This window comes from Sorghum bicolor, chromosome 2, assembly GCF_000003195.3.
Source record: "Sorghum bicolor cultivar BTx623 chromosome 2, Sorghum_bicolor_NCBIv3, whole genome shotgun sequence".
NCBI classification, from domain to species: domain Eukaryota; kingdom Viridiplantae; phylum Streptophyta; class Magnoliopsida; order Poales; family Poaceae; genus Sorghum; species Sorghum bicolor.
In genome coordinates, this window is record NC_012871.2 from 18,534,080 (window position 1) to 18,605,964 (window position 71,885).

The 71,885-nt window shown below is 43.5% G+C and overlaps 3 protein-coding genes across 5 annotated transcripts; 2 read left to right on the plus strand and 1 right to left on the minus strand.

Moving 5' to 3' along the window:
* Window positions 3,020-8,637, minus strand: LOC8061667 (potassium transporter 18). 2 transcript variants are annotated; one of them, XM_002461917.2, is made up of 10 exons: window positions 8,201-8,637; window positions 7,590-7,746; window positions 7,184-7,409; window positions 6,432-6,677; window positions 5,813-5,863; window positions 5,140-5,397; window positions 5,001-5,053; window positions 4,744-4,858; window positions 4,416-4,670; window positions 3,020-4,338 (listed from the first exon to the last, which is right to left on the minus strand). In XM_002461917.2, the coding sequence occupies exons 2-10, from the start codon at window positions 7,710-7,712 to the stop codon at window positions 3,302-3,304; spliced, it is 2,364 nt and encodes a 787-aa protein (XP_002461962.1). In that variant the 5' UTR covers window positions 7,713-7,746; window positions 8,201-8,637; the 3' UTR covers window positions 3,020-3,301. The 2 variants fall into 2 exon arrangements, with proteins under 2 accessions (XP_002461962.1, XP_021307799.1); XM_021452124.1 differs by lacking the exons at window positions 7,184-7,409; window positions 7,590-7,746; window positions 8,201-8,637 and having other exon boundaries at window positions 5,794-5,863; window positions 6,432-6,484.
* Window positions 34,937-40,014, plus strand: LOC8061668 (probable protein S-acyltransferase 19). The gene is made up of 9 exons (XM_021454099.1): window positions 34,937-35,158; window positions 36,261-36,374; window positions 36,469-36,870; window positions 36,952-37,020; window positions 37,101-37,172; window positions 37,292-37,417; window positions 37,953-38,033; window positions 38,123-38,311; window positions 38,471-40,014. The coding sequence occupies exons 1-9, from the start codon at window positions 35,114-35,116 to the stop codon at window positions 39,500-39,502; spliced, it is 2,130 nt and encodes a 709-aa protein (XP_021309774.1). The 5' UTR covers window positions 34,937-35,113; the 3' UTR covers window positions 39,503-40,014.
* On the plus strand, window positions 41,050-45,456 carry LOC8059775 (ruBisCO large subunit-binding protein subunit alpha). 2 transcript variants are annotated; one of them, XM_002459774.2, is made up of 8 exons: window positions 41,050-41,488; window positions 42,184-42,305; window positions 42,383-42,590; window positions 42,968-43,113; window positions 43,341-43,647; window positions 43,935-44,185; window positions 44,426-44,626; window positions 44,762-45,456. In XM_002459774.2, exons 1-8 carry the CDS (start codon window positions 41,281-41,283, stop codon window positions 45,074-45,076), a joined length of 1,758 nt encoding a protein of 585 aa, XP_002459819.1. In that variant the 5' UTR covers window positions 41,050-41,280; the 3' UTR covers window positions 45,077-45,456. The 2 variants fall into 2 exon arrangements, with proteins under 2 accessions (XP_002459819.1, XP_021307896.1); XM_021452221.1 differs by lacking the exon at window positions 41,050-41,488 and having other exon boundaries at window positions 42,379-42,590.

Here is a 71,885-nt window from a genome sequence, read left to right on the forward strand (position 1 = left end):
TTTTGTGCAAACCATCTCTTCTCGGCAGAATTGTAAAAACCCCACTAGAAAAACATACCTGAGAGAAAAAACTGAAATGATACACATCCATAATACATCTATAAGAAAACTATTCAAACCCCATCTATAACAAGCATACTAAGGCCTTGTTTAGTTCACTCCGAAATCCAAAAAATTTTCAAGATTCTCTGTCACATCGAATCTTGCGGCATATGTATGAAATATTAAATATAGACGAAAATAAAAACTAATCACACAGTTTGACTGTAAATTACGAGACGAATCTTTTGACCTTAATTAGTCTATGATTGGACAATATTTACCATAAACAAACGAAAGTGCTACAGTAGCGAAATCCAAAAATTTTTCACATCTAAACAAGGCCTAAAAGAACAAATTTTATGTGCACATGCACTACTAGAGAAGTTTGCCTTTGTAGTGTATATGCACATGAAACTTGTTCTTTTCGTATGAATCTTTATAAAATTATTGGAATCTTAATTGTTTTTATAATATATGCGTTTAAGATGCACATTTTTTTTAGACTTGTTATATATGCGATGGGTTCTTTATTTATTTTTCATATATCGTTTGATAGCTTTAGATCGCTAGTCTATTACAATATCATAGTATAGGATTAATGTGGTAGGTTTAGCCATTAAAAAGAAACGCTACTTACTTGTTAGATAAAGTTGTGGTCGATGAGAAAAATGACCATGTGTATTATTCTGATGAACAGTAATGTATATATACATCTGGCAGTTGCTTTCTAGCGAAAAGGTGCCTATCGGTGATGCCTACTGGTGAACCGTCATTAGCAGTTGCTAATGACAAGAATTACAATAATTGATCACTAATTAATTATCCTAATTAATCTCAACACTCCCCCTTGATCAATTGATCTTGTGTAGGCATCCTTGTTTGTTCATCAATCAATGTCTTGTAGCTTTGGAAAACCCTAAGGGAAAAAACCGAAGTATATCGATATACCAGGCAAAACTCCTTAAAATCGAGTGGAAAAAATAAGAAGAAACACCATGATATATATTACTCCCAATTTTATAGACCCTCTGGGTATTCCCAAAGACATAGTCTAAAAAAACTTTGATCAAAGATCAATATGTCATATATTACCCTCGAAAAACCTCTGTGAGGAAAAATAGATAATATGGCATTTACTATGTGTAACTATTACCTCATTTAAAACTTTATATGAGAAAACTCTAGAAGAGTAAAACTCATATAAAGGAAAGAGTATAATGTATAGTGAAAATAGGTTCTACTTATAGAGATTATCCCCCTGATTCTCGTAAATCTTTAAGCCTTCTCATACCAATGCCCTCAACACATTTACGAAATGCGGAGTATGGTAGGGATTTTGTGCATAAATCTGCTAGATTATTACATGACTTAGTTTGCAAGATTTCAATTTCTCTATCATTACATGGCTTAGTTACCAATGCCCTCAACACATAATTTCTCTTTTCTTTTACATGCCCTCAACCCCCTTCTTTTGTGAAACATTTTTTTATTTTTCTTGTTGGGACATATAGATATCCAAGCAATAGAAACATTCCTCAAATAAAAATAAAATGGTTTATTAGCTAATATAAAGAAAAGAACTTTGGAGTGGAGTGCGACGTGACAACTTGTTTGTTCTTTCATTCTTTTTGGAGCTATTTACCTTTATGGCCCCCCAAAAAAAAATACATCTTCTTTATATGGTCTTTTTTATTTTGAACTTACCTGTATGGCCTCAATAAAATTTTCTTCCTTATATAGTCTTCTGTCTGTTTTCTACACCTAACAGTGTTAAGTCAAGGATAAAATGACCAATTTGCCCCTGGCAAAAAAAAGTGGAGTTTTATTTGTCTATTATACATTTGGAGTAATATTACGCAAATAAATTTTAAAATGTACATGTAAGTTTAGAATATTACGCAGATATATTTTAAAATGTACAGGTAAGTTTGTAGTAGTATTACACAAATAGATTTTAAAATGTACAACAGACAAACAAAACTTTGTATTTTTTTCACTAGGGGTAAAATAGTCATTTTACTATTGACTTAACACCGTCAAGTGCCAAAAAAGAACGGAAGGCCATAGAAGGAAGAAAATTTCTTTTTAGGATCATACAAGTAAGTTCAAAATAAAAAGAGTCATGTAAAAGCAAGATGTATTTTTTCTATGGCCATACAGTTAAATATCTCCTTTTTGTGAGCGGTGTTTTCCCACGTGCCATCAGCCTGGGTAAATCACCAACCAACGTTGCTTCGACAAGTTACAGCCCATAGGCCTGCAGACTGACGGCCCATCATCGTCCATCGCTGGGGATTCGTTTGGAAATCCGCTTGTGGGCTGTGGCAAGCCAATCAGGAAAACGACACCTGGGCCGCAGTGTGTGGACAAGAATTGAGACACCACATAATCTGTTTTGCTGCTACTGTGAAGACTTTACCCCTGCTTAATGACGAGATTAAGCTGATTGGTTTGATTTGGTTTCTGAATGGAAATGTCTGAACTGAAGACGTCAATGACGTTCAGATTTGAAGAGACATTAATGGAGTCTCCAACAATATTAAGCTAGTACTAGCTCTAAGCTAGCAAACGTGGAAGAGAACCAATAGCATTTATATCATATTGTGAGAGAGGGAGGGCTAACGTGAAACGTGCGAGTCTATCTCTTGTCTTTTGCACTATCCAGCGAATAAAACATTGATTCAAATAGCCCTATGCTAGACCATTGGGGACGCTCTAAGGCTGATGGGAACTGCTTGCTGCAGCAGCACCAGCTGCAGCCACTCCTAGAAAGGGCAGCCGAGTAGGGCTAACACAGCACATTCTAGACGCAAACTGCTAACTGAAACCGAAATATGGTGATAAAATCTTTTTCCAAAAGTCTTTTGAGAGTAAGGTGACATTGAAATCTGGGCACAAACCCTTGGTCTAAACAAACACTCGGCAAACAAATCTCAACTTCTTGCACCATGGAATAGACAAATAAAACTTATTTGCGTAATCTCAACTCAGCATACTGCAATTACTAATGAAGCGCCAAAATTACTCTGGATTTAACCACCAGCTATTACAGATGTGCATACAGTACAAGTTCTACATGATGAACATGACCACTGTCCACTATTGATCAGGCTCGAAATGGTCATGATGCTGTTTTCTGTACAATTCTTTCAACTATTGTACTCCTATATGACCTACGAACAAAAGTACAAAACACAGCTAGATTATCTCGAGTGGTTCTGAAGCTGAACTCTCATCTACATGTATTTGGTTTCAGTGCTTACACATAGAACACCTGCCCAACATTCAGAAGGCTCTCATGGGGAACATTGAAGATGGCACTGTTCTCCCTGCAGATCTTCCTAAGGAAAGCATACATGTAGTTGATAGCAAACTTCTTGATGAACCCTGAATCCCTACGGGCCCTGACAATCGTGTTCCCTAGGATGTGCACCACACCAGCGTCCCTGCACGCGTTCAGAAACGCAATCTCGTCGCCCACAGTCTGGTACATCTGACCTGATGACACAACCTGGCTGTTCCCTATATGATTTGGGGACTGCACCTGTATAATGGAGTCATGGGATGTATAGCTGAGATCCATGTTTGAACTGGTGCTGATGCCATTGATTCTTTGGTTGGCGTTGCCTGCCTGGTTCAGCTCACGGGTGCTGTAGTCATCAGAATCCGTGTACTCTTCCATCATACTCTCCAGCCTGATATAGAGCATCAGGCTGTTAAAGAGCATCTGCTCGAAGTCGTCATCCTTCTTGTGGATGTCCTTGTAGCCATACCGCGCCACACATCTAAACATGTGGAAGTTCTTGGGACCAATTCGCTTCACAAGGAACCTTTCATCTAGTGGCACAGTGTAAACAGGAAGGTATTTCACACAGACGAAGACCAGAGTGGAGTGGATGGCAGGGAGATTGGTGATGAAGTGTGAGAAGATGTGAGGGACACCACTCGCCAGCTCGGTGTAAACCAGGCCTACACCAGGCACCCTGACCAGACCAAGGCTTGGGCCAAGGCCTAGGATCCACGCCATGGATACCTTGCTGTGCATCTCGAATTCATACCGCTTGAGTGTACCATAGTGCCATACATACATGATGATGAGGAAGGCAACAGCAAACACAAGTGGAACCCAACCACCCTGATCGATCTTCCGCACCACAGCAGTGAAGTATGGAATTTCAATAACCAATGACAGCGTGGTGAAAAGAATGACCAAGGTCCAGTGGCTGCGCCACACCAGCAGCATTATGGGGATCATGAGAAATGTTGTCACAAGCATAACCATTATCACAGCAGTACCTGTTTACACAACATTAGTCCATGTTAGCAACTGAGCTGGAACATCAAATGCAGAGACAGATATGGGAAGATTTTACCATATGCATTTGCTATCTGACTTTGGTTTTTAAATCCAGCAGTGACAGCGATGCAGAATATCAAAAGGATCCAATTAATATCAGGACTGTATATTTGGCCTAGATATTTCTTGGAAGTATGGATAATTCTCACTCTGGGGAAGCACCCTAGAGCAAGTGCTTGCTTGATAATTGAATAGGTCATCGATATAGTTGCCTGACTAGCAACTACTGCAGCAGCTGTTGCAACAATGAATGATGGCCAAAGTACAGAATCTGTACCAAATAATGGTGTCAATGTGCATTCATGTATACATGGTAAACGAAGACTCCCTCTATCTGACATTACCTGGAAGGGAAAAATAGAAGGCATGGGAGACATGGTCTTTGTTCTGAGCTATATAGGCAGCTTGGCCCGTATACTGCAAAAGAAGGCATGGAAACACAACCACCGTGAAAGCAATCTGCACACAAAAATGTGATGTCATCAGCAGGCAAGCAAAAGGATTTACTTCTGTACTCATGTGAGAAGAGTAGGTAAAAAAGTACATTTGCTTCTAAAAGGTTCCTTGGTTATCATAAGAACATTTTCAGTCAATAAACTACCTGAATAGCTTGTACAGGGAAATATGAAAGATCAGCAAACAATGCTTCTGTCCCTGAAACATGGCCCAATATTTCAGTCCTGGTAATTGCCATTAAACAAAGGACAAGATTATTATAAAATTAGGAAAGATGTTCAAACCTGTAATGCTAAGCATAATTCCTCCTAAAGAAGCCCAGCTAGTCTTCCCTCGCTTAAAGTACCGATATACATAAATAGGATTAAAAGCCTTGAGAACAGATTGATCGTATTTGGAAATGTTTACGGCGCCCAGGACTCCAATGAGTATGAACCAAACAAATACTATTGGAGCAAAAAGCCAACTGACTTTATCAGTACCAAAGTGCTGCATGCTGAATAATCCAATCAATATAACCACAGAGACGATGACAACCACATCTGATATGGGAAAAAATGAAAGAATTCAGTCATCCACATACTGATCTCAGTATAATGATCAATGGTCAATGTCTTTTAAAACAGTGACACTAAACAAAACTATTCAGTGTACTACATTACCACTATAAAGATTACAAATGTGAAGGGAAAATTCTCAAATCACAGTCAACATGTTATGTTAACATTATTCTTTGAATAGACTCTGAAGAAGGTTATCATTTTACTAGATAAAACAGCATGGAAAGTTATGTTGCTTTGTTATTCATATCGCACCTCCACATTTCTAGTTGAACTACTGATGGTGAAGAAATTAACATCATCCGCTGAGTGTAATAGCAGTTAAAGATATGAAAGACCAAGGTATAAGCTAATGAATGCAGGAAAAACAATACTAACTTCCAGATTTCACAAGTACCATTTCTCATTCTGGGCTGCTCCACTTGTATTCCTCCAGTTGCAGAAAGAACTGCAAGTTGTGATGCAAACCTAAGATCAATTCACTTGGGCAGAAATAAAATAGCAAACATCATGAAAAAGATATATGTAACACAATTAAAGGGGTGGAAGGGCATTATAATACTGAATATTTTCCTGGTCAAATATTGTTAACTGAACATTGAGCCAATAGAAATAGAAGGTAAAACAGAACATCACTATGCCGTAAGTTTTTTTTCATTTTAAAGCATGAAAACAGTTATAATTTGATAAATCATGTGGTTGTGGGACATTATCTAATTGCCGAAAACGTTACTGTATTTCCTGGAGGAACTGTTAAGGTTAACATTATATTTCAAAGGAACTGCCAGGATGCCTTGGAGAATTTTTTTTTCAGTGACCAAATGACTTCATTAATATTGATGTTCAGTATGCCAATGATAGAATTTGTTGAGAAAATATGCTGTTTTGCAGTTCACATCAAACTAAAAGCTATAATCTAAGTTCTCATCAAAATATCAATTTCAGTAAATATGGTAATAAATGAATAGTAAAAAACATAGAGATTTTTCATAAAAAAATAACATAAAGATACTCACCTGATATTGCAGGAGTGAGGATTCCATCTCCAACTGCCATACAAGTACCAAAAAGAACAAGAATAAGAATGGCATTCTTCCTGATTTGGTGCCCCTCTAACCATCTTTTAATCTTTGCAGCAAGAGATTTCTCATCATATGTGTGGCGGCTGTATGTTGTTAGGTCTTCATCTGTTCTATGCTGATTCGGAATAATGTTTATCTTTGCATGCCGGCAAAGCAGTGAGTAAAGAGCAAATGTTCCACCTGGCATTACAGTAAAACTCTATTATGTTGATATTCGTGATCACAGAATTTGTAAGCCAAACTGATTGAAAATTTACTAATATGCGAAGATCAAGTACTGAAGATGATAACATGCTCAAGTGCGCAAATCTTTGCAACCACAACCAAATGGCTCAAAACAAACATTGGACAATATGAGGCTTTCCTATCACACTTTTCATCATAATATTTAGTTCAGTTTGCTTCTGGAAGTTCAGAATGATCATGCTAATCTGTTAGAGGTATGATGCATTCTGACTTTGAGCTAAACCAATAAAAGGCTTAAATGATTGTAGTGTTGCATGACATGAATCAAAACAAAATGCAGAAAGCATGTGAATGAGAAATTTAGCAAATAAGCACCCTAGGAGAGCTGTAAAACAATATGTTTACTTTTACTGTATCCTCTGAACAAACTAGAATGATCAGATTCTTTCATAACTGAAGCAGAAATTTCAAGGAAGCAAGAGTGTAAGACATACTCGTACCTTGGCCATTATCGTTTGCCCTCAAGACAATGAAGACGTATTTAACAAGTGGAATCAGGGTAAGGGAGTAAATAATAAGCGAGAGTGCTCCAATAACTTGTTCCGTGTCTTCTATTTCACGAGGGAAAATGTTATAGAATACATATAAAGGCGATGTGCCTAAATCCCCAAACACCACACCGAGGCTTTGGAAAGCTAGTTGTAACAGCACAATTGTAGGGTAGGTCTGCATATGCAAAAGGGGAAACAAGAAGAGGGCAAAATTACTAACCACTCATTAGCAGATCAGTTAGGCAGACACTACTAATAATCATAAAATGAACCAGTTGACACCATCTAAGGTAGCATTTCAGAGTAAAAGTTGTGAAATGAAAAATCCCTTTGCAAGCAGTTACGTGATAATCACCTTTTCCCTGTACATATTCCTCAATCTCCCGGCCTCTGCATCCATGGGCTGATCGAGATTCCTTTCCAGCTCCCACATTGCCCCCCTACCAGGCTGCTCATTTGTTGTGCTAGTAGTCTCCATGGGTTCAAACTAATCAGCAGCACGGCCTTGCAGCCTGCAGGCACCAAGAACACATCAGTCTGTTTCCGAAGCCATCACAAAGAACAAAAGCTCCGAACTTGAGCAGCAATCGAAGGGATAAGATGGCCAGTTTTAAACTGTCTAGAGATCGAACTTCCACGAACTTGTTACTTGTGAGTTAACAACCAGAATTCAGGATAACTGAAATTAACACATAGATGTTCTTACGCCAAACATCCACAGCTGGTGAACATAAAGTCATGCATCCAAAGGACAAAGTTAATTTTCACTATTTCCGAATGATATGGGACAGTGCGGCGGGAGGAAAAGGTGATCAAATAAACATGCATGCTGAATCACCGGCAGATTCGACACATAAGCTCTGTTTTCATGACAAACAAAATAGCAAAGAAAACAGCGAAATGGTCAAATTCTGGTGCCATTTCCGCAGTATCTACCAACAATGGGAGAGAGAATCTATTGCTGACCTTGTAAACTCAAGAACAAAGCCCCCAATGAATGGCGGGATTCCAGACTCAAGAGCACGCTAAGATCAAAACTTGAGCGGAAATTCGCACGCTCCCAGCATCAGTCCAGGCAGCCGGCGACGAGCCCCCAGTCTCCGAAAGCATTCCAAGCTGGATTTGTGTTTTTCTTTTTCCTATGGCGTCCTCGACTTCCTCCTCCTATCCACCGCGGCGCAGAGATTCGCGGGCGGGACCGGCAAGAAGAGACGCCGCTGCCGGCTGCCGCGCATGCGCTGCACGGAGGGGAGGAGGACCGGACACCCGACCCCTCGCACACGGACCACACGCGGAGAGGCGCTGCCTGCCAACCCCGCGGCGGAGAGAGGATGGGGACGGATGCGATCGGTTTTTCTAGTAGGAGAATAACAATGGGCAAATCTCTTGTCGGATTGCAGAGCTGATGGAGTGGACAGGATTTGGTTGCAGCTCGTTGCGATCGCGATGCGATGCGTTTGCGGCTCAATAATAGAGGAGCAGCAGCAATAATCAAATGCTAATGGCAGGTGCGCTCAAAAGTCAAATCAACTAATCAAGTACTATCTTAATCACTGATGTGATGCCCATATATCGATCGATCGATCTATCGTAATATAATAATAATCTAATATTATTTGCATAATCTGGTGGCGTGGCGTCAGGCTAAACATGGCAGACGCAGCTTCTGTCATGTGAAAAAACTCCAGATGCATCTGCTATGATTAGTAGTAATAGAATTAGCAGGAGCAAGTAGTAAACGTGCGTAAGATAACAATTAGCTGGAGTGACTGTAATTAGGTGTGCGCTGCAGCTATTGCCTAGTATATTTCGAGCTAAGCTCGGCGGAAAAGTCAGCTACTTCATATCCAATAGCATAGCAGCATACATTACATGCTTGGTTAAACCCCTTCGTTGTATCCTACAAACTCAAAATCACATAAGTATAGGTCTTAGGGCAACCTAAGATATTGTGTCAAACAAGTTAAATACATACTTCATATGTTCCACTTTAACTGACATTTTAGCTTTCAGTCTGGTGCAGCAAAGATTATTTGAATGTAGATATTGCGTATGTCTAAGTACACTAAAGAAACTGTGATGTGAATATCAAAATAACAGTTAAAATGGTATGGAGGGAGTAGGTCAGACTCTTCTAGAATAGAGATGCACCGAATTTGTCTGAATATGCCATATATGTCCATAAACTTTGAATTGTATTTATCAGCCCTTAAACTTGATTATCCGTTCACTGTAGGTTATCCTACCTTGTCGGCATCATTTTGCCGACGTGGCATGACTCTTCCATTAGTTTCTAAGACATGACGGTGTTAAAGTCATGTGTGAAATGATGATTTTGTCTTAAGTGAAAAATAAATCGGTGTAGAGTTCAATTCTTCTGTGTTGAATTTTGACGAATATTTTACATAGTTTAATGTCGTCACAATTACATAAAATAAGGAATATATTATTTTTATGTAATTGTGAAAACCCTAGACCATTTAAAATATTTATTCCTCAAAATTAAACATAGACAAATTGAACTCTATGTTGAGTCATTTTTCGCTCAAGGGTAAAATCATCATTGCACGTTTGGCTTATCGTTAAATCCTATAACTAACTGAAACGCCATATAATATAAGGAACTGAAGATAGCTTTAGGGCCAAATTGATAAGTTCAAAAATAAAAAGGTAAAGAAAGCAAGCCAGACTTTTTCAAGAGCTATATAAACAATTCTCTCTAAAAAATAAATCATTAAGTCGTTTATAAGCACTTTATTTTTTTTTAGTTACACACTACAACGCAGATGTTTTGCTATTGATGGAAATATTGTGTACTACTAAAAACACAAAATCATTAAACCCTAAAATATTCGCTCCAATGAGAGTCAAATCGAGGGCCTCATGTGTTATTGAGCCCTTGTGACCACCAGCCTTTTCGCAAGTACTCCGTATTATAGGGCCTCATGTGCTATCGAGCTCTTGTGATCACTAACCTTCTTCACAAATTCTTCATATTATTATAATAATTTTGTACAATAAATTACTGTCATCGACCACAAAAGCAATACAAATAAATGTTTGTGTCTCTCCAAATCCTAAGATCTACTCTGGCTTGTTTGAAAATTTTGAGGTTTACACTACCCCTAGGCTCTAGCTACATACAGGAACATCCAAACAGGCGTGTATACTTGAGAACCACGTGCTTTGATGCACATTACGGAGTACTCTCGTGACAATCACCGGCTACCTAAATGTAGGATGCTACCTGCCAACTCTTTTTTCTTGGCTGCAAGCCTGCAACAATATTGGCAAACCTGAGATACAAGCTTCCCCATGGAGATGACAGCCTGACCGCAAAATCTCCTGCGAAGGGGACGAGAAGAGCAGAGGAGAGTAGAAAGCTGATCGGAATTGGGTTGAGCCACGTCACGACAGATAGGGACAGAGACCTAAGTTTAGTGCCCAACTCCACTCTCGCAATAATGCATCACTACATCATGCATATCCTGGAATTCGTTCAATTTCTTTTTTTTTAGGAGAGGAGAGGATGGAATTTGTTCACTTTGAATTTGAAAGAGACGTGTGATTTGACAGTTCGCACGTATAAAGCGCTGCAGCCAAGGCCTTGTTTAGGGGTTGTTTAGTTCTAAAAGATTTTTACAAAGTTTTAAGATTTTTCGTCGCATCAAATCTTGCGACATATATATAGAGTATTGAATATAGATAAAAGAATAACTAATTGTATATATTCGTCTATAATTTACGAGATGAATCTTTTAAGCCTAGTTAGTCTATGAATAGACATTAATTATCAAATACAAACAAAAGTTAGCCAAAACAAAAAAAATCACCAACTAAACAGCTCCTTAGTTCTCAAAAATTTTCAAGATTTTCCGTCACATCAAATCTTGTGGCACATATATATAACATTAAATATAAAATTAAAAAATAACTAATTACACAGTTTGTCTATAATTTATATGATAAATCTTTTAAGTCTAATTAATCTATAATTAAACAATAATTATAAAATATAAACGAAAGTGAAACAATAATCGAATCTAAAAATTTTGGTGAGTTAAATAAGACCCAAATATGTGCGATTCCACCTAACAGAATTAAGGCCCACCGCCCACGCAACATACGAAACTGGGCTTGTATCGTACTATATATCCGAAGCCCAGATTACCTGATATCCTATGCAGGCCGCAGCGGTGTCGTCACGTAGCATGCGGCCCAGCAAAACTAGAAACTAGTGTGCAGCACCGCTCATAGGATAATAAATAATTGTATTGTCTAGTTTTACTTTGTACATGGTTTTATTATCTAGAAAATATTAATAAGTGTATATAAAAATAATCTTATTATGTTCTCTCTCTTAATATAAATAAAAATATAAACTTATACTTCTACAAATTTTGTTGTGATATGTTGGGGGCCCACGGCCCCGGAGCATATTATATACCTAGCTTTTTTTGTTTCTCGCTTTCATTTCACCAACATGTTCAAAAAATCCATCACCTGAAAATCCAATAATTTTTTTCTCATTCCTATTTATTGCTTTTGCTTCGCAGACAACTTAAGGGTTATAAATTCATAAACATGGGATTAAAAGAAATTGCCTGGGCTAGGTCCTTAAGCATTTACCGCTTCCATTTCACCAACATGTTAAAAAAATCTATGACCTTGAAAATCCAAAGAATTTCTCTCATTTCTATTTGCTGCTCAACTCAAGGATTATAAATTCATAAACATGGGATTAAAAAATCACCTAGCTAGGTCCTTAAGTAAATAGAAGGCACTGATTTCCCTATTTGTTTCGGCGACCAGAATTCCAATTCCATTGTTTCTTTCGTGAAGGATCTGAAATAACAGTCATATACTGAAATAACAGTCATATTATATTACAGAAAATTATATCAATAACTTATTTGAAAAGGGCATCTTGATTGTGTCTTCATCTATACAATCATCCCCTATGTATATGAAAGCCCTAGTTTGGTTTTGGATAATTGATGAAACTCTAGTACTAACCTTTATGCTAAGTGTGTAGACTTAATGAGGTTGGTACATGCCAAGTGTTGGAGCAAGAGATGATCATGGTGATGACCAAAAGGTGATCAAGTGCTCAACTTGGAAAAGAAGAAAGAGAAAAACAAAACCCTATGGAGATCAAGACAAAGGTATTGCTTAGGGTTTTGGTTTTTGTGATCAAGACACCATAGAGGGTGTGATCACATTTAGGATAGATAGCCGTACTATAAAGAGGGGAATTCTTTGGCTAAGTGGTTATCAAGTGCCACTAGGTGTCATTGTTCATGTGCATGCATTTAGAACCTAGTGAGCTAACTTAACTCCTTCAAAGAAAATGGTTGTGAAAATGCTAACACACGTGCACTTGTTGGTACACACGTTGTGGTGTTGGCACACTTTGAGAAGGAGGTGGAGTTTGAAGGGTAGAGAGAGGATGGGTTCCTCTCTCCCTCCCGCCGAGCTTGCGAGGCGGGATTCGGCGCTTTTCGAGAAAATGAAGTGCATATTTTCTACTGCGCCGGTGGGAATATTTGGAGAAGTCGCGGGAGTGTTTCTCGCCGAGAAACACTCACCGGACGCTGTGTCTGAGCGTCCGGTGTGCAGGCTGCCTGGCTCAGCTAGGGTTAGGCACCGGACGCCAGGCATCGGACGCAAGCTGGAGCGTCCGGTGATCTGAGTCCGGTGTCCGCACGTTTTGCAAACCTCTCTGGGTGTGAGTCCGGTGAGCACCGGACGCTCAGGGTGCGTCCGGAGACCCTGCGAGTTTGCGGAGCTCTCTGCGCATGAGTCCGGTGTGCACCGGACGCGTCCGGTGCCAACCTGCTCAGCGTCCGGTGCTCTGCAGGTTACCGTTAGACTCTGACACGCGGCTGACGTTGGAGCACCGGACGCTGGTGTTGAGCGTCTGGTGCCCCTTTAAGAGCGTCCGGTGACCCCGTATTTCGCCCAGTGAAAGAGCCAACGGCTGTATTTGTTTGAAGGGCTATAAATACGTGTTTGGCCGGCTTAGGGCTCACCCTCTTGGCATTCTAACATACTTGACATCCTTGTGAGCCTAAGAAAACACCTCCCACTCATCTCCTTCATAGATTATACATCTTTGTGAGATTGGGAGTGATTCCAAGTGCATTTGCTTGAGTCATTGCATCTAGTGGCACTTGGGGATCGTTCTAGCTGCGCTTTTCTTGTTACTCTTGGTGGTTGCCGCCACCTAGACGGCTTGGAGCAGCGGAGGAGGATTGGCACAAGTTGGTGATTGTTCGTGGCCATCTCCCGGTGATTGTGAGGGGTGTTGTACCTTCCCCGGCGGAGAGCCAAAAGGTAACTCTAGTGGATTGCTCGTGTCATTGAGTTACCTCACTTGTGGGTAGGTTCTTGTGGTGTCCTAGTGAGGACGAGGTTCGTGCTACACCTCTTAACCACCGAACCACCAAGTGTTGGTCGACACAACGGGGACGTAGCGTGCCGGTAAGCACGTGAACCTCGGGGGAAAAATTGTGTGTCTCCATTGTGATTGTTCATTGGATTTCTCCCGGTGATTGGACTTCATATTATTGATTGGTTCATCCCCTCTACGCGGCGGTATAAAGTTCAAACCATCTCTTTACATTCCCGCAAACTAGAGTAGCTTACTTACTTGTATAGAAACTTTAGGTAGCTTTCTAGTGTAAGTAGTGACATAGCTCTTGTGTGCCTAGTGATTATATCAACTAGAATTGTTGGATAGGTGGCTTGCAAACACCCCATTAGAGCTAGAGCAAAAAGCTTCGCTTTGTTATTTACTAACCTCTTGCTCTAGTGAGTTTGTAGAATTTTTGAATAGGCTATTCACCCTCCCTCTAGCCATATTAGGACCTTTCAAGTGGTATCAGAGCCGTGGTCACCGTTTGTGAAGGCTTAACAACCTCGGTGCACAAATTATGGCTCAAATAGTGTTCAACCATGTTGGGGGCAAACCACCGTTCTTTGATGGCACAAGCTCTTTTGACTATTGGAAGAGAAAAATGAAGATGTACCTTGGATCAATCAATGATAGAGTATGGGAAGTCACGGAGAATGATTTTGTGATCCTTGACCCCGCTAACCCCACCAACAATGAGAGAGCAAACAAGCAATGCAATACAATGGCTCTCAACACAATCTATAATGGCATTGATTCAAAGGTATTTGAACAAGTCAAAGATCTTGAGAGAGCAAGTGAAGTGTGGACAAGACTAGAAGAAACATATGAGGGCACTACAATGGTAAAAAGTGCCAAATTGTATATGCTCAAGGACAAGCTCTCCAACTTCAAGATGAAGGATGATGAGTCTATACCGGAGATGTTCTATAGGCTCGAAGTCATCATCAATGATCTCAAGGGCCTTGGTGAGAAAGTGAAGGATGAGGACTTCATTCACAAGTTCTTGATGTGCTTGCCCAAGAGGTTCAAGACATTGAGAACAATCATCTTTAGAGGAGGATTGACCGGTGTATCTCCCAATGAGGTACTTGGAGATGTCATGACCGAAGATCAATATAATGACAATGATGATGATGAGGTCATGAAGAAGGATGATGATGACAAGAAGAAGAAGAGTGTAGCATTCAAAGCTAGCTCTTCATCCAAGAGCAAGAACAAGGGCAAAGCCAAGAAGAAAGAATCAAGCGATGAGGAGTGCTCCAATGATGATAGTGATGATGAAGCACTAGCACTCTTTGTCCGGAAATTTGGCAAGATAATGAAGAAGAAGGGCTACCATACAAGAAAGAGAAGAGATCATTTCAAGAACAAGGAGCATATGAGACTATGCTACAAGTGCAAGAGCCCCGATCATGTTGTGGCGGATTGTCCCTACAATAGTGACAATGATGAGCATGACAAGAAGAACAAGAAGGAGAAGAAAGAAAAGAAAGAGAAGAAGATGGTCTTCAAGAAGAAGAAGAAGGGTGGATCCTATGTTGTGACATGGGATAGTGATGCCTCTTCGGATGATGATTCTAGTGATGATGATAAGGCATCCAAGAAGAAGGCGCTTGCAAGCATTGCTATCAACAAGCCATCACTCTTCGACACTCCTTCATGCTTCATGGCCAAGGGCCACAAGGTACAATATGATGAGAGTGAAAGTGAATGTGTACATGAACATGATAGTGATAGTGATGATGAAAATGAATTCACTAACGAACAACTCATGGACATGTTAGAGCAAGCCGATTCACTTATTCAATCTAAAAACAAGAAGTGCAAAGAATTGGCCAAGAAGTTAAAAGCTCTTGAACAATCCTTTGATGAGCTCAATGCTAATCATGAGAGGCTAGTGGAAGCCCATGAGAAGCTTGGCAAGGCTCACACCAAGCTTGAAAAAGCTCACTCCTTGTTATTAGAAGAGAACAAGGAAAAGGTTGTTGTATCATGTGATGTGGGCACAACATGTGACTTAACTAAAGAATCACCTAACCCACCTATTGTTGTTGCCACTAACTCTTCATGTAGGTCTTCATCCACCACCACCAACTCTACCTCTACTTCTAGTGTTAGTGTCACTTGTGATACCTCACTAAAGGTTGAGAATGAGACTCTCAAGAGAGAGGTGGATGAGCTCACTCACGCCCTAGGCAAGGCCTATGGTGGTGAGGCCCGCTTGCTAAAGTGCTTGGGTAGCCAAAGGTTTTCTCTCAATAAAGAGGGATTAGGCTATACCCCCAAGAAGGGCAAGAAAGCCTTTGCAACTCACAAGCCTAGCTTTGTGAAGAGCAATGGTCGGTATTGCAACAAATGCAAGCAAGTTGGGCACCTAGAGCTTAATTGCAATAAAATGAACAAGAACAAGAAAAATGCTAATGTACCTTACATTCCTTTTGATTCTTTTTATGTGCTTACCAAGGGTGAGAAAGGTGTGCATGCTAAGTTTGTTGGTACACCAATTGTGGGTCCAAAGAAGAAGGCCATTTGGGTACCAAAAAGCTTAGTCACTAACCTCCAAGGACCCAAACAAGTATGGGTACCTAAGAAACATTGATTTGTTTTGCAGGTAAACTATAAAGCCGGAGGAAGGCATTGGGTGCTTGATAGTGGGTGCACACAACACATGACCGGTGATTCAAGAATGTTCAATTCAATCAAATCAAATGATGACAATGGTGTTGATAGTATCACTTTTGGTGACAATGGCAAAGGCAAGGTCAAAGGGCTTGGTAAAATTGCTATATCCAATGACTTGAGCATTTCCAATGTGCTACTAGTAGAGAGCTTGAACTTCAACTTGCTGTCCGTAGCTCAACTTTGTGATCTTGGTTTTAAATGCATATTTGGAGTTGATGATGTAGAGATCATAAGTGTAGATGGCTCAAACTTGATATTCAAAGGCTTTAGATATGAGAATCTATACTTGGTTGATTTCAATGCTAGTGAAGCTCAATTATCAACATGCTTGCTCACTAAATCTAGCATGGGTTGGTTATGGCATAGAAGGCTTGGTCATGTAGGAATGAAACAATTGAACAAGTTAGTCAAACATGATCTTGTTAGAGGCTTGAAAGATGTCACATTTGAGAAAGACAAGCTTTGTAGTGCATGTCAAGCCGGAAAACAAGTAGGCAACACTCATCCAAAGAAGAGCATCATGAGCACATGCCGGTAAGCACGTGAACCTCGGGAGAAAAATTGTGTGTCTCCATTGTGATTGTTCATTGGATTTCTCCCGGTGATTGGACTTCATATTATTGATTGGTTCATCCCCTCTACGCGGCGGTATAAAGTTCAAACCATCTCTTTACATTCCCGCAAACTAGAGTAGCTTACTTACTTGTATAGAAACTTTAGGTAGCTTTCTAGTGTAAGTAGTGTTAATGCAAAATTGATCTGCAAACACAAAGGGCTAATACCCGATTCAAACGTTAAGGCGTGCCAGCCGATTTGACCTTGCTATCGGCAAAGGTGATAACTCGAATACTTTAGTCCTGACAACAGCGATGCGCCCGGATGTCACGGCTAAGAGGTACTCACGCGGAACTCGAGAACACGCCGAGCTTAAGTCGACGAATTCCTAAGAACTCGTAGTAAGAAGAAAAAAAAAAGGTGACGAAGTCGTCGAAAAGTAGATGCTGGAATATGAGTAAAAACGTATGTTTGATTGATTTCTTGATATCTGATTACAAGGTCTTAGGGCTTATATTTATACCCTGCTCAAAGAGCTACGACCAGACACGATTAGAATTCGAATTCCAAATTACACGGAACCCGTATATAAAACGATACGAATAACATAAGGAAACAATAAAACCATCCTTCGTGACAAACCAAAACTCCTCCACATGACAACTGGCACTTCTGGACTCCTCCTTCGCGTCATCGGCAATCCCCTTGCCATAGTCATCGGCAGACCCTTTTACTTGGTCATCGGTACCATGTTACTGTCTGAGAACTTAGTCACATTCAACCCTTCCCTCATCGGCAACCATCCTTACCAGCAACCCGTATCGTACTGCCACCCTGTCCTGCCATCCTGGACACGTGCCCAAAAATGGTGTCAACACATGCCCCCCAGTTTCGGAGTATAAAACTATTAATGCTCCGAAATTCTCTGCAGTAATGATGTCCTTTCCGCAATTAATGCTCCTAATCTGGTAACCGACAACCTCAATCTGGGCAACTCTGATCCTAATCCTCCGCAGATCCCTCGAAATCCACAACTTCCCAAACGGGCATCCCTATTAGTCGTACATCGGCAACAATACCGTTACAAAGATTTGCCGATGCTCTGCCCAGGATATTCGCAAAAACGGTTACTCCCCCTCTATCCGCCCATCGGCAGGACGACCGTTATAGAATATCACCGATGGACCGACCAAGAGATCGTGCACAGTAAAATATCTTTAGATAATGACCGCTTCCTGTCAAATCACCTGCACAATCCCTGGATTATCGTGCGAACAGTTACCATATCCACTTGAGTACCCTCGGATTTCTCGGATGTGGCAAAGAAATAAGTCAGATTTGCCCTTGTCCATCTTGCCCTATAAATAGTTCCTTCTTGGGTACTCCTCCCCCATTACATCATTCTGCCATCCAACTTCACTTTTCCAGCGGCGGCGCCATTCTCAATCCCCAAGATCTCCGACAAGCATTCTTCTTCATCAACTCCGGCGTCTTCCAGCGTCCCCCTCACGACAAGATGGCCGTTGGCTTCGTCGTCCCTGAGGTCAGACTTTCATCTCATCCGCTGTACCTTTTTCCTGCATTCCTGTTCATCTGCGATTTACCTTACCGAATATTTTCCCTCTCCCTTTTCTTTGTATCTTTATTCCCCAAAACACCAGGAGCTATCCAACAAAATTGTCATTCCTACCGATCAACCACATCTTCAATGCCTCGGCCCCCTAGGGGATCCAGATCCAACCGACCTTATCAACGCAGAAACCAACAGGATTCCCTTTAGAGCCGAAAACTTTGCTCTAGATCTATGGAAAGACACCTTTCGCTCTTGGCCTAGCCCTACTGTAGGGTGGAAAGACTGGTTCTTGAGGGTCAGCAACTCTTATGAAGTTCAATGGGGTGAGAGGAAATTAGCTCAATGCATTAGGCTGTCTATTGCCGATATGCACAGGAACGAGTCATTGCTGATAGCCGCATCTTACTTTTGGTCAGATACTCTCAACGCTTTTGCTTTTGGCCACGGCCCTGCTTCTCCTACCCTTGCCGATGTAGCCATGCTCACTGGGTTAGACATATCTTCTGCCGATAGCACCCACTTTTTTGATACCGCCCCCAGCGCCAAAGTGGAGACTCGCGCTATCGGCGGCTGGTCAGGGTACATCCAGAAGTACCGCGGGAGAGGGCCTGTCACCATAAAGGAACAAACCACTTTTCTGAACATGTGGCTAGACAAATTTGTATTCTGTGGTCGATCGGCAGGACCGACTTCTGTCTACCTATCGGCAGCAGAAAGACTGGCTAGCGGTGGTCAATTTCCTCTCGGCCGTTATCTGCTCGGCGCTGTTTATCACCTCCTTCATCAGGTAGTCCAGAAACTCCTGCTCGGCCAACCTATCGGCAACTTGGGAGGTCCTTGGTGGTTTATTAATATGTGGCTCAACCTGCACCTGCACAAGCGCCTTGACCTCAACTTATTCTCTCAGCACTTCCCAAGAGATATAGCCGAGAACCATGTGTTGGGCGAAGAGGAATCGGCAACACGTGCCCCCCTGAACTTTGGCGAAGCTGTTATAGTTTTACCCGGTTCAGGGAACACTCCGGATCAGATCGGCCGATTCTTCGAAACGCTGTATGAGGGTCTGGCCAGAGATGAACGACCATGGCTGGCTTATGACGACCCAGACAGCATGCTCCCTCTGACCTTCAATCCGTTCGACGACGCTCTTGACAGGGACAATGAGGTGATGATGGCAATCGTGACTCCCAGAGCCATACCAGTGAACTTCTTCGGCAGCACGAAAACCTCTCCCCAAACCTATGAATTTTATAATCCATCGGCATTAGCTCGCCAGCTGGCTTTCGGCCAATTGCCGATCGCACTTCCTTATGCCGATGTAATAAAGCCCAGAGAACCCATCGCTAACCTCCTCGAGTGGACTCGAGTAGCCCAGTTACCACCAAATGCCGATACAGATGTAGATCTGTCAGAATGGGTTCCAGCTGCCTTTATCACTCAAGCATACAAGCTATGGTGGGCAGAATGGAAGGAGAATCTATTCTGCAGATCGGCTCTCTCATACCGCGGCATGATCGACCCCGAATACGAAGTCCCTGACGACACCGTAAGTGTCTTAAACCGATGTCTCATTTTCCAATACTATTCCCATCGATAATTTACCCCTGTATTCTTTTTGCAGATTGACAACACCCCCCCATCGGTTAGCAGGAGTGGCAAGCCGATCGACTTATTCCCACCAGGCCCGATCTCCTCAATCGGCCACAATGCTCCCACTCTGGCTTCCATTGTACACCGGGGTGCGCGTCTCAAGAAAGTTACCACCAGGAAAACTCAGACATCACCAACGGTAACTGCTTCCACTCTGGCGCAAGCTTTCAAGGCAATCTGTTAAAACCCTTTTTTATTTATGCTGACTATCTTTATATCGGTTATCTGTGCTCATAAACTCTTTATCGTTGTTGCAGCAAACTGGTGCATCGGCAAAAGCCAAACGTCAAGGTGCCGATCTCCCCCAGTCTAGCCAGCCAAAGAGGAAAGGCGTCCAAGGTGTTAAGACTGGAACAAAGCGTCAGAAAGTGGCGACTCCTCCTCCTCCTCCGGTGTTTCCAATCCCGGTGGAATCTTCTCCTTCTCCTCCAGGAGTCCAAGCACAGCAAGGAACATCTCCTCAATTAATACAGGAAGCACTACAGACTGAAGAACCTCAGCAAGAAGAACCTCAAACGGCGGGCGCATTATCTGACGTAGGCGAACAAACAACTGGCCCGGCAGGTCCAGTTATATCATCGGCGGTTTCCTCAATTCAAACAACTGTTGTTCCTCTTCCGGGTAACATATCCCAACAATACTCTTACCGATAAACTTATTTTCATTTCTTCTTATAATCCTTCCTGTCTTCTTTCAGGCGATATCACTCTATCGGCAACATCTGCCGATCAACCTGCAGCTCCATCGGCCTCTCTGAGTCAAAGGCAGGAAATTGCCCTGAAGCAAGTAAGTCATCCACTTTTCCATCGGTATCATCTGTCGACGTTTTGACCATAAAATTGACCTATTTCATTTTCATTTTCAGGAACAAGATTCTCCCGACAGCTTATTCTCCTTCGCTATTGATATCTTTGAAGAAGAAGGCGAGGAAGCAAGCTCTTCTCGGGCAGTTGGAATTGTATCGGTAGAAACCAAAGCTAGGCTGGAGGAGCTATCGGCCATACTTCATCAAGACACAACTCAACTGGTCGACGATTCTGACCCAGCCAAGGCCCTGTTCAAGACTCTTAGAGGCCAAATTCCTGCCGATGCCGAAGAAGCACTCTTCCACGCTGCACATCTAGAAAGCCGTCAGCTACAGTACCAGAGAGCTACCCGACGCCTCGCCGACAGAGCTGCTCAAATCCAGCTCTCTGAGGAGATGATAAAAGAAAAACTCTTAGCCGATGAGAAACATAAGAACATCGGCATCTTAAAGTCCTCAGGTGATGCACTGAAGCAGAAAATGTCCGATCTATCGGCAAAAAGAGAAGCTCTGCTGGCTGAACTCAAGCAAGTAGAAGACACCCTGTCCCAAGCCCAACAAGAAGATAGTCAACTGCCGGAGACCATCAAGCATCTTGAACAGGAACGAAACATCCATGGTCGTAAAGCGCTGCAACTGAAGAGGAAATTGAAGCCGATTGAAGGTTCTGCCGATGACGATATCAAAGAGATAGAGACAGCCAACCAGATTCGGCTGCGCGCCATATCTGCAATCCAGGCACTGCTGAACATCTGAAGCTTTCATCGGCGACACACCTTTGTTTCTCCGTTTTTAGCTTTTAGTCTAGCCGATAAGACTGTTATCGGCATCTTTTGAAACATTAAGTCTGCCCTCGAACATTTAAATTCAGCCGATAGGAATGTTATCGGCACTTAACCTTTTATGCATCGATCCATATGCTGGGGTAGTACTTCTTCAAATATTTGCCATTTAATGCTCTGGGAAATTCAACTCCTTCGAGAGTTTCTAGAATATAGGCATTACCAGAAGCTGAGCGTTTTATCCGATAAGGACCTTCCCAATTAGGAGACCACTTCCCAAACTTCGAACTTTTAGTCCCGACTGGCAAAATCAACTTCCATACCAAATCCTTATCGGCAAACTCCTTAGCCTTCACCTTTTTATCATACCATCTGGCAACTCTCTTCTTATTTTCTTCTATACTCATTAAAGCCGTTAACCGATGCCCTGCTAAATCATCTAACTCATCGGTCATTAAAGTGGCATAATCATCGGCAGCCAATTGATCTTGAAAAGATAATCGCCTAGATCCAGCCTTAATCTCCCAAGGCAAAACTGCATCATGTCCATACACCAATTGATAAGGTGACACCTTGGTTGATCCATGACAAGCCATCCGATAAGACCACAGTGCTTCATTCAACAATGTATGCCACCGCCTAGGATTTTCTTCAATCTTTCGTTTAATAAGCTTGATAATTCCCTTGTTAGACGCTTCGGCCTGCCCATTGGCTTGAGCATAGTAAGGAGAAGAATTCAACACTTTAATTCCCATACCGATTGCAAATTCATCGAACTCCCCCGACGTGAACATGGTGCCCTGATCGGTAGTAATCGTTTGGGGAATCCCAAATCGGTAAATAATATGCTCCTTCACAAAATCAATCATATTGGCCGATGTGACTTTCTTCAAGGGAATAGCTTCGACCCATTTGGTGAAATAGTCAGTGGCAACTAAAATGAATTTATGCCCTTTGCTAGATGGTGGATGAATCTGGCCGATCAGATCGATGGCCCACCCCCGGAACGGCCAAGGTTTTATTATAGGATTCATAGCCGATGCGGGTGCTCTCTGGATATTACCGAACTTTTGACAACCTTGACATCCCTTGAAATATTTAAAACAATCTTCAAGTATGGTTGGCCAAAAATATCCATTCCTTCGAATCATCCACTTCATCTTAAAAGCTGACTGATGCGCTCCACACACTCCTTCATGGATTTCTCCCATCAAACTTCTGGCTTCATCATCACCCAGGCATCGGAGAAGAATTCCGTCGATAGTTCGATAATACAATTCATTTTCAAGGATCACATACTTGGTTGCTTGAAATCGAACCCGTCTTTCAACCTTTTTGGACGGATCTTTTAGATAATCAATAATTTCTTCCCTCCAATCACCGGCAGTGACTACCGATGTCGCATTAATCATTGGCTGATATCCCGAGGCATGCTGGGCTAACCGATTAGCGTCTTCATTATGCAATCGGGGAATATGCCCCAATCGGAAGTTCTTGAATTCCTTCAACAGTTGTATACTTCTCTCGAAATAGGTTATGAGAACTTCACTTCGGCACTCATAGCTTCCAGCCAATTGATTTATAACCAACATGGAATCTCCGAATACTTCAACAGCATCAGCACGAACTTCTCTTAACAACTCCAATCCCTTGATCAGAGCTTGATACTCAGCCTGATTATTTGTTGATGTAGCAACAATCGGCAAGGAAAATTCATACTTCCTCCCCTTAGGAGAAACTAATATAATGCCGATTCCTGCTCCCCGGTCACAGGTAGATCCATCAAAGAAGAGCGTCCAGGGTGCAATTTCCCAGGTTTCCACTAGACCGCAATGCTGAGTCACGAAATCGGCCATAACCTGCCCTTTGACCGCCTTAGCCGATTCGTAACGCAAATCGAACTCCGACAGCGCCAAAATCCATTTACCGATCCTACCACTCATAATCGGCATAGATAGCATGTATCGGACCACGTCATCTTTGCAAACAACAGCACATTCGGCTGACAACAGGTAATGTCTTAGCTTGATACATGAAAAATATAAGCATAAGCACAGCTTCTCAATGGCCGAATACCTGATTTCAGCATCAATTAACCTCCTACTCAAATAATAAATTACCCTCTCTTTCCCTTCAAATTCTTGAACTAAAGCTGAACCGATAACCGATCCATTGGTAGATAAATATAATTTGAAGGGTTTCCCTTGTTGAGGTGGAACTAAAACCGGAGGGTTTACTAGATACCTTTTGATTTCATCTAGAGCCAACTGCTGTTCTTTTCCCCAAACAAACTCCTGATCGGCTTTCAATTTAAGAAGAGGACTGAAAGCACGAATTCTCCCAGATAAATTCGATATAAATCTTCTGATAAAATTCACTTTGCCGATCAACGATTGGAGCTCGGTTTTATTGGTAGGGGCCACTATTTTATTGATAGCATCAATAGACCTTCGACTAATTTCAATACCCCTCTGATGTACCATGAAACCAAGAAACTGCCCTGCCGATACACCACATGCACACTTGTTGGGATTCATCTTCAATCCATGCTTCCTCGTGCATTCCAACACTCTTCGTAAATCGGCAAGATGCTTTGAGAAATCTCCAGACTTGACCACCACATCATCAATATAAATTTCTACGATCTTGCCGATGAACTCATGAAATATAAAATTCATAGCCCTTTGATAGGTAGCACCGGCATTCCTTAACCCAAAAGTCATGACTATCCATTCAAATAGTCCAACATGACCAGGACACCTGAATGCGGTTTTTGGAATATCCTCTTCTGCCATGAATATTTGATTGTAACCCGCATTACCATCCATGAAGCTGATGACCCGATGGCCAGCCGCAGCATCAACCAGTAGATCGGCGACAGGCATTGGATATCCATCCATCGGCGTAGCTTTATTGAGATTCCTGAAATCAATGCACACCCGAAGTTTCCCGTTCTTCTTGTAAACCGGGACGACATTGGAAATCCATTCAGCATACCGACACTGCCGAATAAACTTAGCTTCAATAAGTTTAGTGATTTTGGCCTTAATATCAGGTAGAATGTTAGGATTACATCGGCGGGCTGGTTGCTGATGTGGCCGAAATCCAGACTTAATGGGTAACCGATGTTCAACAATTGATCGGTCTAAACCAGGCATCTCTGTATAATCCCAAGCAAAGCAATCTTTATATTCCTTTAACAAACCAGTTAATTGCCGTCTACATTCAGGATCTAGTTTAGCGCTGATAAAAGTAGGCCTAGGCCTATCACCACTACCTATATCTACTTCTACCAAATCATCGGCCGATGTGAATCCCTGGCCTAATTTTCCATCATCGGCGAATCTATCCATTAAAAACCGTCGTCAGAACCGACTGCTTGGATCGGTGGAATCTCATAATCGGCAACCTTGAGAAAATCTTTCTCCCACACTTCTCCTGAAATGCACCTAGTCTTTTCATAAGTATCCGCTTCTGCCGATGCGATAACATAAGAAGAATCCCCTGGGACGATCTCAATCTTGTCGCCTACCCACTGAACCAAGCACTGATGCATTGTAGATGGGACACAACAATTGGCATGAATCCAATCTCTCCCCAATAATAAATTGTAAGCACCTTTTCCGCTGATCACGAAAAAAGTTGTCGGCAAGGTTTTGCTGCCGATAGTCAACTCTGCACATATCGCTCCCTTGACTGGAGACACGTTTCCTTCAAAATCTTTTAGCATCATATCGGTCTTGGTCAAATCTTGATCCCCTTTCCCAAGCTTCCGATATACTGCGTACGGCATAATATTAATAGCGGCTCCACCATCAACCAGGATCTTGGTCATTGGCTGCCCATCGACCCTTCCTTTGAGGAACAAAGCTTTGAGATGCTGCCTCTCGTCATCGGCAGGTTTCTCAAAGATAGCCGTCATCGGATCCAGAGCCAACTGAGCTATCTGATCAGAAAATTCCAACTCATCATCACTGGCTGGTGCCAGAAACTCCATCGGCAACATAAAGACCATGTTGAGGCCTGCCGATGGACCTTCCTTCTTAGTGTCTGATGGCTGCCGACTTCCAGAGTTCTCTCCTTTATTTAGCTCTTCCTGCCTTTCACGTTGCAATCTCCTTTTCTGTGTCTTAGTTAATCCTTGAGGGCACCATGGAGGAAGTGGCCTTTGCCTTGCCGTCGGGCGTTGGTTCTCTCTTAACTCCATGCGATGCGTATTGGCATCCCTGCAAAATATGAATTCATCGGGAACCCGCGCATCAGCCATTCTTTCAAGCTCCTCTTGGTTCCTGGGAAAATACTGGACACGGTCACCAAGCCGATCGTGAATGCTAAGCCTGCCCCCCAGCCGATCATGAACTGACGCCCTTCCTCTGATCGGCCCATTAAATCGTCGCTCATCATCATGATAACGCCGATCGTTCCTGTCGTACCGATCATAACCGTTGCATTCAGGGCAGTCTCTGACAGTAGGAAGCTTAATATTTTCCTCCCAACAATGGATGAAGAAAGGGCAATTCCAATGATCCCTATGCCGATTCCACTCCTGTCGGCGTCTCTCTTCTTCCCGTTGATAATCTTCCTGCTGGCGCCGGTACCGATCTTCCCGTTGTTGCCAACTCTCTCGAGGCCTTCTATGAGTTATGACAATACCAGATCGAGGAATTCTTCCTGAGCTAGTTCCTTCCTGGACCAAGCCCTTACTTCTTGCATCAGCGGTAGTAACTTGATGCTGAGGATCTACCGATGCACTCTTCTCAGCTGTCTCCGACGTCAAGACCTTAGCCTTCCCCTTAGCATCCAACGTGTTCGTCGGGAAAGGATGTTGGTCTATCTTCATCGGCTTCTGGGCTTTGGAACTATCAAACTTGATTCTCCCTGACTCTATGGCCGATTGCAGCTGTTGTCTGAATACTTTGCACTCATTGGTATCATGTGAAGTTGCATTATGCCACTTGCAATACCTCATCCTCTTCAACTCTTCTGCCGACGGGATCACGTGGTTAGGTGACAATTTGATTTGACCTTCCTGAAGTAGAAAGTCAAATATCCTATCGGCCTTGGCGGTGTCAAATGCAAACTTCTCTGGTTCCTTCTGCCCAAAAGGACAAGACATCGGCTTCTTGTTTTTTACCCATTCTGCCAAACCGATTACTGGTTCTTCATCGGAATCTGAGCTTGTTGCCTCATCAACAAATGAGACTTTCTTATTCCATGCCCTCTTAGGCTCGAAAGGCTTGATGTCTTGATCAGATATCCTCTGCACCAAGTGACTTAAACTTTCGAACTCCTGAGAGGCATACTTATCCCTGATGTGTGGCAACAGACCCTGGAAAGCCAAATCGGCTAGCTGCCGATCATCCAGAACCAGGCTATAGCATTTATTTTTGACCTCTCGTATCCTCTGCACAAATCCCTCAACCGACTCATCATTACGTTGCCTCAACTTGACCAAGTCGGTGATCTTCTTCTCATGAACCCCCGAGAAGAAGTATCTGTGGAATTGCTTCTCTAGATCGGCCCAAGTAATTACTGAATTGGGAGGCAATGATATGAACCAAGTAAAGGCCGATCCAGACAATGATGATGAAAATAGGCGAACTCTCAATTCGTCCCTGTTACCAGCCTCTCCACATTGAATAATGAACCTGTTGACATGCTCCATGGTTGACGTATCGTCCTGTCCGGAAAACTTTGTAAAATCCGGTACTTTGTACCGATGTGGAAGCGGGATCAAATCATACGCTGGAGGATACGGTGTCCGATAAGAATAAGTGTTGACTTTGGGTTTTATCCCAAATTGTTCCCTCATTACTTCGGCAATCTTATCGGCCCAATACGCATCGGCATCTTGCCGATGAGGCGGCTGCGGATCTGGCATTTGGTGGCGAACCTCCACGTGTCTGTTCGGGACGTGACCTGTATGGAACATCGTATTGGTCACCTGTCCTCCAATCTGCGGACTACCAAACTGTTGTCCACCGATTGGCTGTCCTCCGAGTTGCTGTCCAAAATTTATTGGCTGGTTGGGAATTCCCTGACCTTGGAACCCGGGATACACCTGCCCTTGCTGGAATCCTGTAGTCTGATAAACCTGCTGGGGCGACTGTGGAAAGGCTTGCTGTCCTAGCCATCCATTATTAGCGTTCATCGGCATAGGTGCTGCCGATGATTGGTAATTGGGTACCGTCGTTGAATTGACATACCCTGACTGGGCCATAGGCCTCTGTTGCATCAGCATTGACTCTGCCGATGTGTTAGGCATCTGGAACATTGAATCTTGAGGATTTCCAGTGTGAGGCCTTGCAGCAGTAGTTGTGGTATACCGAGGACTCTGGTTCACCGGCACATTGGAGGGTGCCGATGTCATAGGAGTTTTGCCCCTCATGTCAGTTATCTGTGATGTTCCCGGCGTCAACTCTGGAGGCATACCATAACCCCACCAGTTAGGAGGAAGAGTTAACCCCGACATTGCCGATGCCAACATATCTGTTGTCAGTTTATGCTGCCCAACAGAAATTTGTGGGTTGGTTGCCATCGGCATAGATAGTGCACCAGTAGTCCCCAATGTACTCGGAGGAACGGCAGACTGTGCACTCGCACTTGTCAAGGCAGCCGATGGAGCCGTGACCTCTGGTGCCGTGGGTTGATGATGGGAAGGACCCACATAATCCGGCGGGATTTGTCCTTCCTTGAAGGTTCTCGCCACGGCGTTGAAAACCGTATTAGACAGTACACCAGCTTGGTTAATCAACGCTCGATTGATGGCATTATCAACCATGTCTTGAAGCTTGCCAGGATTGGCGTCAAAGGTGACCTGTCGTGGTGCCGGCAGTGCATCTTTCTGGACCACTTCGCCGCTCCTGTTTATGCTGAAAGACTTCAGGCATTGCTGTTTGAACTCTTCCATAGCTTGGGCAATAGCTTGCTTCTGCTCATCCTTGAGGTTAGCTTCCGTCACGGGGATGACGTTGTCTTGATCGAGGTCAGAGATCGACATGTTAATCTTGATCCTGAATCGGTCCCACCGGGCGTGCCAAAAGATGTGTTAATGCAAAATTGATCTGCAAACACAAAGGGCTAATACCCGATTCAAACGTTAAGGCGTGCCAGCCGATTTGACCTTGCTATCGGCAAAGGTGATAACTCGAATACTTTAGTCCTGACAACAGCGATGCGCCCGGATGTCACGGCTAAGAGGTACTCACGCGGAACTCGAGAACACGCCGAGCTTAAGTCGACGAATTCCTAAAAACTCGTAGTAAGAAGAAAAAAAAAGGTGACGAAGTCGTCGAAAAGTAGATGCTGGAATATGAGTAAAAACGTATGTTTGATTGATTTCTTGATATCTGATTACAAGGTCTTAGGGCTTATATTTATACCCTGCTCAAAGAGCTACGACCAGACACGATTAGAATTCGAATTCCAAATTACACGGAACCCGTATATAAAACGATACGAATAACATAAGGAAACAATAAAACCATCCTTCGTGACAAACCAAAACTCCTCCACATGACAACTGGCACTTCTGGACTCCTCCTTCGCGTCATCGGCAATCCCCTTGCCATAGTCATCGGCAGACCCTTTTACTTGGTCATCGGTACCATGTTACTGTCTGAGAACTTAGTCACATTCAACTCTTCCCTCATCGGCAACCATCCTTACCAGCAACCCGTATCGTACTGCCACCCTGTCCTGCCATCCTGGACACGTGCCCAAAAATGGTGTCAACAAGTAGTGACATAGCTCTTGTGTGCCTAGTGATTATATCAACTAGAATTGTTGGATAGGTGGCTTGCAAACACCCCATTAGAGCTAGAGCAAAAAGCTTCGCTTTGTTATTTACTAACCTCTTGCTCTAGTGAGTTTGTAGAATTTTTGAATAGGCTATTCACCCCCCCCCCCTCTAGCCATATTAGGACCTTTCAGTATATTGGAAAGGAGTCACCCGACCAAGCTCTTTAAGTAGAGACAACATACACTACACCACAACCCTTAATCAGCAACTGACTACAGTTGCTAAAAGTTGTTATTCAGTGAGAATATGATTGATTTGCCCATTTGTGTATGTCATTAAGTATTGTATTCGTTCTGAACGTGGTCTAGTTGTAAATATATGTGGAGTTTTTTTTCTTATTTAATTGATCTCAATGGACTAGCAGTTGCTAAAAGTTATTACTGCGATGGACTATCCGTTGCTAAAACTACAAACAGCCTGTCCGTTGCTAAATTCTGGGGCGATGGACGGTCAGTCGCTAAAGATGAAGTCCGTCGCTGTATACCTACAACGACGGCTTCAACAGCATCTGCTAGGGTCCGTTGCTAAAACTTTTAGCAACGGACTGTCTATTGCTGTACACCCCTTGCAACAACTTCAAGTCAGTGCTGATTAAAAGTTGTGGTGTAGTGATAGCATTGTTCCAATTGATTGGAGAACAAAATTCGTAGACCTTATACAAAATAGAAAAAATTAACTGAGAGTATCTCCAAGAGCCTTTCTAAATCTCACTCTCTAAGTTATCATTTGGAGAGCCATTTGCATAAAAATCGCTTTCTATATTTTTTTTATATTTTCCAACAGTTTTGCTAAATCTCATGCGCACTCTAGAGAGTCATTCTTGTCTTCTATATTTGGCTAGCGAAAAACCCAGAATAGATAATGGCTATATTTGGATGACCATTTAGAGAAGCTGTTGGAGGGTAATTTTTCACTAAAATTGTTTTTTTAGCATTTAGAAAGAATATACAAAGTCTCTTGGAGATGCTTCTTGTGTGACGCCATCGCACTCGTGGTGAGGTAGGGCCCAAAGTCACGGCTGACTAGACGCCAACGTCATGGACTCCAACTTTGAAGAGAGAACACCCGTCCCCACAACACCGCATTGTGTCCGACTAGACGCCAATGCTGTAAACTCCAACAAGGGAGCACTCATCCTCCTAATGCCGTGTCGCAGCCCATCAGACGCCAACACCGTTGACTCCAATGAGGGAGCGCTTGTCCTTAAGGCATCGTGTTGTGACCCGACTAGATGCCAATGCTATCAACTCTGACGATCTAGCGCTCGTCCCGGCCACCGCTATACTATCTTCTTGTTTTTTTTAAATGTTAGTCGTTAATGTGATTTATGATGAGAACAAAACATAGAAGTTCACAATAGGAATTGATTGACGGGTAACACCCTATTTTATCCTACCCATACCAAAAAGAATTTGGATGTGGGTATCTATTGGCATCACTAGTGCGACCCCGAAATGGTATGAACATGAGTTAGATCGTGGCACTGTTTGACGAAGACATGATAAGTGGAGATGAACACCTGGTTAGGTACCTATCGCCTTGTGGGCTTGTGGCGTTTTGGGTGCTTTGAGTGATGTTGGTCGCGTGCGGATTTGCCAACTCACGGCACTTATGTGACGGAAGAAAGCGTACAACTTGGCCCGTGTGGAGCCGATGCACCTACTCTACCTACCTGATCAATATGCATTGCTGTTGTACTTTAGCACCTGGTGGTGTTGGACATCATGCACTCAGAATTCCCTACACTTTGGCTTTGTTTAGTTCACCCCAAAAACTAAAAAGTTTTAAAGTTTTTTCGTCACATCGAATCTTGCGGTACATGTATGAAGCATTAAATATAAACAAAGACAAAAACTAATTGCATACTTTGTCTGTAAATCGTGAGACAAATCTTTTGACCCTAGTTAGTCTATGATTAGATAATATTTACCACAAACAAACAAAAATGCTACAGTAACCGAAAACTTTTCATTTCGCCAACTAAACAAGGCCTTCGAGTGTCCGACTCCTAGCAGCTGACTCACACTGCAGTTCTCAACCCACCTGGCACATATTTAGAATACAGGAATTTCACGGAAGTCACACAGTAATTTCGTAAATTTAGTTTAATTTCAGAAAAACAATACAGGAATAGAAAAAGTTTTCCACAATCAAAATAGGTCCTTATTTAATTGATCATGTATTTATATATGCATGCGAAGGTCAGTTAGTTATTTTGTCAAGTTTGGTGAATTACGTGGGAAACACATATTTTGTTTTTCTTCACTTAGGTCTTGTTTGAATTGGAGGAATTTTATAGAAATTACAAAGGAATCCAATTCCTATGTTTTGCTTACATCACATGTTGTTTGGAATAGAGGAATGAAGTTTTTCTTTCCTATGAAAAGTCTTGCTTTCCTTTATGAAATGGAGGAAATAAAACATCCACTTCAAGCTCTTGGAAATTTTTCCTACATGTGAAATGGAGAGATGAGCAAACCCTTATCCATTAGAATGGAGGAATAAACATGTTCTTATATCTCTATTGGGTACCATAAAAAGGATACCCAAATTAGAATAATAAAAAACGCAAAAAAACAAAGTAAACCAGCCACGATAAACTAGGGCTCGGGCGCGGGCACCGGCTCGCCTGACCCCTTGGCGTCAGGCGCAAGCCCCGGCTCGCCCGACCCCTTGGCCTCGGGCGCAAGTTCCGCCTCGCCCGACCCCTCTGGGGGTCGGGCGTTAACACCGCCTCGCCCGAGCCCCCGTCTCAGAACAAGGCTTCCCACGTGCAGCGCCCGTACCACGATGTGACGGACGCAGTAACCCCCATACCACGGCAGGGCATGGTGGCGACTATTCCAACCACCCCGGCCACTGTAGCCTTACCTCTTTTACTATGTCACCTTACCCCTTTTCACTGTGGTGTACCGCCTCACAGTAAAAGAGGAATGGAAGAGATTGACCAGTGTCACTATTAGCTGTCTTCTCCCACTGTTACAGGACAAGCTGCAGTATCACCGATCCGACTCCCACGACTTCAACAGGGCTCGGTAACCCTCCACAGGAGCAACCACACCGTCAGCCATGCCTCAAGGACGAGATGGACAAGCTTCTACAGGGTCGGGACTGTGGCCTCTCCACTCAGCAGAAGAGATCAACAACCACGCATGTAAAATCTTGTGCCCCCTTGAGACTATAAAAGGGGAGCCAGGGCTCACATCCATGACAACACACAACCAAGGCAATCAGCATACCACAACTCCAAGCGAGTAACCCTGGGCAGGAAATACCAAAAACCGAAACCGAACCGAAAAAAACCGAGAACCGAACCGAAAAATACCGAAACCGAATAATTCGGTTCCTGTTCGGCAGATACCGAATTTATCAAGGTATTTTCGGTACTGGGCCTCCGTAAACCGAAATTCCCGAACAGTACCGAATTAGCCCAATAGCAGTCCATGTAACTATGTAGCCCATGTAAGTATATAACAAACTAACAGCCTATGAGCCCAACCAACCAAAACCCTAGGGCACTCACTCTATCACTCAACGAGTCGACGCGCTACCCCCGACCCCGACTCCCAGACCCGACGCGCAGCCGCCCGCTCGGCTCGGTGCTCGCCCCCTGCGCTGCGCCACCGTCACCCGTGCCTCCGCCGCCCACCGCGCGCGCGCAGGTGCGCCACGCGCCTAGGCCGGCCTCGCGCCCCTTCCTCCGCTGCTCTGCCTCGGCTGCTCGGCGCACGAGGGCTGCTCCGCCGAACCGCCAGGCTGCTCGGTGCCCACTTGCCCCTGCTCGGCGCCCGCTCGCCCCTGCCTCGGCTGCTTAGCGCCCGCTCACCCTTGCGCCGCCCCTGCGCCGCCTCCTGCCTAATGTCACATGCTGTTCGGTACGTTCGGTATTTACCGGTACCGAACCGAAAATACCGAAACTGAAGTAGCTCGGTACCAAGTTTTTCTAGGAACCGAACGATACTAACTTCCTCTGGTACCGAATTAGAGAGGATACCGAAGTACCGAACCGATCGGTTCGGTAGTACCGAACGCCCAGGGCTACAAGCGAGTTCACTCACAGAGTAGCAAGTAGCGCTCTGCCCACCACATAAAGTCGAGACTTGAGACTTAGCCCTCTCTCGCAACCTGCTTGTACACCCCTACTACAAGCACCTTTGGGTGTAAGGCAATACAGACCCCCGATCTCACACTGGACGTAGGGCATCCTTAGCCCGAACCAGTATAAACTCTCTATGCTCCACTTGCATCACCATCCGGGTCAGGGAAACACGCATACTTATACTCGTTTGTGTCTAGACGACGAGTCTAGACGCCGACAATCCCTGTGTTCCAAACACCAATTCCTATAATAATTCTATGTTTTTAATGCTCTGTTTTCTACATATACTTATTTCCTATTCTTGTGTTTTTTTTTCTTTCCTCTGTTTTATATTTCTCCATTCCAAACATGGCCAATAACAGTGTATGTTGCATTCATACTAAACATTGGATGGTGTATTCTTGAGATTGCAAGAAGAAAAACAAAAAGGAGTACAAATGCGTTTTTGGCAATGCACGCCTTGCAGTAATAATAAGAGCATCTCCAACGGTTTTGCATTTGAGGTTTGCATTTGAGTAATTTGCCAAAAGCTCCAAAAGAGGTATCCAACGGTTTTGCATTTGGAGTTTGCAATTTGGGCAACTTGGCAAATGAGAGAGCAAACTTGGCAAAAATGCCAAGTTGTGGATGACTTTGCAAACCCAATCGCGCGAGCAAAGTCACGCGCGAGGAAAGCGCGCGCGCCTCAAGACCTTCCATTTTTATCATTTGCCAAGTCCAAATGCCAATTCCCTTGGAGATGACCTATTTTTATCCTTTGTATTTTGTTATGAAAGTTTACAAATAACAACAAATGCCAAGTTAATTGTCAAAGCCGGAGATGCTCTAATGGACCCTACAAAAAGACGATGAAGCAGGCATTTGTTTCATGAGCAGATCCGGAACCACAAATCATGTGTGTCAGGCCCACTTGTCGCATTGCCTTAATAAGTTTAATTGATTTTGCAAGTAAGGAAGTGAGTAGAGATATGGCATGGCGATACGCCAAAAATTATAAATAACCAAATATTTTCATTTGGCAACTTGGCAGCACGAACAGCCAAAATCCATGGAATGCTAACTTTTAGCTCACGTTATCAGGGCGAAATTTGGCATGAAATCAGTATCTCCTAAAATATGAAAAACGTACCCTGCAGTTCTAGCTGGATTGAAATGGAGTGTTAGACCCAATATTTTCTCCAACGAACCACTACTGCTGACTGCTCCCAAAAAAAGGCACCTACAGTTTTAGCAGGTAGCGAGAGAAAATAGCATGAAAGAGAGAGAGAGGAATTAAAAATCTCCAGCTTTCCTCATTATTATTAATTTTTTTTATTTTTTTATTATGACTGAACTACCACCGGGTAGCTAGCGGGTACCAAACCCGGCGGCGCTGGAAAGGAAAGCCTGCCGTCCAGTCCTCTCTCCCCCCTTTTGCTGCCGCCTGCCGGCCGGAAGGAAGGGAGGTGCGCTCATCTGTGCAGCGGCGGCTTCGGAGTCCGGAGGGGCTCCGAGGGGAGGTCCGGCGGGGAGCCATGGCGCGGAAGCACGGCTGGCAGCTCCCAGCCCACACCCTGCAGGTGCAGCACTCACTGACCCTTCCTCTTCGCCGCCCCTCGTCTCTTCTCCATTTTCTGGATCGGTTCTCTGCTTCGGTGTGATCCGCGTCGGCTTGTCTAGTAGCGAGCAGAATCCGCTGTATAATTCCATCCCCGTGCGGCGCGGGCGTGCCGCGAGAAATTCGAGGTCCGCTGCGCTTATTTTGAAGATCTGCTGAGAGGCTCGCCTCGGGCTAGTAGTAGTTGGGCTTTTTTTCCCTTTATTTTTCAATGTGGCTCCTTAGTCGAGAGAAATGACTGATGTAAATACTTCGCGAATTGGGTCGGTACGCGATTCTTACAGTATGGCCATGAATCGTGTACTCCAGATTGTAGTACTCGTATAACTGCCGTGCTGTATCTGTCAGGATTTTTAGCCCTATGGTAGCTTAGAAACACTGCCCACCGGGACTACTTTTTTTCCCTATCACAATGACTTTTCATCTACTAACACTTGTCCAGCGGCGAGGTTCGATGAAATGCACACAGAAAATGCAGCCTCTTCTCTAATTCTGCATCTAGGCAGCTCCACGTGTATTTATAGATTTACACTGAGAATAGTTTGAACTCATATATTTAACACTGAACAGAGTATATGACTTCTAATTCAAAGAAATGTCTGTTGTTCACGTGACAAATGTTGTAGCTGTGTTTTACAGTCCTCTAATATTCTGCTTGTACATAAAATCATCTGGACTTCATGCTCTCCATGGGATGTTTACTATGAAGTTAGACTTGTGTGATTCTAATTTACCTGTGATTCTCTGGCCATGTAGAATGCACTGCTTATATACATCTAGCATTATGATATTCCCTACCTTCTAATTTACCTGTGATTGTCTGGCCAGTAGAATGCACTGCTTAATATATCTACCATTATGATATTCTCTACCTAGTGCCTAGATGACCAGATATGCATACTTATTTTGAATTCCTCTATCTACAGAATTGAAAATTACACCCATGTGTGGCATACTTTCCTGGTTGTTAGTTCATACTGTGGTTTAAATAGCTTCCAAACTAGTTCAAATGAAACACTTAATTTGGAAAAATTGGCAACTTACTCATCATCTCATTTTGATAGATCGTTGCAATTACGGTTTTCTTCCTTCTGGTGGTTGCGTTTTATGCCTTCTTTGCGCCGTTTTTGGGAAAACAAGTTGTCGAGTATATTGCAATTGGCGTTTATACTCCTGTGGTAAGTGCCCCTCACGTTAAACATTTCTCCTTTATTTCCATCTTAAAAAAATTCTGCTAACATGAGTTGTTTCTCCTCCCTACATCACATTCAGGCACTTGCAGTTTTCATCCTTTACATTCGATGCACAAGTATAAACCCTGCGGATCCTGGGATCATGTCAAAGTTTGAGGATGGCCTTATCAATATACCAACTAACGGCTCTGAGATAGAAGGCATGAATTTGCCCCAGAAAGTAAACAATGCTACAGGAACAAACTCCCCAACGTCTACTTGCAGAAGTTCTCTAGATGGGCATTCTAATCAAAGAGGTTCATCAATAGGGGAGGCAAACATGAATCTAGGATCACAACTGCCAAAGAAAAGATCAAGCTGTTGGTTGCTAGGTGGGCTTCTGTGTGCTATATTTGTCAAGGAGGACTGCCGAAAAACTGATGACTCAGAGCAACAAGCAAATGGTGAGGAGGCTCTGTTTTGCACATTATGTAATGCTGAGGTATGTCGGTTTAGCTTCTCACCATGCGTCACTATATAGCTTGTGTTGTTTGATTTTTGCTTGACAAAAGTAATTTCTCAGGTTCGCAAATTCAGCAAACACTGCAGAAGTTGTGACAAGTGTGTGGATGGATTTGATCATCATTGCCGGGTACTTTCTTTACCTGTGCTGTGCTATTATATTACCTGTAATGTTTCATAATGTATAACTAATATGGTACATCTATGCAGTGGCTAAATAACTGTGTTGGACGGAAGAATTATTTCACATTCCTTGCTCTGATGGCAATCAGTCTTATCTGGGTATGCAATATCAGTTTGCTCTATATCCCTTTCCTTGAGTTACTTAGTTATAGTGTTTGTATAAATTTATTCCTCCTCCTGTAGCAAGGCACTAAATATTTGAATTTCCTTTATGGCAGCTTGCAATTGAATTTGGAGCGGGAATTGCTGTTATTGTACTCTGTTTTGTCGATAAGAATGCATCAAGAAATATCCAAGACAAGTTGGGGAATGGCTTGACTCGTGCTCCGTTTGCTGTTATTGTGGTAAGTTGCTGTAAAAATAGCTGTAGCCTGTAGCGTATGAGAATCTCCTATTAACTATAAGTTGTTTGAAGTAACAAGGTTCAGTTTCAAAAAGAGAATTCAAAACCGCTTGATTTTATTTTCTTTATGCTTTGTTACGATGCTTTCACTTCATTCATTGTTTTGTTTGAAAATGTAGTTGTACAGTCAGTCTTGTCAGAATACAACAATTCAAACATTGTACCCAGTAGCACCATTTTTACCTTCAAGAAGACAAGAAGTGTAATTCTTCCTATTTAGGACTCTGGAATTATTCTTAGTATTGTTGACCCACTTTATTTTTCTCAATCATGTTGACACACAATTTTTCTGAAACATGTCCCTTTTTTTATAAGATCAAACATGGTGACACACTTATTTGTTTTCTGGAACATGTTGATTCAGTTATTGTAGCAATTGCTACCATATTAGATGACTAATGTCCAATTCTGAATGAATCCTTTTCAGATTAAAATGTATTTTTAGCTGTTGCTTGACAAAAGCTCTTTTTATGCAGGGCATATTTACCTTACTTTCATTGGTGGCATGCATACCTTTGGGCGAACTTTTCTTCTTTCACATAATATTGATAAGAAAGGTCTGCATGCAATTCCATTGGGACTGTTACACATGGAAATTTCGGTCTGGTTTGCTCAGCTATGCTCCCTTTTCTATGTTGTATTTCAGGGGATTACAACTTATGATTATGTCGTTGCAATGAGAGCTATGAGTGAGGCAGCTCCAGAGGATGAGGAAGGAGCAAATATCATTTACTCCCCATCAAATTCAGCAACAACTGGGTTCAGTGTAGGAAGTTCACTTGGTCTTCACCACAAAGGTGCTTGGTGTACACCTCCAAGGATATTTATTGATCAGGTAAGCCATATGGCAAGTAGTTGCTTCCAAAAGCTAGCCTATGCAATGTGTGCATGTTACAATTTTAAAAGCTTTGATGACAGCTCAAAATAAGCACAATTATAATGTTCAAATGAGTCCTTCAAATATACTAACTTTTATGTTGACACCATCAACCAGGATGAAGTAATCCCACATTTGGAGCCTGGAATGGTGCCTTCAACCGTGGACCCTGATGCTGCTGGATATGCTGAAAGAGCAAACAAAGCTAAGAAGGCAGTCAAAATCAGTGCTCGCAGCCTCGCAAAGCTTGATAAGAATGAGGTCATGAAAGCTGCTGCAAAAGCTCGGGCATCATCCTCGGTTCTGCGACCTATAGATGCCCGCCGTGGTCATGAAGCTGATGTCATCTCCAGCGGCAATGCCAGTGTCAGGAGTAGCATGAGTGTTGACTACAGTGGCACAAAGGAATCAAACAGCGAGATGAAACTTTCTCCACTTCAGAACTCATACCCGCAAAGCCTTGCAAGCCAGGATGATTATGATACCGGCACACCAACCGCAAGCAGTTTAAGCAGTCCAGTCCACATCCACAAGCTTGCTTCTCACTCTCAGTTCAGTGTAGCACCTCGCCCTACACCTCCTGAAAGACCTGTGCCAGCGATGCTGCGGCCACCTGTTCCCACCACACAAATAACCAACACAGGGATACCGCGGCCAGCTGTTCCCGCGACACAGATAAGCAACCCAATGTTCCAGTCAGCCACATCTTATGTTCGAGAGAACCGAAGGGCCTCTGTCGTCTGGGATCAAGAGGCTGGTCGGTATGTGTCAGTTCCTGCACAGACAAGAATCGGAACTGGTGTCGAGGTGCCAACAAGAAACCCACGGTTCTTGGCGAACCCAAGTGGCGAGCAAAGCAGCCATGCGAGGAGTGTTGCACCCGGCAATGCCTCGTCCTCAGCAATGGCATCAGGGCAGCCTTCAGAGAGGCTGACATATTCTGGGCAGTCAATATTCTTTGGCGGTCCCATGCTGAGTACCCCTGGCATGAGCAGCCAGAGGAATGAGGCAGGCACAAGGGTACGCCCCGAGGGAAGCAGAGATCCTAATGCCCAGCAGCGTGACATCCGGGGCGAGAAAGCAAGGACAGGCTCCTTTCCAATATTTGCTCCTGGGACGTTCCAGAGGAACCCACCCTTTGACAAATGACTTGCTCCTGCTCATGAAGTTCATCTGAAGTGCGAAGGATGCCCCTGAAGAGTTGACAGATAGTTGGAAGGCTGCTCTTCTGGGATTGCCAGACGGACGGACAAGGCAGCTGTTGGAATGAATGGGGCTGCTGGCACTTGGCAGGCCATAATGAAAACCACAAGTATCGCTCGGAGTCAGTGCTGACTTTTTTCAGTGCTGGGAGAGCGATGGAGTGACTGATGTAGTACAATGTGTTCGTGTTAGGGATTCATCAGGTATCTGATGCGCGACAGATAGGAAGAGCTAATTTCTGGTGATGTCAAACGAACGCCGATTTGCAGCTGACTTTGTAGTGTCGTTTGCCATCACTGTGTGTGTGTGCCATGGGATACTATTCGACATGTAAAATGTTAGTTCAGGTGCACTTTCGGACAGTGCTCGGGCGTATTTGCTTGCTTGTACCAGGTCTTGAGTTTTGATGCTTGTAGCAGCATCTTTCTAGGCATGCCATCTTTCTATGGTGTGAACCACCTCTGTTTTTTTGTTGTCCGTCGCTCGCGTTGTTTTTGTCGGCCTTTGCGTAGCGGAGGCAGCAGCCGCGTGGCATGCTCAGCTCTCAGCTAAACGTCACGGCGCCGCTGGCTGGGATGTGCTGCCGCTCTCTGCTTGCCGGTCGTGGAGGTTTCCCGTTGGCGTGCCGGACGCGGACGCGGACGAATCACGATATCTGCGGAGCAATGGAATGAGCTGGATTGGATGGTTTCTGCAGGGTGTCCACTGCTGTCTACAGGAACTGTGCGCTACTCCGGTGACCATTGAGCAGGGATAAAAATGATAAAGTTGTACGGATATTTTTCGATCGTATTCGTTTAGAGAGGTTTATATCCGTGTCCGAATATTCAACATTCGATATCCGTATCTGAATATTTAAATCATATATTTATGACGTCGACATCTAATCCTATTTTATCCGACATGGTTGATATTATCTGTATTCATATCCGAATCCGACCAGAAATATGAAAACAAATATGATATCAGTGATATCCGTCCGTATCCGATCCGTTTTCATCCCTACCATTGAGGCCTAGGAATTTTTTAAACTCCACCAGAATCTGGTCCGGTTCGATAAGATTCTAGGAGTCTAAGTTTTTTTTATCCAGATCTTGAAAACCCCTAAGGCCTTGTTTAGTTCCGAAAAATTTTGGAAAATCGACACTGTAGCACTTTCGTTTGTATTTGACAAATATTATTCAATTATGGACTAACTAGGCTCAAAAGATTCGTCTCGTCAATTCCGACCAAACTGTGCAATTAGTTTTTATTTTCGTTTATATTTAATACTCCATGCATGTGTCTAAAGATTCGATGTGACGGGGAATGTGAAAAAATTTGCAAAATTTTCAGAGAACTAAACAAGGCCTAAGACCAAATAGAACCTCAGTAGAGCAGAGATATCTTTGTTTTTTTAAAAAGTTATGGCTGAAAATACTATTCATTAATTTAGTGTGACCTGAATGGGTTCAATAGGAAGAAGGGGTGCAAGCAGATAAAACCTCCTGTCGCTAAAACCCTCTGCTGTTCTTCGTGCTTCACCTCGCCGCCACGCTTCCCCCTTCTTCTCGCCACTGCCCCCCCTCACCCACCACTGGCACCCAGGCGAGGGGATTCCTCTGCCGCGCCTGTCCTCGCCTTCCGCCTCCCGGCGCCCGCTCGGCCTAGCGGATCGTAGTCGCGGGCCGGCTGTCGCGGCTCGGCTCTGGGCGTGCTCACTCTCGGTTCCTGCGGCCGCTTCGATGTACCTGACCGCCGTTTCCTTCGCCCCCGCAGCCGGCTTCTCGCCCTCATCTCAGCAGCTGCTGCCTAGGTCGGCCAGGGTCGGCCGCCGCCTGGTGGTCCGGGCAGACGTCAAGGTCATATCGACCGGCGAGGCCTGCCGTCGTGGGCTCGCCGCCGGCATCGACAAGCTCGCCGACGCCGTCGCCGTCACCCTCGGCCCCAAAGGTGAGGCTTTCGTAAGCTTGCTTCGGTTCCTGTTATCTTGCTGGGGATGCAGTGAGGTATCGAATATCGGTTGGGTATCAAATCTTATCTGGTTTATCTTCGTTCAGTTTAGAAAAAAATGCTTAAGCTACGATTTTCAGACCCATTGGGACCTAAAATGTTCGAGCTAACAGTACACTATGATTCACCTTAAGTAGAATTGGTGCAACCAATCCGACTGACAAATGAAGAGTTTGTGTTATGAAGGCAGTTAGCCTTTAGGACATTTCTATGCAGAGTAGTTACTTCAAGATTCAGGTCTCTGACCTCAGACCTGTGTTGTTGCTCTCCAACAATCTCCCATTTACAGTCACATGGTTACCTAGTTACTCCAAACTCGTTAATTGGTTTCTAACTTTATCTCCTACAACTTCCAATTTGTTGGAAATAGGGTAGTTCCATCTAATGTTTTGGATGGAATATTTTCTTGTCACAAGTTCACAAAGACTTGATAACCTGTTTTATCTGAACAGCAAAAGTTACCTTTTTATGTTGCTGTTAATTGTCAAAGGTGTAGTAAACTTGGGAGCATTTTTGCAGTGAAGGTGCAATTTATGCTCTTGGGATCATATCTCATGCTGTTCTTACTATACAGATACTCTGTTTGTGTGTCTTGTAGTGCTATTGATTGTTGAAAGCTCAGAAGTTTATTGCAGGGAGGAATGTTGTTATTGACCAAGATGATGTACCTAAAGTAATTAATGATGGTGTCACAATTGCCAAGGCTATAGAGCTCCCAAATGCGCTTGAGCATGCAGGTGCCACGCTACTTCAAGAGGTAAGGTGCTACATTTTCTTGTATCCTTAAATCAATTAGTATTGCTGCTGCTTGTTTACTGGACATGTTTTAGCCAGATAGCATCCAAGACAAATAGTGCTGTTGGCGATGGAACTACAACAGCAATTGTTTTGGCTCGGGAAATCATCAATCTTGGGTTGTTGGCAGTTGCAACTGGTGCTAACCCAGTTGCATTGAGAAGGGGTATTGACAAAGCCGTTCATGAGCTAATTAAGATCTTGAAGAGTAAATGTATCCCTGTGAGTACAAAGGAGGACATAAAAGGTAATCTTTATATTCTGGAAAATGAGGGTTCCTGTGTGTAAAAATGCAAAAAATAAGAAAAGTGAGGAAAAAGAATACCGACTAGCCTACTACTACTGACAAGTGCTAAATTGGTTATGCACATTTAAAGCTCAAGCCGTGTGTCATATGTTATTTTGTATTTTGTAGAGAAAGGAGCTTTAGCTTGATTTAAATTAGGAAAAATAAGACTGCACCCCTGCATATGCTCAAATGATGAAAAAAAATATGAGCCATGTTTTTATTGTTATGTCTCAAGCACATTACTCTGAGGTATGGTATGTCATGTTTGTGTATGCATGATCTGCGTCATCAGACTACTCAGTGGTCGCCATAGTAATTCTGAATTTCATTTTCAGCTGTTGCTTCAATATCATCTGGCAATGATGAATATGTTGGCAATCTCATTGCTGATGCAATGGAGAAGATAGGTCCTGATGGTATAATCAAAATTGAGTCATCATCTTCAATATACACGACAGTTGAGGTCCAGGAAGGAATGAAGGTACATTTACATGGACAGAGAGATTTTTGAAGTGCAAATTTGTATGCAAAACCTTTGTTGTGCTCAGTCAGTAATGGATTTATTCCAAAGTCTGTCAAAAATATCAAGTAATGATTATTTCAAACATGTCAAGGGGGACAGAACTTGCTTTGAATCACATCTTGCTATGTGGAACTTGCAATGTAGAGGTGCTATCTAAAATTATTATTCTCCACTGATCCTTGCAGATAGACAAGGGATATGTTTCTCCATACTTCATCACAAATCAAGACAAAGCAATCGTTGAATTTGAAAATGCTAGAGTGCTTTTAACTGATCAGCGTGTGAACGAAGTCCAAGAGATACTTCCCTTGCTGGAGAAGACAACACAGTTGAGTGTCCCTTTATTAATTATTGCTGAGGATGTGTCACATGAGGTGTATTCAACACTGGTTCTTAACAAACTGAATGGATTGCTAAATGTTGCGGTCGTTAAATGTCCTGGGTTGGGAGATGAAAAGAAGGCTATTCTCCAAGATATTGCTATTATGACAGGTGAATATATATAACTAGTGTTTCAAAGCTTCATACCTTAACATACAGACTTTGGTCTCATAGAATGTGGCATTTATTAGAAGTGGCTTTACACATTCAGCAGTTCATGTTACTTGGGAGGCAAAGCTACATTTCGTTTAATGGCTTGCTAAGTTCAGCATTTTTTGTAGCTTCCACTAGTGCTTTGAGACATCATAAGGATTACACTTCATTTTGAGTTCGCATGGTATGTTGCTTCCACATCATATAAGGTCCCTGAGTACTTCTCTTTCTCTATAACTAAACAGGTGCAGATTTCTTTGCTAGTGACCTTGGCTGGGGTCTTCATGGCATTACTTCTGATCAGCTTGGTATGGCTCAGAAAATCACAATAACTAGTGAATCTACAACTATCATAGCACATCCTTCAATGAGACCAGAGATCGAGGCCAGAATCATGCAACTGAAAAAAGATCTAGAGGAGACAACGAGTTCCTATCTAAAGGAAAGGTTCTCTGCGAGAATCGCTAAACTTTCGAGAGGTGTTGGAGTCATCAAGGTGTGAAACCATGCTGGAAACCTATATCCCAATAGTTTTCATAATAAATAATGGATATGAACTTGATGTGTGCATTGCGTAGATTTTCAGGGTAGAGAAGTGCATTGTGCACAGATCATTTTAATTCGGATATAAAGTTTATTTTCAGGGTAGAATTTTGTAGTGCACAAACCATTTTAGTTGTGAAATAAATTTGTTAGTTTGTTTCTGGAGATAAGAAAGGTTTTTTTCCTATTTCAGGTTGGGGCGGCCACTGAAGCTGAACTCGAGGATAGGAAACTGAGAGTGGAGGATGCAAAGAATGCAACTTTTGCAGCCATTAGTGAAGGCATAACTCCTGGTGGTGGGGTGACATATGTTCATTTATCAAAGCATATTCCCAGTATCATGGACCTAGTTGATGATGCAGAAGAGAAGATGGGTGTAAATATAGTTGGGAAGGTTGGTTTTACCATGCACTGGCATTTTATACTTGTTCTGCAGGCTCAGAAGATTTCTGTTAGTTTTTCCTCCGTTGCAAAATACTTGTAACATTCAGCATCCTAACTCTGAAATTTGCCCAATTCTTTGCTCTAGGCACTTCTTGTCCCTGCTATGACAATAGCTCGCAATGCCGGGGCAGAAGGTCCAGCTGTTGTGGAGAAGCTTCTCGCCAGTGAGTGGCGGGTTGGTTACAACGCAATGACTGGCGAGTTTGAAGACCTTGTTGCTGCTGGTGTGGTGGACCCATGCAGGGTCGCAAGATGCGTGCTCCAGAACTCTGCTTCTATCGCAGGGCTGATTCTTATGACTCAAGCTATGATGTTTGACAAGGTAAAGAAGAAAAAGTCCCCCATCCCAGATATTCCTGGTATTCCACCGTTACAGATAAGCCAAAAGGCTAAGGCTTGAGCTGTTGGGCGGGTATGCTGCCCTGGTGTGGTTGGCTGGATGAGTTGTGTTGAGCTAGGAATCAGCAGAATGTGGCTCCTTGAAGATAGATGATCGTCACATTGAGCCAGCGTGATTGGTATGAATGGGAGATCTATTGATGCAATGCAACACGGAGGGAGCTGCCAAAACCTGGTAGAACAGTGAGCACGCAGAATGCCCATGGAGCTGTACAGAAACTAAACGGTGGTAGGTGCAGTATTAGTTGTCATGTCTGCATAATTTTGCAATGGTGGGTGAGAAGATAGCTCGGCAATTAATTTTTGTCTGACTTGAGAATGTAAACGAACAAATGACTGATTTGTTGCTACATAGAGGGCGTAGGTTGCACCTTTTGGGCATCATCTCGAGCAAAGCATATTTCCTTTCTTGTTTTGTCTCCCTTGAATTGCTGTTGCAAGAAAGAAATGGTAGCAGCTAAGCCGCGAGGTCTCTTTCATTGATTAAAACATACAATGAGACAACACAGATAGCTTTTAGGAAAAGAAATTGATCATTCTGGCAAGGAGTCTTTTATCGTTCCCGCGTGAGAGCGTCTCTTTTTACCTAAAGATCGGCCTACCGCCACTATTCATGCCAAACAGCTGTTTAATAAACAGATAAAATGACCATTTAGGCCATGTTTAGTTCTCATTTAAAAACTTTTCGCTCTATCACGTTGAATATTTGAACACATGCATAAAGCATTAAATATAGATTAAAAATATAATTAATTATACAGTTTATATGTATTTTGTGAGACGAATCTTTTAAGCCTAATTAGTCTATAATTGGATACTAACTGTTATAGTTTATAACTGTTATAGTTTATAGTTACAAATGTGTTACAGTAGCTAAAAACTTTTTCTTTTTATGAACTAAACAAGACCTTAAACAAAATAGACGGAGGGTAATACGAAAAGGCATACCACAGTGTACTTTGTAAGTGATGTTCAAACATGTCAAACGACCATTTAACCGAACAGTAAAAAGAGCATACATCACATAGTTAATTACAGTACTACTTAAAGTAATATAGTTATTTTTATACTCCCTCCATACCTGTAAAGAAAGTCATTCAGGATAACGATATAGTCTCCAAAACCTAATTTTGACTCCTTATTTTTATAAAAATATTAATCAAAAAGTGCTATATGTATATTTTTATAGAAGTATTTTTAAGACAAATCTATCATATGATTTTCATATTTCCAAACTTAACAACTTAAAAAGTTATTTATGATTTATATTCTCAAAGTTTGACCTAAACCTTTGAAGGGTCGAGAAGACGGACTAAAGGGGGGTGAATAGCCCTTTGTAAAACTTAAACGCACCGACAAACCGAATAAGCGTGGAATTAAAACTATCAGTCTAGTCAAGACTTCATCCGTGTATCCAAAATCACAAGCACCTTACAAAGATCCTAAATAAGCAACTAAGGTGCCGGGCTAGCTAGTGCTCACCTAACCAATTCTAGCTTGCAAGGTCACACAAACCTATGCAACTAGTACTCTAAACAAACCGAGGAGCACCTACACAATCTAATGATGAAAATCGCACAAAACCTAACCTCACTAGCAATGCTCAATAACAAGGCTACACAAAGCCAAATTAGAGAGCGTAAATTACTTAGCTACACAAACTAAGAAATGTGACTAAGAAGGTTAACACAAACCGAATTAGTCATGCAACGAGAGCTACTTCTAGCTACACAAGCAAGAAGGTAACTAGCAAGCTACATAAGCTAAACTAGGTACAAGAGCAACACACAAGCACTATAAAATAGAATGTAAATACAAGCTTGTGTATGGCGAATGCAAACCATTGAGAAGAGTAGACAATGTTGACACGATGATTTTTTACCGAGGTTCACTTGGTTGTCACCAAGCTAAGTCCTCGTTGAGACAACCTCCAAGGTTGCCACCGGTCCTGTTGCTAGTGGCGACCCACAAGTCACACTCTTCCACGTGGAGTGCTTACCACAAGCTCTAGCGCTCAGCTGGACCACTCGTTGTCCTTCACATCTCGCTCTACTACAGTTGCTCTTTGTGATCCCCGTGGGGTGAGCACTACACCCCTCACAAATCCTCCTCCGGAGCACCACACAATCTTCTCGTGTGCTTCATGGAGTCACAAGCCACCAATCTGTCTAGAAGGTTGCAACCTCCAAGAGTAACAAGAACCACTGGCTTGCAACACGAACACCTAGTGCCACTCGATGCAATCTCTCAATGCAATCGCACTAGAATCACTCACTCACTATTGATTCACAATCTAGCAAGCACAAGTAAGTTAGAGGCTTTCCTAGCACTCCTCAAGCATGGGCACTAAGTCCCAAGGGTGCCAAGCATCAGCCAAGACCGGCCACCGCTTCTAATTATAGCCCCAAGGGCTAAACTAGTCGTTGCCCCTTCGTTGGGCAAAACGTGTGTGCATTGGACGCGTAGGTGCAATGCACCTTACGCTCCAGCCAGTGTTCGATGCTCACAAAACTACCACGTGTCACTAGCCGTTTGAAATTAGTTGTTGTCACCAACGGCCAACTCGCACATGCGTCCGACACAACCACACCAGATGCTCTGATAAAAACCACCGAACGCTAACACCTCACCATCAGACACAACTCAGAGAGTTCTCAAATCGCTCGGTGACGCATCAGACGCATTCTAAGGTAAGCCATCTGATGCTACCAGCATCTGATGCACACACTGCTCATATTCCTTGCTCGTGACCTTGCTGACGTCACTGTGGAACGGATGCTCAACAGTATTCCAGCCGTATCCGATGTTTAGGCATCGAACGCGCCAGTGCAACACTCTGCGCTACGCCGAAGCACCCAACACGCGTCGGACGCAACCCCAACGTCCGACGTGACACTTAGCAGCTTCCGATGCTCGTGACTTTGCCACCTCTTCAAAACTGCCTCTAGCGTAGTGAAAAATAGGCATTTCATTTCTACGAAAATATTGAATCCCGCCTCGCAAGCTCGACGGGAGGAAGAGAGGATCCCAAACCCCTCTCTACCTCTCAAACTCCACCTCCTTCGCAAATGTGCCAACACCACCATATGTACACCATCATGTGCATGTGTGTTAACATTTTTACAACCATTTTTCTAAAAGAGTTAGCCTCTCAACTTACCACGCCACTCGATCCTAACACGTATGCAAAGTTAGATCGCTCAAGTGCCACTAGATGACCGATATGAAACAAGTTTGCTCCTCTTGAAAGTATGGCCATCTATCCTAAATCTAGTCATCAACTTCTCTACACACCTCTGACCGGTGAAATAGAAAAGTCCTAGGTTATACCTTTGCCTTGGTATTCCATTCTATCTCCTTCAATGTTGATGCAACACATGTACCAACCAATCATCAAATGATAGGTCCACTTCATGTCATCACGTGACCATATTGGTTCATCGATCTTGACCTCACTTGCTCTTCACCATTGCATTGGTCCATCAATGCCAAGTCTTTCTCAAGCTTCATTGTCACATGCGGTCTCTCACTTCAAAGCCTTCGACTTGCCTTTCACACTAGCAATCGGTCTATTGAGCCAAGCGTCATCTTGGTATTCTCCACCTTGGTCATGTGACTCTATGTCATGTCTTATATGTAATGAGCTCCTCCATCATCACAAATCCTGAGCTACTTTATATGCTGTGTTAGGATCCTTGGTAAGCCTAGAGGGGGGTGAATAGACCTTTTTACAAAACCTAAAACTCACAAACTCGAATTTGCAGAAGTTAAATACCATACTGGAAGTTCCAGTGGTCTAGATCGAAAGTTCTGGTCAAGGGTACCAAAACTTCTGGTGTAGACCAACTTCTGGTGCCCTAAACAAGCTACAAAATCAAAGTGAATCGAGTTGGGATTTTAGATCTAAGTGTTACCACACCCTCCTAGAGGTTATTGATGATGAAGTTGACCTCCTCAAGGCTTGGCACCACACTAAGTTGTAGATTAGGATCAAAACCTAAGAAATTGCTTGAGGAAGAAAGATACAACAAAGAACAAGTTATCTCAGTGATCACAACAACAATAAGCACATGAGACACAAGGATTTATCCAGAGGTTTGGCTCACCACTAAGGCTTGCGTACGTCCTCGTTGTTGACCACAAAGGTGGAGTCTCTTTCACCCCCTTGCCTCTCTCAAGCAACCACAAAGATAAACTTGTTCTTCACTAGAAAATCAAGGGTAATACAAACTTCCCAAGGTCCTCCCATAGATCAGGAGCTCTTGGGTGATGCCTAGCCAGCTAGGGTTCCAAGAACCCCAAGAGTAACAAACACAAAGCAAGCCAGCAAATCGGGGAACCCAAGTACTCAAGTTGAATATCGATGCTCTTGCTCTCAAATCTCACGTCCCTAGCTCAAACAATGAAAGATTGAAGCTTGGAGGCAAAGGGGGAGAGAGATTTGGTGAGTCACAACTTGGGAGAGTTGGGAGTCAGAGAATGAATTTCTAATGCTCGGCCAATGGTTAGAAATGAAGGTAAGAAGTATTTATAGGGTAGCATCAGAAGTTTTGGTGCCAGGGACCAGAAGTTCCGGTCCACCAATATCTGACCATTGGGGCTAACTTGGGCCCACCGGAACTTCCAAACTGAGCCTAGAACAGTTTTATGCAATGCGCATGCTCGTGCAAACTTTGCCAACCAGAACTTCTGGTCCAGGATCGGAACTTCCTGACGAAGATCGAAACAGTTCTCTGAAACACGAACGCTTGGTGCAAAGTGCAACCGAAACTTCCTGTCTGGGACCAGAACTTCCTGTGTGGCCCACCAAAACTTCTGGTGCTCGACTCTCAGCCAAAAACTAGGTTGACAAGAGCACTTTTATCCCAAATTGCTAACTTATTTTGTGTCCCTCTTGATAATGCGACATTTCCTATGACCCAAATAAAAGTAACAGATGTTGAAACCCTTGAGTTGAAGCGCCTTTTGTCCACCAAAATTTAGGGTGCTATAAATCACAAAATGTGTTCATTCAATTTCATCAATGGACTAACACAACCACATCATTTGGTAATTTGGGATTTTGCCATCTCACATCTCATGTATCCTCATTCTTATTTTACCTACTTGTCATCTCAACAAATCTCATTAGTACTCTTAATTGTGTGGTCATTATCACTAAAACCCACAACTAGGGCTTGATTGCACTTACAATCTCCCTCTTTTCGGTGATTGATGACAACACAACTAGACCTTTTAAAAAATAAGGTATAACTAAGATTTTGAAGTCATGGGTGTAGAGACGCCCCTAAATATGTGAATGGAGAATTGAATTCTCAAATTGGCATAAGAGGACAAAATTCACATATATTGTTAAATGATGGGGCTCCCCCTCCATCCATGCTTCTGTGGGGTGTTGCACATAGTGTCACAAGAATATACATGATGCATATGACAAGTATGTACACAATCAGCCAAGGCAAGAAAAAAAATGGTACCCCCTCACATTCTCCCCCTTTGGCAACAAGCACCAAAAAGTGAGAAAAAGAAGAAAGAGAGATACAACAAACTTAACATATTATGGTCAACAACAGATGAACAAAAACAAGCAATGACCATAAAAAGCAAGTTCTCTTTGATAAAGCATTTTGAAGCATAGTATGAATCTTTTTGCAAACCTTTTGCCTAGATACTAGTTGATCAATCAAAGGTGTGCTACATTTCAAACCACGTTATGAGAATCAAGTATATTTGGCTCACTACACAAAGAACAAAACCTTTGCCTCATCAAGAGGCTTAGTGAAGATATCGGCTAGTTGCTTTTCGGTGCTCACATGGTGAATTTTGATATCTCCTTTGGCTTCATGGTCTCTCAAGAAGTGATGTCGGATGTCTATGTGCTTAGTTCTTGAATGGCTTACAGGATTATTTGCAACCTTTATGGCACTTTCATTATCACACAATAATAGGATTTTGGTAAAGCGACATCCAAAATCACGAAGGGTTTGCCTCATCCAAAGTAGTTGAACACAACATGCACCGACTGCAACATACTTAGCCTCAGCGGTGGAAAGGGCTACACAATTTTGTTTTTTAGAACTCCAAGCACTAGGGACTGTTCAAGGAATTGACATGTCCTTGAAGTGCTTTTTCGTTCCACTTTGCAACCAGCATAATCAGAATCTAAATACCCAAGTAGATCAAACATAGAGCCCTTAGGATACCACAAGCCATGGTTAGGAGTGTGTACTAAATATCTCAAGATTCTCTTAACAGCCACTAAATGGCACGCTTTCGAGTTAGCTTGAAATCTAGCACACATGCACACACTAAGCATAATATCGGGCCTAGATGCACACAAATAGAGTAGAGAGCCGATCATGGAGCAATATACCTTTTGGTCGATGGCTTTCCCTTCCTCATTGAGATCAAGATGTCCATTTCTTGGCATGGGAGTTTTGATGGGCTTTGCATTCGCCATGTCAAACTTCTTTAGCATATCATGGGTGTAATTAGTTTGGCTAATAAAAGTTCCATCCTTTAATTGCTTGATTTGAAAACGAAGAAAGAACTTCAATTCACCCGTCATAGACATCTCAAATCTCTTGGTCATGATCCTACTAAATTCCTCACAAAACTCATGGTTAGTACTACCAAATATTATGTCATCAACATATATTTGGCACACAAATATATCTTTATTGACTTTGTGAGTGAAAAGGGTAGGATCGACTTTGCCTATTTCAAAGCCTTGTTTGAGCAAGAATTCCTTAAGGCATTCATACCATGCTCTTGGTGCTTGCTTAAGCCCATAGAGCGCCTTTTGGAGTTTGTAGATGTGATTAGGGAACTTGGGATCTTCAAAATCCGGTGGTTGCACAATATAGACAAGCTCTTGGATAGGGCCAAAAATGCACTTTTGACATCCATTTGATATAGCTTGAAGTTATGATGGGTAGCAAAGGATAAAAGCATTTGGATTGCCTCAAGCCTTGCCACTGGTGCATATATTTCTTCAAAGTCCAAGCCCTCTACTTGAGTGAAGCCTTGAGCAACCAATCTTGCTTTGTTCCTTGTCACCACTTCATTTTCATCTTGCTTGTTGCGGAAGACCCACTTGGTGCCAATCACATTCGCCTTGGGTCTTTCCACCAATGTCCAAACTATAGTATTATGAGGACACTACGCTAGCCAGAAAACAAAAATTTTGACATCATAAAATAGGATCAACTGCTAGTTATAGATCACGAGATTACCACTAGACGCGCAGGTGCAGCGGAAGCGACTCGATGTAGTCGTGCACGTAGTAGCAGTGCCATGCAGTTGTGTGGTCGCCCACCATGTCAATCCCTCTTGTGCAGTTAGTCCTTGCGTTCTAGATGCAGCACCTCCGAAGTATCCCACACGTGCAGGGAAGATGCGTCGCGCCTCCGAACTGCTAGGTCCACGAGGAGGAATAGGCGCGAGCATGGGTGAGCGGCGGTGGCTGCCTAATGGCATGGGTTAACCCTGGCCATGCCCCCTCCCTCTATTATATAGGAGTCCTCCAATGTTCAATTTATTTTGGAATATTTTTGGTGGAATTAGCTACTTGAAAAGGTGCTGAAAATTTACAGAAGGTGAACTACTGTCTAGATATAAAGGAACAGCAAGCTGCTGAAACAAGTAGTTGGAAGCAATTGGAATTAGCCAAAAACTAGTGCACAGTTTGACAGCAAGCAAGTGAAGGTTTTTGAAAGAGAGCTGAAAGCAGTTGCGACTAGTTGGAATCAGTTAAAATCAGTGCACAGCTCAACAGTAAGCAAGTGAGTGTGGTTGTACGTAACTGGAGGCAGTCGCAACCAGTCAAATCCAGTGTGCAGCCCAACAGTAGGCAGGTGAAAGAAAGTTGGAAGCAGTTGCACCTAGTTGGAATCAGTTGAAAGAATTTACAGCTGCTGCTTGCTGCCTGTCTCGTACGTAAGAAGGAAAAGGCAGACATGGACCATGCTTGCATATGTTGCATGTTGTGGAGCTCTTGCCACATTTAATGAGAGAGAGAAAGAGAGAGGTGTTTTACATGCTTGCATGCACGTGTGAACACACCTTGGAAAAAGGAGGCAGCCATTGGCCTTTGCTATTTATAGCATGGGGTCCTCTCAAGTACAAGGAGGTACTTAATTGCTTTGTTGTGTAGCTCGTCCCATTTAAAATGAAGAGTGGCATGCGTGCATGCACGTGGACTGCAGAAGGTTACAGCTCTTTGCCACTCACTCATTTATTTGATGGAGCCCAGTGCTAAGAGAATACAGAGAGCCACTCAGTGCCTGTGCTGCCCGTTGTGGCACACAGCACTGTTGTTTTGCCCATTGGAGAGCTGGCTGGCCAAGTAAATTTAGGCCGAGTGCTCCCCTTCGTGGCTCTCTCTCGGTCTCTCGCGAATACAGAACAGAATGCTTCACTTCTTTCTTTCCAGAGAAAGAACTCGAGCTCCCCTCTTCTATCTCTCCCAAGTGCTAATCCTACGAGAGATTTTTGAGAGGCCTGCGTGATTGATCCAATGAGATCGTGAGCATCTCCTCCCTCTCCTCTCCCTCTCATAGCTTGGTGCTCATCTGAGAGAGGATTGAGGAAAACTCTAGGTGCATTTGAAACTGCATATTCTCGTGGCACTAGGTGATTGTTGAAATTGTGGATTTGTTATTACTCTTGGTGATTGCCACCACCTAGACGGTTGTGGATTTATTGATTGGTGAGGGGATTTGGTGATTGTGTCCACCCCCAATCAAGGTGATATTTGTAAGGGGTTCTTGGGCTTATTCCCCGGCGGAGTGCCAAAAGCCACTCTATTGGATTGATCGTGTCATTGAGCTATCTAACTTGTGGGTAGGTTCTTGCGGTGCCCTTTTGTTGGGCTAGGTTTGTGAAACACCTATTAGCCACCGAACCACCAAGTGTTAGTCGACATAACAGGGACTAGCGTGCCGGCAAGCACGTAAACCTCAGGAGAAAAATATTGGTGTTAATATTGTGATTGGTATTCTCCGAGTGAATATATTGATATACATTGTGATTGGCTCATCTTCTACACATCGGCATAATTATCTCTCACCTCTTTACTTTCTTGCAAATTAGTTGTAACTAGTAGACTAGTTTTAGCTAGTTGTAGCTAGTTGTAAAGAGTAGTGACATAGCCATTGCTTGTGCCTAGAGATCATATCAACTAGAATTATTGGATAGGTGGCTGGCAACCCTTGTAGAGCTAGAGTAAAATTGCTTTACGCCTTTTGTTATATTAATCCTTGGCTCTAGTGCCTTGTAGATTTTTTAAATAGGCTATTCACCCCCTCTAGCCATATTAGGACCTTCACATGGCCCAAGCAAAACATAATGAGAACAATACACCAAATAATTGAAAATCATAAAACAAATAATACTAATGCGTAAAGCTCATTGAAACAAAACCAGCGCGACTAGAACGGGCCGAATCGGAGTTGGAATGAGAAAGATATGATTTTCTGAAGATTTTATTTAGAAAACTAATTTGTCAAATACAACCCCAAAAAAAGTTTTCCATCCCTACTGAAACATAGAACTATCGTCTAGAGCTCGACAATATGAACCTGTCGCAATTTGAACGGACTAAATCGGAGTTAAAATGAATATTTTATGGCCTAAATAAAATCAATGGCAAAATTATAAATACTGAAAACGTATTTTTGAAATGAAGCCAGCTATTTTACATATTCAGAATTAAGAAGCGTATTTTCGGAAAGCCGCTAAGCACTGTGGGTTAAATCTGAAAACCTCGGGGGGCTCTTTAGCAAAACCTACCTCGAAGGGGTATCTTCTAATCCCGAGTGTTGATCGCGATTCAAACGGCTCAGATTAGAGCAGGGGGCGACGGGCGACGCCCTGGCCAGAGAAGGCAACCGGCCCGGTGGCACGGCCATTGCTGGCGATGAGAAGGTCACGGCGCGAGGGGAAAAGGGCCCTCGAGGCCATGGTTAAGAAAACCAAGGGAACTAAAATGATGTGGGGACGATGGCGAGCACGCCATGCCGCTCTGCGTAGTCAGGGAGGCTCCACACGGCCCCACCATGGACGCCGACGGCTTGGGCACACCAGAGCTCGTGGCCATGGCCCTAGCGGCCGTGATTCGACCAGCTAAGAGTACGGGGAGGAAGAGGAGGTGTTGCGGACTCATCAACGGGAAGAAACAAAGGCGAAGGTGGCCGGAGACGCCATGGGGGCAAGCAATGGCGGCGGCGGCTGGAAATTAGGGTTGGCAGCGGTGCTGCGGGGGCGATTGCGATGCAGGGGGTGCTACTAAAAGGGGAGATGGAAGGGGGCTCAGTCATAGCAAGCGGGTCACATGGATCGAGAGGGAAGGATGCTGCGGCTGCCCTACGCGTGGGAATAGGTTGCTCCCTCCTAGTTCGGCCGGAGGTGGAAGAGGGTGCTGACATGTGGGCCCCACCTGTCAGCGCACATAGAGAGAGAGAGAGCGGGGCGCGGGCATGACCCGCAGCGGGAAAAGAAGAGGGGGCACGGCCGCCAGCAAGGCTAGGCCAAAAGGAGGAGGAGGGGGGAAGGCGCAAGGCCTGGGCCAGCAGGCCAAAAAGAAGGAGAGGGAGCCCGGATTTTTTTTCTTTTTTTTGTAAATTCATTTCAAAGCTAAGAATAAAGCTTTTTCAACTAAATAAAGTTCATAGACAAATTTTGAAAAATAACTCTAAGAGCTTAGGAACCATAAGCTCCAAAAGCTAAATTTATTTTATAAGAAACAAAAAGACGAGATTCAATCGCGCCTAGGTTAAATTATTTTCCACTCAATAAAATTATGCAAATGACATGAATGCAACAAGATAAATTCTTTAATAAATAAACTATTATTTATATCCCACTATTATTTTGGTTAAAAATCTATTTAAATTCTAATAAATTTATAAACCTGCAAAACTTTAAAACTAGGATATTACACTAATACCCATAAACCTCAAGTGTGCCTCATGCTTAAGCTGTGGAAGCGCCTTTGTCAAAGAATCTACAATATTCAAATCTGTATGTATTTTACACATATTGATTTCACCTCGCCTAACGAACTCTCGAATGAGGTGAAACTTCCACGGCACATATTTGTTCTTTTGGTGATTCCTAGGCTCCTTAGCCTATGCAATCGCCCTATTATTGTCACAATGTAGATTGAATGGGCTCGACGCATTCGGAAACACACCAAGTTCAATGAGGAACCTCCTCATCCAAACACCTTCCTTCACAGATTCAGAAGCTACGATGTACTCAGCCTCTGTTATAGAATTGGTCATCATCGCTTGCTTGGAACTTTTCCAGCTTACTCCACCACCATTTATTGTGAACACAAAACCTGATTGAGATTGTGAATCATTTGTGTCAGTTTGGAAGCTAGCATCGGTGTAACCATTTACAACGAGCTCCACCTCACCTCCATAGATTAGGAACACATCTTTAGTCCTTCTCAAGTACTTAAGAATGGTTTTAACAAGTGTCTAGTGACTTTCACCTATATTAGTTTGGTACCTGCTCACAACACTTAGAGCATATGAGACATCTGGGCGAGTACATATCATGACATACAAGATGGAACCAATTGCTGAAGTATATGGAACCTTACTCATATGTTTGCGCTCTTCATTTATTGAAGGACACTGCTTATCGCTAAAACACATACCATGTGACATAGGTAAGAACCCTCTTTTAGATTGTTCCATGTTGAACCGTTTCAACACCTTGTCTATGTACGTATCTTGGCTTAATCCTAGTAGCCTTTTGGACCTATCTCTATAGATCTTAATACCCAAAATGTATGCTGCTTCTCCTAAATCCTTCATAGAAAAACTATTATTCAGTGAAGTCTTTACAGATTGCAACATTGGAATGTCATTCTCAATCAATAATATGTCATCCACATACAAAATTAGAAATACAACAGCGCTCCCACTTTCCTTCTTGTAAACAGAAGGTTCTTCTTCATTCTGTTGACACCGTTTTTAGGCACGTGTCCAGGATGGCAGGATAAGATGACAGTATGTGGTTTACGGGATGAGTTGCCGATGAGGATGGTTGCCGATAAAGGAGAGGTTGGACGTGACTAAGTTTACAGGTGATGATGTGTCTGTGCCGATGACTATGATGAGGAGGTCTGCCGATGACCGTGGCGAAAGAGTATGCCGATGATACAGAGGGGGAGTCTGGAAGCTGCTGATCGGGTTGTGGAAGAGTTTCAGTTTGTCACGAGGGATAACTGAGTTATTTCCTTATTTGTTTAAATCGTTTTGTATGCGGATTCCGTGTAATTTGGAATTCGAATTCTGGTCGTGTTTAGTTATAGCTCTTTGAGCAGGGTATAAATATGGACCCTAGGGCTTTGTAATGATCTATCAATCAATCAAACACACGTTTTTACTCATATTCCATCATCTACTTTTCGACGACTTCGTCATACTTTTTCCCTTTTATTACGAGTTCTTAGGAATTCGTCGACTTAAGCTCGGCGTGTTCTCAAGTTCTGTGTGAATACCTCTTAGCCGTGACATCCGGGCGCATCGCTGTTGTCAGGACTAAAGTATTCGAGTTACCACCTTTGCCGATAGAAAGGTCAAATCGGCTGGCACGCCTTAACGTTTGAATCGGGTATTAGCCCTTTGTGTTTGCAGATTAATTTTGCACCAACACATCTTTTGGCACGCCCAGTGGGACCAGATTCAAGATCAAGATCAACATGTCGATCTCTGACCTCGATCAGGAGAACGTCATCCCCGTGACGGAGGCCAATCTCAAGGACGAGCAGAAGCAGGCTATTGCCCAAGCCATGGAAGAGTTCAAGCTGCAATGCCTGAGGTCTTTCAGCATAAGCAGGAGCGGCGAGGTGATTCAGAAAGATGCACTGCTGGCACCACGGCAGGTCACCTTCGAAGCCAATCCTGGCAAGCTTCAAGATATGGTTGACAGTGCTATCAACCGAGCTTTGATCAACCAAGCCGGCGTACTGTCTAATACGGTTTTCAATGCCGTGGCAAGAACTTTCAAGGAAGGACAAATCCCACCAGATTATGTGGGCCCCTCTCATCATCAGCCAACAGCACCAGAGGTCACGGCTCCATCGGCTGCTTTGACGGCTGCAAGTGCACAATCTGCCGTCCCTCCAAGTACATCGGGAGCTACTGGTGCACTATCTGTGCCGATGACAACCAACCCACAAACTTCAAGTGGGCAGAATAAACTGACAACAGACATGTTGGCATCGGCAATGTCAGGGTTGACTCTTCCTCCTAACTGGTGGGGTTATGGTATGCCTCCAGAATTGACGCCAGGAACATCACAGATAACCGACATGAGGGGCAAGACTCCTATGACATCGGCGCTTCCCAATGTGCCGTTGAACCAGAGTCCCCGGTATACAACAACTACTACTGCAAGGCCTCACACTGGGAATCCTCAAGACTCAATGTTCCAGGTGCCTAATGCATCGGTAGATTCAATGCTGATGCAACAGAGGTCTATGGCCCAGTCAGGATATGTCAATTCAATGATGGTACCCAATTACCAATCATCGGCAGCGCCTATGCCGATGAACGCTAATAATGGATGGCTTGGACAGCAAGTCTTTCCACAATCACCCCAACAAAGTTACCAGGTTACGGGGTTCCAGCAAGGACAGATCTATCCCGGGTTCCAAAGTCAGGGGATCTCCAGCCAGCCAATGAATATTGGATAGCAACTCGGGGGACAGCAAGTCGGTGGACAGCAGTTTGGCGGTCCGCAGATGGGAGGACAGATGATCAATCCGATGCTCCGTGCAGATCACGTCCCGAACAGACACGTGGAGGTTCGCCACCAAGTGCCGGACCCGCAGCCGCCTCATCGGCAGGATGCCGATGCATATTGGGCCGATAAAATCGCTGAAGTAATGAGGGAACAATTTGAGATAAAACCCAAAGTCAACACTTACTCTTATCGGACACCGTATCCTCCTGCATATGATTTGATCCCACTCCCACATCGGTACAAGGTACCGGATTTTACCAAATTTTCCGGGCAGGACGACACGTCAACCATGGAGCACATCCACAGGTTCATCATTCAATGCGGAGAAGCTGGTAACAGAGACGAATTGAGGGTTCGTCTATTTTCATCATCATTATCTGGATCGGCCTTTACTTGGTTTATATCATTACCTCCCAACTCAATGATTACTTGGGCCGATCTGGAGAAACAATTCCACAAATACTTCTTCTCCGGGGTTCATGAGAAGAAGATCACCGACTTGGTCAAGTTGAGACAGCGCAATGATGAATCAGTTGAAGGTTTCGTGCAGAGGATACGGGAAGTTAAGAATAAATGCTACAGTCTGGTTCTAGATGATCGGCAGCTAGCCGATTTGGCTTTCCAGGGTTTATTGCCACACATCAGGGATAAGTATGCTTCTCAGGAGTTTGAAAGCTTAAGTCATTTGGTGCAGAGGATTTCTGATCAAGACATCAAGCCTTTCGAGCCCAAAAGAGCATGGAACAAGAAAGTATCGTTTGTTGATGAAGCAACGAGCTCCGATTCTGATGAGGAACCAGTCATCGGCTTGGCAGAGTGGGTCAAAAACAAGAAGCCGATGTCTTGTCCTTTTGGGCAGAAAGAACCAGAAAAGTTCGCTTTCGACACCGCTAAGGCCGATAAGATATTTGATTTTCTACTCCAGGAAGGTCAGATCAAGCTGTCTCCTAATCACATGATCCCATCAACTGAGGAGTTGAAGAGGATGAGATATTGCAAGTGGCATAATGCAACTTCTCATGACACTAATGAATGCAAAGTGTTCAGACAACAGCTGCAATCGGCAATAGAGTCCGGGAGGATCAAGTTTGACAGTTCCAAGACCCAGAAGCCGATGAAGACAGACCAACATCCTTTCCCGACAAACATGTTGGATGCCAAGGGGAAGGCCAAGGTCTTAACATCGGAAACAGCCGAGAAAAGTGCATCGGTAGATCCTCAGCATCAAGTTACTACTGCCGATGCAAAAAGTAAGGGCTTAGTCCAGGAAGGAACCAGTTCGGGTAGGCCCCCTTGGTCTCGCATTGTTATAACTCATAGAAGACCTCGAGAGAACTGGCAGCAACGGGAAGATCGGTATCGGCGCCAGCAAGAAGATTATCGCCAGCAAGAAGATTACCGACGGGAAGAAGAAAGACGCCGACAGGAGTGGAATCGACATAGAGATCATTGGAACTGCCCGTTCTTCATCCATTGTTGGGAGGAAAATATTAAGCTTCCCACTGTCAGAGATTGTCCTAAGTGCAATGGTTATGATCGGTACGACAGGACTGATCGGCGTTATCATGATGACAATCGGCGATTTAATGGGCCGATCAGAGGAAGAGCATCAGTTCATGATCGGCTGGGGGGCAGGCTCAGCGTGCACGATAGGCTTGGCAATCGTGTCCAATATTTTCCCAGGAACCAGGAAGAACTCGAGGAGATGGCTAATGCACGAGTTCCCGATGAGTTCATATTTTGCAGGGATGCTAACACGCATCGGATAGAGTCAAGGGAGAATCGACGCCCAGCAGTAAAGCAGAAGCCACTTCCTCCATGGTGTCCGGAAGGGTTGACCAAGACACAGAAAAGGAGATTGCAGCGTGAAAGGCAAGAGGAGCTAAACAAGGGCGAGAACTCTGGAAGTCAGCAGCCATCAGACACCAAGAGGGAAGGTCCATCGGCGGGAGTTAACATGGTTTTTATGTTGCCGATGGAGTTTCTTGCACCATCCAGTGATGATGAGTCGGAATTTTCTGATCAGATAGCTCAGCTGGCTCTGGATCCGATGACAGCTATCTTTGAGAAACCTGCCGATGACGAGAGACAACATCTTAAGGCTCGATTCGTCAAAGGGAGGGTTGATGGGCAGCCAATGACCAAAATCCTAGTTGATGGTGGTGCTGCTATTAATATTATGCCTTATGCAGTATATCGGAAGCTTGGGAAAGGGGATCAGGATTTGACCAAGACCGATATGATGCTCAAAGACTTTGAAGGAAACGTGTCTCCAGTTAAAGGAGCAATATGTGTGGGGTTGACCATCGGCAGCAAAACCTTGCCGACAACTTTCTTCGTGATCAGTGGAAAGGGTGCTTACAACTTATTGTTGGGAAGAGATTGGATTCATGCTAATTGTTGCATCCCATACACAATGCACCAATGCTTGGTTCAGTGGATAGGTGACAAGATTGAGATTGTCCCGGGAGATTCTTCTTATGTCATTGCATCGGCGGAGGCGGATACCTATGAGAGGACCAAGTGCATTTCAGGAGAAGTTTGGGAGAAAGATTTTCTCAAAGTTGCCGATTACGAGATTCCACCGATCCAAGCAGTCGGTTCTGACGACGGTTTTTAATGGATAGATTCGCCGATGATGGAAAATTAGGCCAGGGATTCACATCGGCCGATGATTTGGTAGAAGTAGATATAGGTAGTGGTGATAAGCCTAGACCTACTTTTATTAGTGCTAAATTAAATCCTGAGTGTAAGCAACAATTAACCGGTTTATTAAAGGAATATAAAGATTGCTTTGCTTGGGATTATACCGAGATGCCTAGTTTAGACCGATCAATTGTTGAACATCGGTTACCCATCAAGTCTGGATTTCGGCCACATCAGCAGCCAGCTCGCCGATGTAATCCTAATATTCTACCTGATATTAAGGCCGAAATTACCAGACTCATTGAAGCTAAGTTTATTCGACAGTGTCGGTATGCCGAATGGGTTTCCAATGTTGTTCCGGTTTACAAGAAAAATGGGAAGCTTCGGGTGTGCATTGATTTCAGGAATCTCAATAAAGCTACGCCGATGGATGGATACCCAATGCCTGTTGCCGATCTGTTGGTTGATGCTGCGGCCGGTCATCGGGTCATTAGCTTTATGGACGGCAATGCAGGATACAATCAAATATTCATGGCAGAGGAAGATATTCCAAAAACTGCATTTAGGTGTCCTGGTCATGTCGGTTTATTTGAATGGATAGTCATGACCTTTGGGTTGAAGAATGCTGGTGCTACTTATTAAAGGGCCATGAATTTTATATTTCATGAGTTCATCGGCAAGCTGGTGGAGATCTATATTGATGATGTGGTAGTTAAGTCTGGGGATTTCTCAAAGCATCTTGCCGACTTACAAAAGGTATTAGAGTGCACAAGGAAGCATGGGTTGAAGATGAATCCCAATAAGTGTGCATTTGGTGTATCGGCAGGGCAGTTTCTTGGTTTCATGGTACATCAAAGGGGGATTGAAATTAGTCGAAGATCTATTGATGCCATCAATAAAATAGTAGCCCCTACCAACAAGACTGAGCTCCACTCCTTGATCGGCAAGGTAAATTTTATCAGGAGATTTATATCCAATCTGTCTGGTAAAATTCATGCTTTCAGTCCTCTTCTTAAATTGAAAGCCGATCAAGAATTTGTTTGGGGAAAAGAGCAGCAGTTGGCTTTGGATGAAATCAAGAAATATCTAGTGAATCCTCCAGTTCTAGTTCCACCTCAACAAGGAAAGCCCTTCAGATTGTATTTGTCTACCGATGGGACGGTTATCGGTTCAGCTTTGGTCCAAGAATTTGAAGGGAAAGAGAGGGTAATTTACTACTTGAGTAGGAGGTTGATTGATGCTGAAACCAGGTATTCGGCCATTGAGAAACTATGCCTATGCTTGTATTTTTCGTGTATCAAACTAAGGCATTACCTGCTATCGGCCGAATGCACTGTTGTTTGCAAAGATGATGTGGTCCGCTACATGCTATCTATGCCGATTATGAGTGGCAGGATCGGTAAATGGATTTTAGCGCTGTCAGAGTTCGATCTGCGTTACGAATCGGCCAAGGCAGTCAAAGGACAGATTATGGCCGATTTTGTGACTCAGCATTGCGGTGTAGTGGAGGCCTTGGAAATTGTGCCCTGGACACTTTTCTTTGATGGATCTACATGTGACCGGGGGGCAGGAATCGGCATTGTATTAGTTTCCCCTAAGGGGAAGAAGTATGAATTTTCCTTGCCGATTGTTGCTACATCGACAAATAATCAGGCTGAGTATCAGGCTCTGATCAAGGATTGGAGTTGTTAAGAGAAGTTCGTGCTGATGCTGTCGAAATTTTTGGGGATTCTATGTTGGTTATAAATCAATTGGCCAGGAGCTATGAATGCCGAAGTGAAGCTCTCGTAACTCATTTCGAGAAAAGCATGCGACTGTTGAAAGAGTTCAAAGATTTCCGATTAGAGCATATTCCTCGATTGCATAATGAAGAGGCCAATCGGTTGGCTCAGCATGCCTCGGGATATCAGCCTATGATTAATGCAATATCGGCAATCGGTGCCGATGATTGGAGGAAGGAAATTATTGATTATCTAAAGGATCCATCCAAGAAAGTTGAAAGACGAGTTCGATTTCAAGCAACCAAATATGTGCTCCTCGAAGATGAACTGTATTATCGAACTATTGATGGAATTCTTCTCCGATGTTTGGGTGATGATGAAGCTAGGAGTTTGATGGGAGAAATCCATGAAGGGGTATGTGGAGCGCATCAGTCGGCTTTCAAAATGAAATGGATGATTAGAAGGAATGGATATTTTTGGCCGACTATACTTGAGGATTGCTTTAAGTATTTCAAGGGATGTCAAGGTTGTCAAAAGTTTGGTAACATTCAAAGAGCACCCGCATCGGCTATGAATCCTATTATCAAGCCTTGGCCGTTTTGGGGTTGGGCTATCGATCTGATCGGCCAGATTTATCCACCATCTAGTAAGGGGCATAAATTTATTTTGGTTGCCACTGATTATTTCACTAAATGGGTTGAAGCTATTCCTTTGAAGAAGGTCACCTCGGCCAATATGATTGATTTTGTGAAGGAACACATTATTTACCGATTTGGGATTCCTCAGACAATTACTACCGATCAGGGCACTATGTTCACATCGGGGGAGTTTGATGAATTCGCAATCGGTATGGGGATTAAAGTATTGAATTCTTCTCCTTATTATGCTCAAGCCAATGGGCAGGCCGAAGCATCTAACAAAGGGATTATCAAGCTTATTAAACGAAAGATTGAAGAAAATCCTAAGCGGTGGCATACATTGTTAAATGAAGCACTGTGGTCTTATCGAATGGCTTGTCATGGATCAACCAAGGTGTCACCCTATCAATTGGTGTATGGACATGATGTAGTGTTGCCCTGGGAGATTAAGGCCGGATCCAGGCGATTATCTTTTCAAGATCGGTTAACCGCCGATAATTATGCTACTTTGATGACCGATGAGTTGGATGATCTAGCAGGGCATCGGTTAAAAGCTTTAATGAGTATAGAAGAAAATAAGAAGAGAGTTGCTAGATGGTATGATAAAAAAGTGAAGGCTAAGGAGTTTGTCGATGGGGATTTGGTATGGAAATTGATTTTGCCAGTCGGGACTAAAAGTGCGAAGTTTGGAAAGTGGTCTCCTAATTGGGAAGGTCCTTATCGGATAAGTCGATCGGCTCCTGGTAATGCCTATATTCTAGAAACTCTCGAAGGAGTTGAATTTCCTAGAGCATTAAATGGCAAATATTTAAAGAAGTACTACCCCAGCATATGGGTCGATGCATAAAAGTTTAAATGCCGATAACACTCCTATCGGCTGGATTCAAATGTTTTGGGGCTTATTGTTTCAAAAGATGCCGATAACAGTCCTATCGGCTAGACTAAAAGCTGAGGAAGCAGGAAAGCACAGATATGATGCCGATGAAAACTTTATGTGTTAAGCAGCGCCTGGATTGCCGATATAGCACGTAGCCGGATTTGGTTGGCTGCTTCTATCTCCTTAATGTCATCATCGGTAGAACCCTCTATCGGCTTCAGTTTCTTCTTCAGTTGAAGTGCCTTGCGACCATGAGCGTTTCGCTCGTGCTCAAGAAGCTTGATGGTCTCTGGCAGTTGGCTCTCTTCCTGTTGAGCTTGGGATAAGGCGTCCTCCACTTCCTTAAGTTCTGCCAACAAGGATTCTCTTCTTGCCGATAGATCGGATATTTTCTGCTTCAGCGCGTCTCCTGAAGATCTCAGGATGCCGATGTTCTTGTGCTTCTCATCGGTCAAGAGCTTCTCTTTCCTCATTTCATCGGAGAGTTGAGTCTGAGCAGCTCTATCGGCAAGACGCCGAGAAGCTCTCTGGTACTGCAGCTGGCGACTCTCCAAATGAGCGGCTTGGAAAAGGGTTTCTTCGACATCGGCTGAGATTTGGCCTCTGAGAGTTCTGAACAGGGTCTTGGCAGGGTCAGAGTTGTCAACCAACTGCGCTGTGTCCTGGTGAAGGAGAGCTAACAATTCCTCCAGTCTGGTCCTGATCTCTGCCGATGTAATGCCGACTGTCTGAGAAGAGCTTGCCTCTTCGCCTTCTTCTTCAGAGAGATCGATGGCGAAGGAAAACAGGCTGTCGGGAGAATCTTGTTCCTGGGGGGAGAGCAAAGTTAGTTCATACTCGGAGAATCGGCAAATTATGCTGGTAGAGGTTGGGTGGCTTACTTGTTTTAAGGCTATTTCCTGCCTCTGTCTGAAAGATGCCGATGGAGATGCAGGATGATCGGCTACGGTTGCCGATGGGACGATATCGACTGAAAAAGACAGGAAGGGTTATGAGACTAAATGAGAATAAGTTCATCGGCAACGGTATGTTACCTGGAGGAGGAACAACGGTTGTCTGAATCGGGAGAACCGCCGATGATATAATTGGACCCACCGGACCAGTTGTTTGTTCACCCACATCAGCTGATGTACCTTCTGTTCGAGGCTCTTCCTGCTGGGGTTCTTCCATCTGTGGTGCTTCCTGCATTGGTTGGGGAGATGGTGCCTGCTGTGTCTAGACTTCTGGAGAAGAAGGAGAAGACTCCACTGGGATTGGAGATACCGGAGGAGGAGGGGGAGTTGCCACTTTTTGGCGTTTTGTTTCGGCCCTGGTGCTCTTGACACCCTTCCTCTTTGGCTGGCTGGACTGGGGGGCATCGGCACCTTGACGTGTGACCTTTGCCGATGCACTGGTTTGCTGCAATAACGAACAAGGGTTTATAAGTATAAATAAAGCCAATATAAAGATAGTCAGCGTAAAAGAAAGAGATTTGACAAATTGCCTTGAAAACCCGCGCCAGAGTGGGAGCAGCTACCGTTGGTGATGTTTGGGTTCTCCTGGTGGTGACTTTCCTGAGGCGCTCACCCCGATGCACGATGGAAGCCAGAGTGGGAGCATTGTGGCCGGTTGAGGAAATCGGGCCTGATGGAAACAAGTCGATCGGCTTGCCACTCCTGCTAACCGATGGGGGGATGTCGTCAACCTGCAAAAGGAATACAAGGGTAAGCTACCGATGGAAATAATGTTGAGAAAATGAAACATCGGTTGGAGATACTTACAGTGTCATCGGGAATTTCGTATTCGGAGTCGATCATGCCGCGGTATGAAAGGGCCGATCTGCAGAATAGATGCTCTTTCCATTCTGCCCACCATAACTTGTATGCCTGAGTGATAAAAGCAGCCGGAACCCATTCTGACAGATCTACATCTGTATCGGCGTTTGGTGGTAGTTGGGCTACTCGACTCCACTCAAGAAAGTTATTGATAGTTTCTCTGGGTTTTATCACATCGGCATAAGGAAGTGCGATTGGCAACTGGCCGAAAGCTAACTGGCGAGCTAATGCCGATGGATTGTAGAATTCATAAGTCTGGGGAGAAGTTTTTGTGCTACTGAAGAAATTCACTGGAATGGCTCTGGGAGTCACAATTGCCATCATCGCCTCATTGTCCCTGTCGAGAGCTTCATCAAATGGATTGAAGGTTAGAGGGAGCATGCTATCTGGGTCATCATAAGCCAACCATGGTCGTTCATCTCTGGCCAAACCCTCATACAGAGTCTGGAAGAATCGGCCGATCTGATCCGGATTACTCCCTGAACCAGGTAGAACTATGACGGCTTCGCCAAAGTTCAAGGGGGCACGCGTTGCCGATTCCTCTTCACCCAACACATGATTTTCGGCTATATCTCTTGGGAAGTGCTGTGAGAACAAGTTGAAATCAAGGCGCTTATGCAGGTGCAGATTGAGCCACATATTAATAAACCACCAGGGGCCTCCCAAGTTGCCGATGGACTGGCCAAGCAGGAGTTTCTGGGCTACCTGATGGAGAAGGTGGTAAACAACGTCAAGCAAGTATCGGCCGAGAGGAAATTGGCCACCGTTAGCCAGTCTCTCTGCTGCCGATAGATAGACGGAAGTCAGTCCTGCCGATCGACCACAGAATACAAACTTGTCCAGCCACATGTTCAGAAAGGTGGTTTGCTCCTTTATGGTGACAGGCCCTCTCCCGCGGTACTTCTGAATGTACCCTGACCAAACCGCCGATAGCGCGAGTCTCCACTTTGGCACTGGGGGCAGTATCAAAAAAGTGGGTGCTATCGGCAGAAGATATATCTAGACCAGTGAGCATGGCTATATCGGCAAGGGTAGGAGAAGCAGGGCCGTGGCCAAAAACAAAAGCATTGAGGGTGTCTGACCAAAAGTAGGACGCAGCTATCAGCAGTGACTCGTTCCTGTGCATATCGGCAATGGATAGCCTAATGCATTGGGCTAGCTTCCTTTCGCCCCACTGGACTTCATAAGAATTGCTGACCCTCAAGAACCAGTCTTTCCACCCTACGGTAGGGCTGGGCCAAGAGCGAAAAGTGTCTTTCCACAGATCTAAAGAAAATTTTTCAGCTCTAAAGGGGATCCTGTTGGTTTCTGCGTTGATAAGGTTGGTTGGATCTGAATCCCCTAGAGGGCCGAGACATTGAAGGTGTGGTTGATCGGTGGGGATGACAATTTTATTGGACAACTCCTAGTGATTTTGGGGGAATAAAAAATACAAAGAAAAAGGAAAAGGAAAATATTCAGTAAGATGAATCGCGGATGAACAGGAATAAAAAAAAATACAGAAGATGAGATGGAGATCTGACCTCAGGGACGACGAAGCCAATGGCCATCTTGTCGTGAAGAGGACGTTGGAGGGCACTGGAGTTGATGAAGAGGAGTGCTTGTCGGAGGTCTCGAAGGTTGTGAATGGCGCCGCCGCTGGAAAAGTAAAAGTAGGGATGGTGAAGTGGTGTGTTGGAGAAGGAGTACCCGAGAGGGAACTATTTATAGGATAAAACGGGCAAGGGCAAATCTGACTTATCTCTTTGCCGCATCCGAGAGACCCGGGGATGCTCAGGTAGATATGGTAACTGTTCGCACGGTAATCAAGGGATTGTGCAGGTGATTTGACGGGGAGCGGTCATTACTTGGAGATATTTTACTGTACAGGATCTTCTGGTCGGTCCATCGGCAGCATACTGTAACGGTCATATTGCCGATGGGCGGATAAAGTAAAAGGTAGCCATTTATACGAACGTCCTGATTAGTCCATCGGTAGATCTTCGTAACGGTAATATTGCTGATGTGCGGATGAGAAGGAAGTGCCCGTTCAGGAAGTTGAGGATTTCGAGGAATTTGCAGGAGAATAGGATCGGAGTTGTTTGGATTGAGGTTGTCGGTTACGAAATTAGGAGCATTAATTGCGGGAAAAGGCATCATTACTGCAGAAAATTTCGGAGCATTAATAGTTTCATACTCCGAAATTGGGGGGCATGCGTTGACACCGTTTTTAGGCACGTGTCCAGGATGGCAGGATAAGATGACAGTATGTGGTTTACGGGATGAGTTGCCGATGAGGATGGTTGCCGATAAAGGAGAGGTTGGACGTGACTAAGTTTACAGGTGATGATGTGTCTGTGCCGATGACTATGATGAGGAGGTCTGCCGATGACCGTGGCGAAAGAGTATGCCGATGATACAGAGGGGGAGTCTGGAAGCTGCTGATCGGGTTGTGGAAGAGTTTCAGTTTGTCACGAGGGATAACTGAGTTATTTCCTTATTTGTTTAAATCGTTTTGTTTGCGGATTCCGTGTAATTTGGAATTCGAATTATGGTCGTGTTTAGTTATAGCTCTTTGAGCAGGGTATAAATATGGACCCTAGGGCTTTGTAATGATCTATCAATCAATCAAACACACGTTTTTACTCATATTCCAGCATCTACTTTTCGACGACTTCGTCATACTTTTCCCTTTTATTACGAGTTCTTAGGAATTCGTCGACTTAAGCTCGGCGTGTTCTCAAGTTCCGCGTGAATACCTCTTAGCCGTGACATCCGGGCGCATCGCTGTTGTCAGGACTAAAGTATTCGAGTTACCACCTTTGCCGATAGAAAGGTCAAATCGGTTGGCACGCCTTAACGTTTGAATCGGGTATTAGCCCTTTGTGTTTGCAGATTAATTTTGCACCAACACATTCTAACAAAAGCCAAATCCTTTGACCACTTCATCAAAATCAATATTCCAACTCCGAGATGCTTGCTTTAACCCATAAATGGATTTCTTAAGCTTGCATATTTTTCTAGCATTATTAGGATTAACAAAACCTTTAGGTTGTATCATATACACGTCCTCTTCCAAATTTCCATTTAGAAAGGCTGTTTTAACATCCATCTACCATATCTCAAAATCAAAATATGCAACAATTGCTAGAATGATCGAGATAAATTTTAAGCATTGCTACTGGCGAGAAAGTCTCGTCGTAGTCAATTCCTTGAAGTTGCCTAAAACCTTTTGCGACAAGTCGAGCTTTATAGATGTGAACATTTTTATCCGTATCCTTTTTCTTCTTATAGATCCATTTGCACTTTATGGGTCTAACCCCATCAGGCGGATCAACCAAGTTACAAACTTGATTATCTCCCATGAAATCGATCTCGGATCTCATGGCACTTTGCTATTTCTTAGAATCTAGGTCCATCATTGCTTTTGCATAATTTGTAGGTTCATCATCGTCTAACAATAACAATTCTCCATATAATTTATGAAGTCTTGCTGATCTTCATGGCTGTGGTGGTGTTTCTACTACCACGGGTGTCTCAACTTGTTCTGCTACATAAACATCACTCGTAGAGTCATTCCCAACTGGCTCATCTTGAACTTCTTCAAGATAAACCTTCTGTCCATTTTTCTCCCTTTTGAGAAACTATTTCTCTAGGAAAACACCATTTCTAGTAACAAACACTTTGCCCTCTGTCTGTTTATAGACATAATACCCTAAAGTTTCCTTTGGGTATCCCATGAAAAAACACTTGTCTGACTTGAGTGTTAGTTTATCTGATATAAGTCGTTTGACATAAACTTCACAAGCCCAAATTTTTAGAAAAGACAAACTAGGACACTTACCCGTCCACATCTCATATGGTGCTTAGCTATAGACTTAGATGGTACCCTGTTTAAAGTTAAAGTGGTTGTTTCTAGAGCGTATCTCCAAAATGATAAAGGTAGGTCAAACTGGCTCATCATAGATCGAACCATGTCCAACAAAGTTTGATTACATTGCTCGGACACGCCGTTCCTCTCAGACGTTCTAGGTGGCATAAGTTGTGGAACAATTCCACAGCTCTTTAGATGATTGCTAAATTCATGACTCAAATATTCGCCTCCACGATCAGATCGCAAAGCCTTAATTTTCTTGCCACATTGATTCTCTACTTCATTCTGAAATTCTTTGAAATTTTCAAATGTTTTAGACTTATGTTTCATTAAGTGGACATATCCATATATACTAAAATCATCAGTATTGGAATCTGCCTCTAGCTGTCGCGCTCATTGGTCCACTCACATCAGTATGTACAAGTTCCAACAAGTCAGACGCTCTCTCAGGAAACCTATGAAAGGCGCCTTGGTCATCTTTCCTAGTAAGCAAGACACACATGTCTCGTTTGATTCAAAATCAAATGAAGTTAAAATCCCATCAGCATGGAGCCTCTTCATGTGATTCTCACTTATATGACCCAAACAACAATACCACATATAGGTAGGACTTAACTCATTAAGCCGAGGCCTTTTAGCACTAACATTATAGATAGGTGCATCATCAGGATTTAAAATAATTTTAGCCCATTCACAATGGATGCAAAAGCCACAAATGTGTTATTCTTAGAGATCACACAACCACTGTCTTTACTCACAACTAAATAACCATCCTTCGTCAAATATGAAGGTGACACAATGTTTCAACTTAAACTAGGAACAAAATAACAATTACTTAATTCCAAAATAAATCCTAATGGTAGGTGGAGTTGCATTGTCCCGACATTCAACACAACAACTCTTGCATTATTACCTATGTAGAAATCAACTTCTCCCTTTTACACACTTCTACTTCTTATCATTCCCTCCATCATATTGCAAATATGAGCGACCGATCTAGTATCAAATACCCAAGAATTAATATAAGAGTCAGTGAGGAAAATATCTGTAACATAAACAACAAGTGTATGAGTGAAATGTCCTTGTTTGGTTTTGGTAACTCAGTCACAACTTAGGTGGAATAATAGTGTTTATGTGAGATACACAGGAGATTAGACCACATGAGATTATATGATGATGGAGGAGCTCATTGCATAGGAGACATGACATGGAGTCATGTGACCAAGGTGGAGAAGATCAAGATGATGCTTGACTCGATGGACCGGTTGCAAGAGTGAAGAGCAAGTTGGAGGCTTTGAAGCGAGGGACCGCGTGTGATAGTGAAGCTTGAGCAAGACTTGGTGTTGATGGGCCAAGGCAACGGTGAAAAGCAAGTGAGGTCAAGATTGATGAACCAATACGGTCACATGATGATATGAAGTGGATCATATCATTTGGTGATTGGTTGGTGCATGTGTTGCATCAACATTGGAGAAGATGGAATGGAATGAGCAAGGC

What these genes read in the sequence shown, in the direction of transcription:
- LOC8061667 (XM_002461917.2), bottom strand. Translation starts at nt 7,712, where the DNA reads ATGGAGACTACTAGCACAACAAATGAGCAGCCTGGTAGGGGGGCAATG. An exon ending in GCAGCCCAGAATGAGAAATG is followed by an intron (nt 5,398 to 5,812) that starts GTACTTGTGAAA and finishes TTCCCATATCAG; the next exon opens with ATGTGGTTGTCATCGTCTCT. An exon ending in TCCCTGTACAAGCTATTCAG is followed by an intron (nt 4,859 to 5,000) that starts GTAGTTTATTGA and finishes TTTTGTGTGCAG; the next exon opens with ATTGCTTTCACGGTGGTTGT.
- LOC8061668 (XM_021454099.1), top strand. Translation starts at nt 35,114, where the DNA reads ATGGCGCGGAAGCACGGCTGGCAGCTCCCAGCCCACACCCTGCAG. An exon ending in GCACATTATGTAATGCTGAG is followed by an intron (nt 36,871 to 36,951) that starts GTATGTCGGTTT and finishes GTAATTTCTCAG; the next exon opens with GTTCGCAAATTCAGCAAACA. An exon ending in ACATAATATTGATAAGAAAG is followed by an intron (nt 38,034 to 38,122) that starts GTCTGCATGCAA and finishes GTTGTATTTCAG; the next exon opens with GGGATTACAACTTATGATTA.
- LOC8059775 (XM_002459774.2), top strand. Translation starts at nt 41,281, where the DNA reads ATGTACCTGACCGCCGTTTCCTTCGCCCCCGCAGCCGGCTTCTCGCCC. An exon ending in CGTCACCCTCGGCCCCAAAG is followed by an intron (nt 41,489 to 42,183) that starts GTGAGGCTTTCG and finishes AGTTTATTGCAG; the next exon opens with GGAGGAATGTTGTTATTGAC. An exon ending in GTGTAAATATAGTTGGGAAG is followed by an intron (nt 44,627 to 44,761) that starts GTTGGTTTTACC and finishes TCTTTGCTCTAG; the next exon opens with GCACTTCTTGTCCCTGCTAT.